Genomic DNA, 67,097 nt, shown 5'->3' with positions numbered 1-67,097 from the left:
ACGAACAATTAGAATCATATAGTCCCTCAGTGGAGGTACCAGCAGTTTTAACAGGTTTTAAAATTGTATAAATCCCTAGATTGAGATGAGATATAGCCAAGACTGTTGTAGGAGGCCAATGGAAGAGATTGCATGGGGTCAAAACATTAATTTTCAAATCGTCTCTGGTCACAGGAGAGTGTGCTAGGGGCATGGAGAACAGCTAACTGTGGCACCATGATTCAAGAAAGGTGGTAGGTTCACAAAAGGAAACTACAGAGCAGTGAGTTAAGGGAAGTTGATAGCCTAGTGGCACTTTTGCTGGACTGTTAACACAGAGATCCAGATAATGCTCTGGGAACCCAGATTCAAATCCTACCTTGGCAGATGATGGAATTTGAATTCAATAAACATTTGTAATTAAGAATCTAATGATGACCATGAAACCATTGTCAATTGTCAGGAAAAACCCATTTGGGTCACTAATCCTCTTTAGGGAAGGAAACTGCATCCTTATCTGTCTGGCCTCCTTGTGACTCCTAAATGACCCCTGGGTAATAAGTTCTGGCTCTCCCAGTGATGGCTTATCCTATAAATGAATAATAAAAGAATTGAAATGGTAGGGAAACTTAGGAAAAATGTCTATAGAACAGAATGAATCTTAACTTAGAGGGGCAAGGATTAGTCAAAGACAGTCTACAGGGTTTTGCTGTGAGAAATCATATCAGGTAATAGGTTTGATTGAGTTTTTCAAGTGGGTGACTGGAAGTGTGGATGAGGGATGTGCAGCGGATGTAATCCACATGGACATCAGTAAGACTTTTGACAAGGTCTCACACGGCAGACTGGACAAGCGGGTAAGAGCCCATGGAGTCCAGGGCAATTTGGCAAAGTGACTCTGAAGTAGGCTTAGTGGCAGGAAGCAGAAGGCGATCGACAGAGGATGTTTTTGTCACTGCAAGCTGTGACCGGTTGTTAGCTCCCTTGTTGCTTGTTGTGTAAATTATGATTTAGACATGAATATAAGAAGTGTAATCAGTATGGGTGTGGATGATACGAATGTTTGTGGAGTGTTAAAAAGAGAGGAAGAAAGCAGGATGATATCAGCAGGCTGTGCAAATAGAAACAGCAATGGCAATTGGAATTTAATTCTGAAAAATGTACAGTGATTTTGGGAGCAAGCTTAAATGGTAGGACTCTTGGAAGTAGAAAGGATCAGAGGGACCCTGTTGTTCATGGCCATTGATCACTGAAGGCACAAAGACAGGAGACATAATATTGATGAGGCACACAGGATATTTGCGTTTATTAGCTAAGGCATTCAAAAACAAGAGCAAAGAGATTATGATGGAACTGTCTCAGATGTTAGTTAGGCTGCAGCTGGGGTATTGTGTGATGTTCATGTTGTCACATTGTTAGGAAAGAACTGATTGCACTTGAGAGGGTGTAGAGGAGATTCACCAGGATAATGCTTGGGCTGGACTGATTCATCTGTGAAAAGAAACTAAATAGGCTGGGCTTGGTTCTCCCTAGAGCAGAGAAGGTTGGGTGGGGATCTAATTGAGGTGTACACCTGAGGGACATAGATACAGTGGATAGGGAGGAAGTTTTCCATTATTAGAGGGATGTGTAACCGAGGAATGGATTTAAGGGAAAGGGCAGGAGGTTTAGGTGCATTTGAGGAAGCATTTCTTACCCAGAGAATGGTAGGTATCTGGAATTGGCACGATGGGTCGAAGAGCCTCATTCCATGCTGTAAGACTCTCTGACTCTGACATTTTCTCATTTCATAACAAGATTGTGTGTGCACATCTTTGTGTGTGTGTGTGTGTGTGTGTGTGTGTGTGTGTGTGTGTATGCACACACATGTGTGTATATATGTGTATGTGTGTGCACACACATGTGTGAGCATGTCCGTGTGTGTGTGCATGTGCATTGTGTACATGTGTGTGTGCATGCATGTGTAGGTGTGTTTGTGCATGAACGCATGTGTGTGTATATGTGTGTGTGTGTGTGTGCACTCATGTCTGCGCATGTATGTATGTGTGTGTGTGTGTGTGTGTGTGTGTGTCTGTGTGTGCGTCCATGGGTGCACGTGCGCATGTTTGTGTATGTGTGTATGTGTGCTGCGCAAGTGCGCGCGTGTGTGTGCATGCACATGTGCGTGCTCACACGTGTGTATATGTGTGCATGTGTGTGTATGTGTGCGTGCACGTGTGTGTGTGCATGCACATGCATGTGTGTATATATGTGTGTGTATGTGTGTGTGTCCGCGCGCACATGTGTGAGCATGTCCATGTGTGCATGTGCATGTGTGTACGTGTATGCGTGTGTGTGCATGCAAGCACATGTGTATGTCTTTTGAGTGTGCATGTGTGTGTGAACTCATGCGTGTGCACACGTATGTGTGTGTGCATGTGGGTGCATGTGCAAGTGTTTGTGTAGGTGTATATGTGTGCTTGTGCAAGTGCGCATGTGTTCGTGTGTGTGTGTGTGTGTGTGTGTGTGTGTGCGCGCGCGTGCGCGCGCACGCACGCCCATGTGTGCACGCCCATGCTCGCACGTGTCTGTGTATATATGTGTCTGTGTGTGTGTGTGTGTGTGTGTGTGTGTGTGTGTGCACGAGTGTGTGTGTGTGTGTGTATATGTGTGTGTGCGTGTGTGTGTGTGTGTTTTTGTGTGTGTGTGTTTTTTAGTATGTGTGTCTGTGTGTGTGTGTGTATGTGTGTGTGTGTGTGTTTTAGTGTGTGCATCTGTGTGTGTGTGTGTGTGTGTGTGTGTGTGTGTTTGTGGGTGTTGGGGGTCGGTGGGTATGATTGGGGTTAGCATGAGGTGGGGGGAAGGGGTAGGAAGTGGGAGACACCTTAGACCAGGAGTAATATCAATCATCACCTCCAATCAGGACCAGGCAGAAGAACTAACAGGTCTAGAGCTGGATGAATACAGCAGACCTAGCTTTAGGAGATTTGCTATCCTGAGGAAGAAGCAATGCTCCAAAAGCTAGTGTGTTCGAATAAACCTGTTGGACTACAATCTGGTGTTGTCTGATTTTTGACTCAGTAAAAAAAATCCATTGGCTGGTCTTTACAGAGGGGTTGCCACTTCTCACACACTCTTCTACAGAAAGGTTTATCTCCCTCTCCAGCTAATTCTCTCTCTGGGCTCTTCTGTTGCTCTGTGCAGCCAATAGTGGAGCAGGAGGGAGCAGGAGTGACAGCCAGACAGGACAGGATCTTCATCTCCTGACACTCTGGAGGTGCCTCACCACTCTATTGGAGCTCAGGCCGAGGAGGGTGCGGTGCAGGACCCAGAGGATACCCGCCAAAGGATATTTCACACTCAGCAGGCTTACACTCCCCTGTTGGGCATGTCCGGCTTGCACCTTGATGTAGTGGGAGGCAAGGGGCAAGAACAAACATTAGTGGCACATTAACCAATGGATATACTCTGTAGTTAAAGTGAAGATATATTCATTTTATTGCTCTAATGTTTGACGCAGTTTCATTTGTCTGCTGATGTGGTTGGCTAAAGTGCAATGAATGCAGCATCTTCGCAAGGAGAGGCTAATTTCCCACTGGGATACCTTTGGTTGTCTCACACTATCAGCGATGTGCCAAAAGCTGTTCTACCGAGCCAGAAAAGCACAGGCCTCACATTTGGAGATTACAGTCAAGGATTCTTAGAGCATGCTCAAGGATCAGACCCTGACCCAATGAGGTTAATGGGAAGACTCTGAGTCTGGGAGTGTCAGGGATCCAGCCCAGGTAATCTATGGAAGTCATGTAGAAATGTAGCCAGAATCTATAGGCTGAGGGAGGGAAATTGCTTTCCTTTGCCTGCCACCTCTGTAGCCAGGCCACATAGTCTCAGGTAGTGCCCAACTGAGATGTAGTATCCTACATCCTTTAGCAGGGCATAGAAGGGAAGAGCTTGTGCAGCTCAAAGCAGTGGAGCTCCAGTGATGGGGAATACGTTTGTACCTCCTTTGATGACTCATTACAGGCGTTATGTGCCATGTCCTGGGCGGGGGTGGGAGTAGCACCCCTGTTTGAACAGCTAGATCTGTATATGCACTGAGGAACTGAGGAAGATGCAGGGGCCTTGGGAGAGCTCCAGAACATAGGACCATTGCTGACTCCCTGGGACTTTCCAGAGAACAGATTTATTAGTGCTTCTGGACAGCACTTTTCACAACCCAGGAGCACCACTCAGACCAGACAGCCCCTCAAGATGTCAAAGTCCAGACAGAAAGTGCTCCCACCGTTCAGCAATGCCCCACTCGAGGGACCCTGTAGGCTTTCTGGGAGAGAAGGAAAGTAACTGTTTCTGAAGGATGCGAACCAGGCTGCTGAGGAGGTCAGTGCCTGTGGGGAGTGGGCTGGTGGCAAGAGAATCAAGCTCCAATACTACAAGGGGGTGAATGATCAGCTGTGCTCTGCTGGAGAATCTACCTCAGTGCACTCAATCACCCTCATAGGAACTGGAAGTAACGTGTTGTCACTGCAGAGGTTGAAGAAACACACTGGCTCCAGGCCAAGTAACATTTTGGTTTTAAATTTCTTATCCTTGTTTTCAATGTTACTGCTGATCTGAACATACAACACAGCAGTATAAGACCATAAGACATAGGAGTGGAAGTAAGGCCATTCGGCCCATCGAGTCCACGCCGCCATTTAAATCATGGCAGATGGGCATTTCAACTCCACTTCCCTACACTCTCCCCGTAGCCCTTGATTCCTTTATGTTCAGTTCAAGCTCTTCGTTGAAGTGAAACTGAGATATTTATGTGCTCCACGGTAGAGGTCATATGACTAAGAACATTCGTGCATGATTGCAGTTCAATCCAAACATCCCCCTTTTATACAAAAATATTTGCATGTACTATTTGTAAATGTGAGTTACCCAAGCTATGACTTAAACAAACAATGGGTCTAGTTCATTAATGATGGTTTGCTATTCCTTGCTCACTTCACTTTTGTCCATGTATTTGCACACATAGTTTACATGATCTTTAAAATGCTTGTGATGGTGTATGACAGTTGTTTTCTTTCCCCAGTATCTGCTAGAACGATGTGCTCTCTGGGACAGTTCTAACATCTCGGCTGATTGCTAACTTATGCCATTGCCTTAGGCAGCTCTTACCTTTAAATTCTTGCAGTCAGAGCCTCTCTATTTGTCTGTCACTTCATCAGACAATGTGGCCTGAGAAACACTATCAGTTTCTTCTGGAGCATGAAGGGTGATGAGCTGGAGGTTTCAACTTGCTTCTGCTGAGATGAGTGGCTTAGCTTTGTGTCTCCTCTCTGGGATTCCAGGTCTTCAGCCTTGCCATAGCATTGGGTTCTCAGACTTGTTTGTGCCCTCAGAGTGAGCATTTCTCCTCCACAGACCCTCAATATTAACTTCGTGGGTTTCACCTTTGGATCACTATCTGCTGTAACTTTACTCAGCTCTGCTCATCATGTTCCAAGAAGCACCAGTGTCTATCTGGGGCTTTTCATCCTCATTTGATGCCCCAATTCTGTGGTCTTTATTACAAAACAAACAATTTATTCTCTGACCTGACTGGCTGACCTACTCTAAATGTAGATTGAATCATTCGAATCTTTATTTGACATCTTTCCAGTAATCATCTCGATCATCTTCGTGGGCCTTTTTTTGTCCAATTCTTGGCTAAATAATTTCATGCAACATGGTTTAGCTATTTGCAGGGAAAATAGTGCTCCCTATGTTTGCCTTGCTTTCTTTTGTTTTATGTGATGATCTCAGCAATTTTTGCAACTCATCTTTTAACCTTGGCCTTTCCATGGACACTTGTTACATTTTTGCACTTTGTTGTACTTGGAAAGTCCAGGCTGCTTTTCAACATTGAGTCGAGGCCTGAGTTTCTTCTTTATGTTGTGAACAAATTCACTTGTTCTGTGTCCTGCCGCTGTCGACTTACAAGTACAGGGCTTCTCTGAGCATTAGATTCCCTTCTCTCAGCAGTTGTGCTGTAATAATAGGACCCCTTATACCCAAGATAATGATATCTTTAATTAGTTCATATTTTAGTTGCAAAATTTCACAGGTTTCTATGAATTCAGTTACAACATTTTGATCAATGGACTGTTTTTCACCTCGGCTCCTAATGTTTACTATGTATTGTTCCAATGTAATGTTCACTTTAGGTTCAATGTGTGCCTTCAAAGATTTCAAAATTTGTGCTGTGTTTATTGCAGGTTCTTCAGAGATATCTGGGTGGAATACATTTTGAAACTGCCTCTTCCCAGTAGCGATAAAAATGTAAAGACTTGTAACTTCTCTAGTTTGCTCATCATGTCTGTTGCTACTTCATAATTTTGCAGTTGTGAATGGGAGATATTACAGTTTTGCTTCATATCCCCCAATATTTCAATAGGAGCTGGATGGGGAGAAACTGCAGCCACTTTTTCTTAACTCATGTTTTAACACTGGCTGGTGTCCTTCTGTCATCACAGCTCATAGCTCTGCACACGCCTGTGTCTCTCAGTTTGTGGCTTTGCAACACTCACCTAAGTTTCACTTCTGTTACCATTTTTAAAGTGTAATGACATAGTAGTGAGTTCAACATGAGACGTTTATTAAACCCAATGAATATAATATCCTGTGAACTTCATGGTATTGGAGAAGAGCCCCTTGGGTCTGGGGGTGCATGGAAGGGCAAGAGAGAGAGACAGAGTGAAGGTGAAAGTGTATGTGTGTGTGTGTTGCACCTGTGAGTGAGACTTTGCATTAATTTGTGTCTGTGTGTTTGTGTTTGTGCATGTGTGTGCGTGTGTCTATGTCTGTGTGTGGTGTACGTGCATGCGAACGAGTGATTGAATTGAACTGAACTAGCTTTATTGTCACATGTACTCAAATAAATACACTGAAAAGTTTAGAAGTCACCACTTACACCGCCATTTTAGATACAAATGTAGCGAGGTACAGTCCTTAGGTACAGAATAGAGAAATGAAGGAAACTAATTACATTACAGCTATACACACATGACAATAGTTCAGAATTTAAAAATGAAACAAAGTTAAAAAGGCAAACGTTATGGCCCCTCTCTGAAGGCTCTCCACAACAGGTAAGTGCAAACTGGTGACTGCTGGCTGCTGCTGGACTCCGCACTGGGTCGCTAACCTCACTCCCACACCAGGCTGCTTACTCCTGTTCTGCACTGGGGCACTGGCATCCCTGCTCTGGCTGCTGGCGTCCTGACTCTGGTCACTGGTCGTTGACATCCCTGCTGAAAGTGTGCACGAGTGAGTCAGTCTGTGCAAATATCTGTGTGTGTATGTCTGTGAGCCAAACGCTCTTACACAAAGACAGCTTACCTCCCTTGTCCTGCTCCTTCCCAAACTCCACACTGTGGACCAGAAGAGGAGGAAACCTCAGGCTGAAAAGTACCTATCTCTGAACCCTGCTGTTGTATGGATTGTGATAAAGCCATCTTGGACTGTGCATTATCAGAAGTGAATACCAGGTCAGTGTTAACTCAATCCAACTCCCCAGTTCACCCTTACCCTTGTGACCTAGAGTGGGGCTGTGTTTCTGCGTCCATCTCTAGCTCTGCTTCTTGTGAGAAGGTGCACTGATTGGCTCATAAAAAAATGATGTCTTCACACCCGACCATTAAGATTAATCATTAAGGATTAATTGAGCATGGCAATCAGCAATTATAGACGAGTGGAAAGTTACTGATCTGGTGTAAAAACAGCTTATTTTGGCTGTTGGGTAACTGCATAACCTTTACTGACATTGGGAGGCATTATTTTATATAATTGACACAGCGCCATTGGAATGATGTTTTCAACTTATTGTCTGCACAATGAAATATCTGGAAAAGTACTGAAAGTATGGGTACAGTAATCAGAATAGTATAAACATCAGGGACTCTGTCACACGCGTTGGACTTGATCTTGGGGCAGGATTGTGGACAGTGCCAGGAACCCTGAATTCCCCAGACCGCAGCACCCATCGCAAATAGGGGTCCCTGACAGGCAGAAGGCAGTGAGACTCATTGTCATTAAACACTTCTTCCTCATAAATGTGCTAACCAAGGCCACCAAACTTGTATAGCCTGTATATATGTATATTATGTAGTTTGAGTTAATAGATACACTCATTAGTTTGTGTAAGTATATATTAAGTAGATTAAGCTAATAAATTTGCTTCCTATCAAAGCACACATTGCCTTCTCATAATCATTTTGACCAAACCTTAAAGAATCCATTAGGCATTTTCAGCCTAACAGATCAGGACACAAAAATGATTTTAATGGTCAGGTCTAATACTTGGCATTTCGTAACAGTCATATTTATTAATTACTCATTTTCTTAAATCATCGATGTATTGCATTCCTGTTGTCTGATTTATAGCCTGGAATGATTGCACAGGTAAAATCGAGACTGTTCTGTGTAACACTGTTAAAGGTTTAACATCATTCTTGAACCAGAGACACCTGTGGAGAGATTAGACAAGGCTGCTCAGATGCCCAAGATTGTACATAGCACTGGCAGGGACAGGAGCACTGGCAGGGACAGCAGCACTGGCAGGGACAGGAGCACTGGCTGGGACAGCAGCACTGGCTGGGACAGGAGAACTGGCAGGGACAGGAGCACCGGCTGGGACAGGAGCACCGGCTGGGACAGGAGCACTGGCTGGGACAACAGCACTGGCTGGGACAGGAGCACTTGCAGGGACAGCAGCACTAGCTGGGACAGCAGCACTGGCTGGGACAGGAACACTGGCAGGCACGGTTTATGATGCAAACTATTGTCCAGGCTTGGGGATCTAGGGCATAGTTTTGAAACTGCAAATGATACAACGTCCAAGTGTAATAAATGGCAGGGAGATAGTGATGGACATCAAAAGGACATAGACTGGTGAAATAGATAGGCACATGGTAGATGGAAGTCAATGTTGTAAGGCATGCACTTTAGACAGGAGAATGAGCAGAGACAATTGTAGACAATTTTAAAGGGGATGAAAGACATGACAGACCTGAAAATGTTTGCAGACAATTTTTTGAAAGTAGAGACCCAAGGTAACCAATTCATCGATAAAGCATTTGGGATAAGTGAGTCCTTCAATATAGTTCAAACACCAGGCAGTTATGCTAAACATGTACAATACACTAGTCCAGCTTTGGTCCAACAGAAAGTCCGTCAAAATGCCATTTGTATTGGATTTCACTTGTCACATCCTGCCAAACAGAGCCCCATTTATTACTATTTTCTACTTCCTGTTGGCAAGCAAGTCTTCTATCCACATCAATGTGTTACCTCCTACATCAATGAGCTTTTTTTATTCCACAATCATTTTTGAAATGGCTCCTTATCAAAAGCCCACTGGCAATCCTAGTACAGTACATTGCTAGGCTCCCCTTTATCTACAATGCATGTTACTTCTTCAAAGAGCCACAATAAATTGGTTAAACACAACCCTTCTTCTGGCAAAGTCATGCTGACTCTCCCCAGGGAACTGCTCAGTCTTTTCCCACCAAACGTCCATTCTGTGAAAGAAGTTAGATGGGCATTTTTGAACAGCTTATTCTCTTTGTTGCAATCTCTTGTCTGGACCTGCGTGGGTTTGTATTGTACTGATGGTAAATCATGCATTAACTGGATGATATCAGAAAGAATAAGTCAGAGCTTCTGTTTCCGATAAGGATGTGGTATTGGGCAGTTTCCCAGAGTTAGACTGTTTTATACGTAAGCAGTATGACAGATCCTGAACAGTCAGGGAAAAATAACTCATAGCGAAAATTTGTAGCTTGGGTTGTGGATGCAGTTGTTTGTTTGCTTGCCAAGCTGGTTATTCTGTGGCGTGCAGATGTTTTATTACCCTTTGGGGCAACACCATCAATGCAACCTCTAATTGAATTGTTGGTGTTCTGCTTCATTCCAGATGTGACACAGACAATGAGGATCATCAGTTTGACTGGGACAAAGTGACCATACTGGGATAAGTGAACAACAGACATGCAAGGGAATTTCTGGGGGCCTGGTTCCCAACACGGGACTCCATTAACAAACCCATAGAAATAGACCTTGTATACAGGCCGCTGCTAAAACAACAGAACTGAAAGCGACAAGACCATCACACCAGAAGACCATATAAATCTGGAAGGAAGCAGAACACCAATGCTTTGATTAGAGGTCACACTGATGATGTTGCCTAGAAGGGTAATGAAACATCTGCACACTACAGGACAACCGGTTCAACAAGCGAACGAACAACTGCAAAACTAATTGAGTGGTGCGCACTATTACAGAATCCTGGAGGATTTCTCTGCTGTAATAACAAATCAGGGTCATTAGGCAAACAGAAAGATCTCACTGTGAGGTAGATCAACATTAATCTCAAGGTGCAATATCTGACAGAATAAATCTGACGGAATAAATAAACAGATAATTATTATGCACTTCAACTGATCTTCCATTCGATCTCAGGATATGGGATTTGTTGGCATTCATTGTCCTTCAGCTGCTTTGAATCATTTTATGAACTGAAAGATTTGTGAGACTTCATAAAAAAATACACAGTTTGTGGGGTACTTGATTGGGCAAGCATGGCAGTCTATCATTCCCAAAAATATTCTTTTTCAAGACCCCAGCTCCTTTGGGAGACACAGCAAGCTCCCATGTCAACGTTCCAATCATTTTCAGTTTGAGACCAAGAAATGAGAATTCCTCATGGTCAGGCCTCGATGTTCTTTCCTTGACGTTTAACCTCTTGGTCTCTTTCTGTCAACTGGATTTTCACATACTGGCTGTGATTCCTCATTCTGAAAGAGACGATGTACAGCTGCCATCACTGTAGTGCAGTTCCTCTGTGATCAGTCTCTGTCCTGAGTCTGTGCCAGCAATTGAGCCATGAGTTCCCCTTTTCTCTCTCCAGCTATAAATCCTGGAACAAGGTACAGAAAATGGCCATTTAATCCATCGTGCCTGTACTATAGCACTGCAAACTAGTCCCACTGACCCGCCTCTTCTGTGGTCTGGTGTCAACCCCAATGGCATTGTGAAACTGACGTAAAGCATCAGAAGAATGATGCATGAAAGTGGGAAGAGATTGAACAAAGCAGGAGAGAATGAAGTCAAGATTTGAAGAAATAAGGTGAGTGGGGAGTCAGGCAGAAGACACAGAAGTTTGAACACACACAAAACAGGTTCAGGAACAGCTTCTTCCCTGCTGTTATTAGACTCATAAATGGCCCTCTCTAACTTCAAATAATGTTGAACTTGCTAATGTTGATCTTGCTTTGTGCACCTCCTGTACAGCTGTAACCCTGTATGCCTCGCTCTGTCTATGCACCCTAAGATCTTTATGACCTTGTTTACTATGATCTGCCTGTACTACTTTTCAATGTACTTCCATGCAAATGACTACAATAAATCAAATTAAAAACAGGCTAAGAGGATGGATCTGCCCAGGCTGTTCTGTTTGTGGGTTTTGGGAAGGAGGTAGAGGCAGGTTATATCAGGGTGGGGTGACTATGAGGTAGGAAGCTGTGGAGGGGAGGTCCAGAGGAGATGAGGTCAGTGACAGTCGTAGAAACTACACCCAGATATTTTGTGGGATGTTTCATATTACGTTTCATTAACATTTTTAAAATGCCCGCTAAACATTTCTGAGACTCAGACAGGGCATAGCACCCTCTCAGGCAGCCACTGATTGGGTTACCGGATTTTCTAGAGTATCAGTGAATGATATAGGCAGAGCTTTTTTTATATATTCTGCCTGTATCCCCGGGAGAGGAGAGAGCAGCTAGAGGCCAAAAAGCTATTGTGATTCACCATGTAAGGAGAGGGTATTCTATTTGTGGCCTAGTGTGTAAGTTCTTTATGAAGATAGTGTTTAGTGAGTAGTGTTATGTAGTGTGAAGCTGGATGAACACAGCAGGCCAAGCAGCATCTCAGGAGCACAAAAGCTGATGTTTCGAGCCTAGACCCTCCATCAGACCCTCTGATGAAGGGTCTAGGCCCGAAACGTCAGCTTTTGTGCTCCTAAGATGCTGCTTGGCCTGCTGTGTTCATCCAGCTTCACCCTTTGTTATCTTGGATTCTCCAGCATCTGCAGTTCCCATTATCAATGTTATGTAGTAATTTGTTACAGTAAGCATCTTAAATCATTAAATTTTGATATATAATTCTTTCAGCTGTTAATTGGAAGTTGGAATCTCTTTTGAACAGTTCTATGGGGATTGTTAGATGCCTTAAACTCTTGTCTGACATCCTTACTCCTCACTGCAATTCAATTTCATTCTGTCAACATGAACCTCTGCTTGCTGTCCTTTACTGTTGGGCACTAATGGCCCCTTCTCGATGGTGTCTCTTAACCACTGCTAGTCAGTTGGGTTCTCTATCCTGATTAAAGAGATGCTGTGAATACCCCAGTGGTGCCATGTTTCTACATTCCCTGCCCTGCCCTCCACCCCCATCGTCAACAGCTAATAACCTCCCACCTCAGTCAGGAGGGCACAGACATCCATGGGCAATGTGATTGGACAACGTGAGTTGGACAGAAGGAGAGGGAGTCACTGGTTAATGATATGGATGGAATTTAACGGAGAGGGTGAGGGTGAGGGTCAGTGAGTGTGTGTAAGGTGGTGTTTCAGAGCAGGGTCAATGAGCGTGTGTGTGACGGCAGGGGCAGTGAGGGTATCTGTGTGAGGGTGGGGATCAGTAATGGTCAGCATGAGAATGGAAGTCAATGGAGGTTTGTGTGAGGGTGTGTGTGAGGGTCAATGTGATAGTGAGTGTGAGAATGAGTGTAAGGATGAGTGAGAGTGTGAGGGTCAGTGAGAGAATGAGGGTATGGATGATTTGAGGTTCTGTGTGAGGGTCTGTCTCTAATGCATTGTCAGCTCGGATTTTGCTAACAGTGAAGATAAATGCTGAATGACTGATTGGTTTAGGAGAAGGAATTTTGGGAAAGATAAGAATGTTTGGGCAAAGGGCCGAGATGACGTTCAAAAAGAGAGAGATAGAGATAATCGTTAAATCAAGGAGGTGGTGGAGAAGTGAGGGATGTTTAATTGAGCAGAGGAGATGATGGTAGACAGACCAGCTCTCTCACACAGAGGGGTACTTACACAACTGGCACAGTGCTGGACCAACATATCGCTGCAGCTAGGAGTAGAAGGAAGTTACTGGCCGACTGGACCGAGTTAGCATACAGACTGTTGAACATAGCGGTGGAAATCACGTCTGTTAAAGCAATTGCTGACTGCAGCCAGGCGAAGATGGAACCTGAGAAGAAATGAGGGATTTCAGTCAGGACCTGGAGAGCTGCAATGAGTAACAGCATGATAGGCAGGAATTCATTGGCCCAAACAGTCTCTGCACATAAGGGACACACATCTCTATAATCACACGCACCCTCCATAACACCCACTCACACTCTAGAACCCCGCTAATGCTCTATAATCCCGCTCATCCTCTATAACCCCACTAACTCTCTATAGCCCCACTCACTCTGTATAACCCCACTCACCCTCCATAACCCCCACTCACCCTCTATAACCCCGCTCACTCTCTATAACCCCATTCACTCTCTATGACCCCACACACCCTCCATAACCCTCACTCACTCTCTGTAACCCCACTAACCCTCTATAATCCCACTCATCCTCTACAACACTGCACACTATCTACTAACCTTCTATAATCCCACTCACCCTCTACAACACTGCACACTATCTATAACCCCTGTCTATAATCCCTCTCACCCTCTATAGCCCTGCTCACCCTCTATAATCCTGCTCACCCTGTTTAGCCCCGCTCACCCTCTATAATCCCGCTCACCCTCTATAACCCCACTAACTCTCTATAGCCCCACTCAACCCCTATAACTCCACTCACTATCTATAACCCCATTCACCCTCCATAACCCCGACTCACTCTCTGTAACCCTGCTCACCCTCTATAATCCGGCTCACCCTCAATAACCCCACTAACTCTCTATAGCCCCATTCACTCTGTATAACCCCCACTTACTCTCAATAACCCCGCTCACCCTCTATAACCTCACTCACCCTCTATAATCCCACTCACTCTCTATAACTCCACTCACTCACTATAACCCCAGTCAGCCTCTCTAGTCCCACTCACCCTCTATAATCCCACTCACCCTCTACAATCTCACTCACCCTCTATAACCCCCTTCACTCTCTATAACCCCCTTCACTCTCTATAACCCCGCTCACCCTCTATAATCCCACTCACCCTCTATAATCCCACTCACCTTCTATAATCCCGCTCACCCACTATAACCCCACTCACTCTCTATAACTCCACTCACTCACTATAACCCCAGTCAGCCTCTATAGTCCCACTCACCCTCTATAATCCCACTCACCCTCTACAATCTCACTCACCCTCTATAACCCCATTCACTCTCTATAATCCTTTACTCCATCCTTACCGTAAGAAGCCCCCTCCATTTGCTTGGACAGCTGAGCTCGAATTGTGGGCATTGGAATACACGAGAATAACATCATGCTGCGAGCTGGAGAAAATAAAGGTCACATCATCACATTGTGTACGTAGACTGTCCCATCACTGTGTGTACGCAGACTGCCCTGTCACTAGGTGTGTACGCAGACTGCCCTGTCACTGTGTGTGTATGCAGACTGCCCTGTCACTAGGTGTGTACGCAGACTACCCCGTCATTGTGTGTGTCGCTGACTGCCCCGTCACTGTGTGTGTGTACACAGGCTGCCCTGTCACTATGTGTGTACGCAGACTGCCCCATCACTGTGTATGTACGCAGACTGCCCTGTCACTAGGTGTGTATGCAGACTGCCCTGTCACTGTGTGTGTACACAGATTGCCCTACTCCTGTGTGTACTCAGTCTGTCCTGTCACTGTGTTTACACAGTCTTTCACTCATTGACTCTCACATGCAGTCTCATCCTCTCCAACTCACACACATACTCTCACATTCTCTGACTCACAGATGCAGTCTCACACTCATTGATTCTCACACACAGTCTCACTCTCGCTCTCTGACTCTCACGCAATCTCACACTGACTCTCTGACTATTACACACAGTCTCACACTTGCTGACTCTCACACTTATTCCCTAACTCTCTGACACAGATTCATACTCAATTGCTGACTCTCATGTGCAGTCTCACACTCACAAGTATCACACAATGTGCTTGACCTCAGCGGTTGAGCTGCTCCCATGTCAGGTTCCCACAAGGTGTGGCCATGAGGACACTGAGTTTTATTAAACTGTAGGGACACAGAATCCACCCACACACACAGCTTCAAAGCTCAAAGCCTCTGCCAAATCCACAAAAGAAAACTCCTCATCCCAGTTCCAGTCAAGTGTGTGTGCCATCGTAACAGTTTCTGTTTTTTATGCTTGCTGTCACGGTAACAGTGCAATGTTGTGACGTTATTCTATTAATAACCATGGCCACAGCCCATTCCATAGCTGCAGCTGGGAATGTGTGAAACTTGATTTGGTCATTCACGACTGACCCAAAGAAAACAGCAAGCTTTTGACAGTGATTTTTTAAAAATATATGGGATTATAGCTCCTTGGATTGTGTTGTGCTCATATTACTATTAGAGAGGGGACAACCTGAGATGAAGAATAAAATTCACACTCAGTAGCTCACACGCACTCGTGCTGACACTCTCACTCACACGCACTCATGCTTATTCAAAGCACTCAAACACACTCTTGCTCACTCACACTCACTCAGATAAACTAACAAACACATATGCTCACATTTAATCACACGCCCGTGCTCACTTGTACTCAAACACTCATATACACACATTTACACTCACTCTTGCACACTAATTCACATAAACTTATGATCACACTTACCCGCACAAACTCATTTACTTAAATCCATTCACACACATTCACACTCACGTACACACTCAAGCTCATAAAGACACAAAATCTTACTTGCACCTTCACAGGACTTTGCACACACCCTCACTTTCATCCTCGCTCTCACCCGTATACACCCTCACACTTTCACTCTTGCTCACACCCTCACATTTACATCCTCGCTCTCACCCTTACAAACCCTCCCACTTTCACACTGTTATACATATAATCATTCCCACACTAAAATGAATCACTTCACACTAGTTCTATTGCTATTTGGAGTTTGCATCTTCACATGATAGACATGGGATTGAGAGGAGTTTCAGGTTGTGAAGCATCATGTTGCTGACACTGCCAATTCTACAAGTGATTCCCCCTGATGCCACTTTATGAAAGAGATCTGCAAAGCAGAGCTGGATATTAACCTGATCCATGGAAAGCTGTGCTGAAGCTGTGAGGAATGTGCAAGTTCATCCTGACCGGCAGAGTGTGTATCTCAGGGAGAAAGCATGAGCAGGATTTTGTGGGAATTGCTGTAGTTGAGGACAGGTTTGGTGATAATTAAAAACAAGGAGAAAAATTATAAAATAAAAGGTATCATTTTAAAGGGGGTACAGGGGCTCAGGATCCTTTGTGTATGTGTGTGAAGATCATTGAAGGTGGCTGGATAGGTGGACAGAGCGGTTAATAAAGCACACATGCCCACAACTTTATCGATAGGAGAACAGAGTACAAGAGCAGAGCGGCGATGTCAAACATGTACAAGACACGTGTTGGACCTCAGCTGGAGTATTGTACACTGTTATGGGCGCCTTGCTTTAGGATGAATGAAAACACTTTGGAGAGGTTCTGGGTAGACTGGAGAGGTTGGGAGCATTCTCTTTGGAGAAAGGAATACTGGGAGGAGGTTTCTGAAATCAGGAGAGCCTGAATGGAGTAGAGAGGGGGAACGTGCCCCTGCTTATAAAGGGAGAAACAACGAGAGGGCCGACATTTAAAGTGTAAAGTGAAAGAAGCAATGACAATGCTAAGAAGTACTTCACACGAGTGTTTCAGACTGGTATGCACTGTTTGAGAGTATGAGAAGCCACATTTGGAGTAGTGTGTGCAGTTCTGATCATCCTATTATAGAAAGGATATTACTAAATTAGAAAGAGTGCAGAAAAGATTTACTAGGATGTTACCTGGACTGCAAGGTTTGAGTTTTAAGGAGAAGCTGGATAGGCTGGGACTTTGTTTCTGAGAGCAGAGGAAACTGAGGGGTGACGTTATGAAAGTCTATAAAATTATGAGAGGCATAGATAAAGTAGATATTGCCCAGCTCTTCCCCACGATAGGGGAGCCAAAATTTGAGGGCATAGTTTAAGGTGAGAAGGGAAAGATACAAAAGGGTTCAGAGGGGAAGCTTTTTCATACAGAGAGTCGTGAGTGTCTGGAATGGGCTGTCAGAGGTAATGGTGGAGGCAAATACAATTTAAGAAACATTTGGACAGGTACATGGATGGGATAGGTACGGACGGATATGGCCCAAACTCAGGCAAATGGGACTGGCTTAATTGTGAAAACTGGGCAGCATGTTGTAAACCTCTGTGGCTCTATGGTGGAGGCAAGGTTTCAAGAGGGAACTAGAGCAGGATCTGAAAAAGAAAAATGTGCGTATAAAATTCAAACCAAGAAACAATGAACTCGGAGTACAAATAGAAATGAATGAGTAGGTTCTGATCAAATTACATTAATTGGATTGGAATATTAAAGGTTACATGGCATTAAGAAGTGCAGAAAGCTAGGAAAAGGTGGATGGGTGGCATCTTAGTTAATGATAATTTTAACACACCAGAGAGGCCTAGGTTCTGGAAGCCAGGATGTGAAAACAGTCTGGATGGAGATGAGCAATGATAAAGGCAATAAGTCACTTGTGGAAGTGGTATACATGCCCCTAAGAGTAACCTTACTGTAGGTGGAGTATATAGGAGGTATTAATTGGAACTTGCCAGAAAGGTATTTTGATAATCAAGAGGGATTTTAATCTACATATAGACTTGAAAAGTCAGGCATATAAAGAGAGTATAGATGAATTGTTCAGAGAATGTTTTTAGGACAGTTTCTCTGAACACGAGACCAGTTTTTTAAATCCGTTCAATGGATGTGGGTATTACTGAATGGGCCAGCATTTATTGCCCAAATGGGAATTAAGAGTCAATCAACATCACTGTGGTTCTGGTATGTCACATGGATGTCGGTTTTAAGTCACATTTAGTCAGTTAACAATAATATACAGTAAACATTAGAAATAATTTGGATAAGGAAATGAAAAAAGTGAATAGGGACTATACTTGGACCATTGACAAAATTCCACCACTAAAATCATAGAATCCCTATTGTGCAGAAAGAGGTCATTCAGCACATCAGGTCTACACCAAACCTCTGAAAAACATCTCACTAGACCTCTATCCTAGATATCCTTCTAACCCCTTTAACAATTCATCTAACCTACACATCTTTGGACTGTGGCAGGAAACCAGAGCACCCGCAGAAAACTCAGACAGATGCACACAGAACATGCAAACTCCACACAGACAGTCACCCGAAGCTGGAATTGAACTCAGGTCCCTGATGCTGTGAGGTAGCTGTGCGAACCGCTGAACCACATTGCTAATCATGAACTGACATATAAGCGTGCAACAATGTACATAATCAGCCATACGATGGCTCAGTGGTTAGCACTGCTGCCTCACAGTACCAGGGACCTGGGTTCGATTCCACCCTTAGGCGACTGTCTGTGTGGACTTTGCATATTCTCCCCATGCCTATGTGGGTTTTCTCCAGGTGCTCCGGTTTCCTCCCACAGTCCAAAGATGTGTAGACTAGGTGGATTAGCCCTGCTAAATTGCCCATAGTGTTTAGGGGTGTGTAGATTAGGTGGATTATAGGGGGATTGTCTGGGTGGAATGCTCCAAGGGTCAGTATGGACTTGTTGGGCTGACAGGCCTGTTTCCACACTGTAGGGATTGAATGAAAATGAATATATTAGCAGAAAGTGTGTGAAAGAAAACACACAGTAATAAGCAAAATGGTTCATAGGACTTTGACAGATCAGCCAGAGTGGAGGGGCCTGGGATAGATTACTGGTAAAACAGAGAGACAACTGTTATGAATCGTGGTAAATCAGGTGGTTTGGGTATATTCCTCAAGGTTACTAGGCATAGATTATAAATTTGTAGTTTGTAAAATGGTTGTACAAAGTCATGAAGAATCAGGAACTACTCACAACTACATTTTGCATAACTATTGACAATTTATTGGAAGGAGGCCGGATAAATAAATTCAAAATAAGGTTATCAGTTTTAAAAGACAACTACCAAATGTGGACACTGATATCAAATATTTACCATGGTGGGGGCTGGGAGCCAATCATTGGAAAGGCGAACCTAATGTATGTAAAGTAGGGAAAGCCTCTGAAAAATGAACAACTGTTTGAATGTACAGGATGAGGGGCAGGAGGTGAGGTCCATAAATTGTAAAATAAAGTATGAAGATGAAAGGCAAGAAAATGCAGCGTACACTCCACAATAGCTTTTGGAAGGAACATGATAAAGACAGAGATCCCAAACCACGGAAAAGAATCCTTTTAATAGGAGGAGATAAAAATAATTGACAGTATAACTTAACAAGGTTAAGGAATATCTCCAGGAACAAAAGCCCACATGATTGGGAAGTCTCAGCAGCTATGAACAAATTAGAAGACAAACTAATAAAAGCGACCATATAGGAAAAATTACAAAGCAGATGAGATTTTGGGTTGCACACAGAGATTTCAGATTGGGTACAGACTGCCCTATTGCACTGGTAGATATGCACATAAAAGCTGTCAACTGATGGAACTTGCAAGGCTAAAATTTTGGAGAAAATCTGCGGCCAAGATACAAAGCGATTCATTGACAGTTAAAAAAAGTATTTTTGAAAATGTTCCTGGTTTGGTCAGCAAAAATGCTTGGAAATGTAAATTAACTGATATTAAATAGTTTTTTTGCTAAAAATTAAATAAGTGCATATCTGGTCTGGAGCTTTTTAGGGGGATGTAAGTAATAGAGCAAACAAGGGAGAACCAGTTATTGTGGTGTATTTGAATATTCAGAAGGCTTTTTTTCAATGCGATTTCTCAGAAGAGATTAGTGGGCAAAGTTAAATTGTATGGGAAAGGGGGTAATATATTGGCATGGAATGAGGATTGGTTGACAGACATAAAGCAGAGAGTGGGAAGAAATAGATGTTTTACTGAATAGCAGGCAGTGACTGATGGATTACCATAAGAATCAGTGCTTGGGCTACAATTATTCATGATATATACAAATGACCCAGATGAGGCAACCAAATGCTTCATTTTCAAATTTGCTGATGACACAAAACTGGGTGGGATTGAAAGTTGTGAGGAGGGTGCAAGAAGGCTTCAAAGTGATTCAAAAAAGTTTATTGAGTTGGCAAACACATGGCAGATACAGTCCAATGTGGCTAAATTTGAAGTGAGATACTTTGCTCTAAGAAACAGAAAGGAAGAGTGTTATTTCAATGATGATTTATTGGGAAGTGTGGATGTACAAAGGGATCTTGGTGTTCTTGTACACCAGTCAATGAAAGCAGTCAGGAAGGCGCAGCAACGATGAGGAAGATATACTGGCCTTCATTGCAAAAGGAATTGAGTTCATGTAGGAATGTCTTACAGTTGTTATACAGGGCCTTGGGGTCCATACCTAGAGTATTGCATGCAGTTTTGGTCTCCCTACCTAAGAAAGGACATACTTGCCATAGAGGGAATGCAGTGGAGGTTCATTGGATACCAGGACTGTCCTATGAGGAGAGATTGGTTTGACTGGGCCTGTATTCACCAGAATTTAGAAATACGAGAGCACACGTGATTGAAACACATAAAACTTTAACAGGGCTGAACAGGCTAGATGAAAGGTGATGTTTTCTCTGGTTGGGGAATCTAGAACCAAGGATCATTGTCTCAGTCTTTGGGATAGACAAGAAAGAACTGAAATGAGGAAGTATTTCTTCATAGCATAGTGAACCTCTGGAATTCTCTGCCACAGAAGGCTTCGGAGGCCAGATCACTGAATATTTTCAAGGTAAGAGACCATGATATTAGAGATAGTAAATCAGGATGAATAGAGAATTAACTAAATATTAGAAGACAAAGAGTTAGAATAAAGTAGCAGGGTTGCATTTTTTCAGGTTGGCAGCTTACAACAAGTGGTGTCCCACAGGGATCTGTGCTGGGGCTACAGATATTTACTGATAGCGTAGTGAAGAAGGCGTTTGATACACTTGCCTTTATTGGTCATGCATTGAGAATAGGAGTTGAGGAGTCATGTTGTAGCTGTCCAGGACTTTGGTGAGACTACTTTTGGAATATTGCACTCAATTCTGATCTTCTGCTTTAGGAAACATACTGTGAAACTTGAAAGGGTTCAGAAGAGATTTGCAAAGATGTTGCCAGGCTTGGAGGGTTTGAGCTACAGGGAAAGGCTGAATAGGGTTGGGCTATTTTCCCCGGAGCGTTGGAGGCTGAGGGACAATCTTATAGAGTTTTATAGAATCATGAGGGGTATGAGTTGAGTGAATAGTCAAGTCTTTTCCCTGGGGTGGGGCAGTCCAAAACTAGAGGACACAGGACGAAGGTGAAAGTGGGAAGATTTAAAATGGACTTTAAGGGGCAATTTTTTTCACTCAAAGGGAGGTACATATATAGAATGAGCTGCCAGAGGATGTGGTGGAGGCTTTTCTTTTATTCTTTATTCATTCATGGGATGAGGGCATCACTGGCCAGACAGCATTTACTGTCCACCTCTAATTGCCCAGAGGGCAGTTGAGAGTCAACCACATTGTCGTGGGTCTGGAGTCACATGTAAGCCAGTTTTCTTCCCTAAGGAACATCAATGAACCCGATGGATTTTTCCCAACACGCAACAATGGATTCATGATCATCATTAGATTCTTAATTCCAGATATTTTATTGAATTCAAACCAGGGTCCCCAGAACACTATCCAGCTCGCTGGATTAATAGTCCAGCAATAATACCATTAGGCTATTGCCTCACTGTTACAATTACAACATTTAAAAGGAATCTGGACAGATACACAAATAGGAAGGGTTTAGAGGGATAATAAAATGTGAGGCTGGATGAACACAGCAGGCCAAGCAGCATCTCAGGAGCACAAAAGCTGACGTTTCGGGCCTAGACCGAAACGTCAGCTTTTGTGCTCCTGAGATGCTGCTTGGCCTGCTGTGTTCATCCAGCCTCACATTTTATTATCTTGGAATCTCCAGCATCTGCAGTTCCCATTATCTCTGATAGGGTTTAGAGGGATATGGGCCAAATGCTGGCAAATAGGACTAGGTTAATTTAGGATATTTGGTCAGCGTGGGCGAGTTGGACTGAAGGGTCTGTTTCTGTCCTGGACAGCTCTATGACTCGATATATTAATAGTTTGGATGAGGAAAGGATTGAACTGTCTCCACATTTGCAGATGACACATAAACAGATTGGAAGGCAAATGGTGAGCAATATTTCCTTTAAGCTGCACAGCCACTCCGATGTTCCATGCAATTTCACGCCAATCATGGCATTGACATTCCAATTCCAGAAATCACTGGCACGCACAAGCCTTGCAGTCCTTGCAGCGGATAAGAGAGTTAGAGGGATCACTGGTGGTGAGGATAACATAAAGACTCTGCAGGGGAATATAGATAGGATAAGCGAGTGGACAAAATCTTGGTAAATGGAATATAACATGGGGAAATGTGAGGTCATGTACTTTGACAGCAAGAATACAGGAGCTGAATATTATTTAAATGGAGAATGACTGCATAAAGCTGCAGCACAATTTTATAGACATCAAAGAGTCTCGGGAGAAAGCAGGAATGAACTCAGGGATCAGCCATGATCATACTGAATGGCAGAACAAGGTCAAAGAGCTCAATGACCTACTCTGGCTCCTAGTTTCTATGAAGTGGAATCAAGTAAGATCCCAAAAATAGCTGTAAATCATGAAACAGAAGGAAGGGAGTAAATCAATAAATTACAATTACTAGAGAAGTAGTCCTGACTAAACTGTTGGAGCTGAGGGTTAATAAGTGCCAGGTCCTGATAGACTTCATCCCAAGGTCTTATAAGAAGTGGTTAGTGAGATAGTTGGGATGGTTCCACTTGAATGGAAAATGCAGTTCCTTTTCTTCAAAATGTAAGGGAGGCAAACGTGAAACCTACAGGCCAGTTAGCTCGACAGGGAAAATGTTAGAGGCTATTTTTACAGCATTTATAACAGTGCACTCAGATAATGTCAAGGGAGTTAGGCAGAATCAACATGGTTTTGTCAAAGGGAAATTATGATTGATCAATGTATTGGATCAATGTATTGAGGGAGCAACACGAACAGTGGATAAAGGGGAGCCAATGTATATACCATATTTAGATTTTCAGAAGGCATTTGATGAACTGTCATATCAAAGAGTAATGTGGAAAATAAAAGCTGATGGCGTAGGAAGTAACAATGGAAAGAAGATTGGTGAGCTAACAGTGGGCATAAATGGGTCAGCTTCTGGTTGGCAAGATGTAACAAATGGTATGCCATGAGGGACAGTGTCGGCCTTGGGAAATGTGGGAAAGCATGAAATTGTCCATTTTGACATGAGGAATGAAAAAAGTGAACCATTTTATCTCACTTCTTAAAATCTCACATGGGATGTGGGTGTCAGCGGCTACCCAACATTTATTGCCTGTCCATAGTTGCCTTTGAGAAGGTGATGGTGAGCTGCCTTCTTGTGCTGCTACAGTGTATGTGCTGTAGGTAGACCCAACATTTTGCTTGTCCCTCTCAGTTTCTCCTGCTCTAAACGCTTTGGGGATAATGCGCTACATTTAGTCAATGCAACACATTGTAACGTATATGTGGTGGGGAGGTGGATGTGGGCAATGTTGCTGCTGCTGTGAGAGGGAAGACTTGGCAAGGAATTCCTAGGGAGTTGGGAGCTGCACCACCCCATGGTGGGGTAAGATAATTGCGAAGGGGCTGATAGTATTTCCAAGGTGGGATATGGTAAAGTGTGAATGGGAGGGGTCATGTGGGATGGGAGGTTTGTTCATGGTCAGGGGCTTCCTGGCAGTGAATGAACACAGTCTCAGCCTGGAACTCAGGGCGAGTACCTGGTGAACTCAGCTCAATGCCGGCTGTGAGGAGCCTCCTTGTTGATTTGATTTATTATTGTCTCATGTATCTAAATACAGTGAAAGGCTTTTTCTCGTGTACCGTACAGGGACAGCATATCATACAAAGTGGGACAATAGAACAGTGAAGAACATAATGTTACAACTGCAGAGAAGGTGCACACATAGCAAGATCAACATTAAACTTAAAATTTGAGAGGTCCATTCAGAAGTCCAAAAAAGCAGGGGAGAAGCTGTTCTTCTATCTGTTGGTACGTGTGTTAAGTTTTTGTATCTTCTAACCGATGGAAGAGATTATAACCGGGGTGGGAGGGGTTTTTGATGATGTTGGCTGCCTTCCTGAGGCAATGGGAAGTGTAGATGGAGTCAATGGATGGAAGGTTGGCTTGTGTGACGGATTGGGCTGTGTTCACAACTCTCTGTAGTTTCTTATGGTCCTGGGCAGAGCAGTTGCCATACCAAGTTGTGATGCTTAGCACCAAACTGTAGCTCAGGGCACCAGCTGCACACAGCCCTTACCCATAGACATTGGCATCTTCTCATGACCATCAAGACTTCTCTCTGATACACCTGCTCTGGAAGCACAGGCCTGCAACTAAGAGCGCACTGACAAATAACATTGAAAGGTTGTTGCAGGAATATTTTCTCATAGGAGCAGGCACCCAGGTCACAGATTGGACCAGGCTGGTCTCTTAGCATTCACTCACTCAGTGCCTACCTATCCTGCCCTGCCCTACCTTGCCCTGCCCTGTTGTGCCAATTAGTACAGTTACATTGACCACACAGTCTGCCTTGCTGCTTGGCAGTCCTCAGGAAATGGGTAGACATCTTGCACCTTAAATAATGCTTGAGATTTCTGACTGCATTTGGAATACTAAACTAATCCCTGTGAGAGATAAACCATCATAAAACCTTTTTTAAAATCCTGTAATACTGACAGCATCAGGCAGATTAATGACGCAATAGGGAATATTAGTCAGATACTTGAATTTGTGATCTCAAGTTTGCCTTTTGATTCATTCTCAACATGTGGGAATGTTATGGGGCCAGGAGCCTCAATCTGAATCATGCCAAGCGAAATATACGTCAACAGTGTAGAAGAACTCACGTTTCACAATGTCAAAACATCACAAAAGATATCTGTTGGGGTTTACAATAATCCGAGTGCTTCACTGAAGCCAATTCATGAATTACAAAATTCGCTGACTTCAAGTTCACGATTGAGATCACAAGCATGAGGATTACTAATAAAACAGGAAACTGATCTCTGGTTAGGGTTAATAAAATGTGAGGCTGGATGAACACAGCAGGCCAAGCAGCATCTCAGGAGCACAAAAGCTGACGTTTCGGGCCTAGACCCTTCATCAGAGAGGGGGATGGGGGGAGGGAACTGGAATAAATAGGGAGAGAGGGGGAGGCGGACCGAAGATGGAGAGTAAAGAAGATAGGTGGAGATTACAAGAGAGTTGCAATGGGAGAGAGATTCCCTGAGGTTGGTCTGGAGGGAGGAGGGTAACTTCTTCAGGTTAGGCATCCCTGGAAGAGGCTTCGCAGTGAGGTTAAAATAGTATCAGAGATAATGGGAACTGCAGATGCTGGAGATTCCAAGATAATAAAGTGTGAGGCTGGATGAACACAGCAGGCCAAGCAGCATCTCAGGAGCACAAAAGCTGACGTTTCGGGCCTAGACCCTTCATCAGAGAGGGGGATGGGGGGAGGGAACTGGAATAAATAGGGAGAGAGGGGGAGGCGGACCGAAGATGGAGAGTAAAGAAGATAGGTGGAGATTACAAGAGAGTTGCAATGGGAGAGAGATTCCCTGAGGTTGGTCCGGAGGGAGGAGGGTAACTTCTTCAGGTTAGGCATCCCTGGAAGAGGCTTCGCAGTGAGGTTAAAATAGTATCAGAGATAATGGGAACTGCAAATGCTGGAGATTCCAAGATAATAAAATGTGAGGCTGGATGAACACAGCAGGCCAAGCAGCATCTCAGGAGCACAAAAGCTGACGTTTCGGGCCTAGACCCTTCATCAGAGAGGGGGATGGGGGGAGGGAACTGGAATAAATAGGGAGAGAGGGGGAGGCGGACCGAAGATGGAGAGTAAAGAAGATAGGTGGAGATTACAAGAGAGTTGCAATGGGAGAGAGATTCCCTGAGGTTGGTCCGGAGGGAGGAGGGTAACTTCTTCAGGTTAGGCATCCCTGGAAGAGGCTTCGCAGTGAGGTTAAAATAGTATCAGAGATAATGGGAACTGCAGATGCTGGAGATTCCAAGATAATAAAATGTGAGGCTGGATGAACACAGCAGGCCAAGCAGCATCTCAGGAGCACAAAAGCTGACGTTTCGGGCCTAGACCCTTCATCAGAGAGGGGGATGGGGGGAGGGAACTGGAATAAATAGGGAGAGAGGGGGAGGCGGACCGAAGATGGAGAGTAAAGAAGATAGGTGGAGATTACAAGAGAGTTGCAATGGGAGAGACCGGACCAACCTCAGGGAATCTCTCTCCCATTGCAACTCTCTTGTAATCTCCACCTATCTTCTTTACTCTCCATCTTCGGTCCGCCTCCCCCTCTCTCCCTATTTATTCCAGTTCCCTCCCCCCATCCCCCTCTCTGATGAAGGGTCTAGGCCCGAAACGTCAGCTTTTGTGCTCCTGAGATGCTGCTTGGCCTGCTGTGTTCATCCAGCCTCACATTTTATTATCTTGGAATCTCCAGCATCTGCAGTTCCCATTATCTCTGATACTATTTTAACCTCACTGCGAAGCCTCTTCCAGGGATGCCTAACCTGAAGAAGTTACCCTCCTCCCTCCGGACCAACCTCAGGGAATCTCTCTCCCATTGCAACTCTCTTGTAATCTCCACCTATCTTCTTTACTCTCCATCTTCGGTCCGCCTCCCCCTCTCTCCCTATTTATTCCAGTTCCCTCCCCCCATCCCCCTCTCTGATGAAGGGTCTAGGCCCGAAACGTCAGCTTTTGTGCTCCTGAGATGCTGCTTGGCCTGCTGTGTTCATCCAGCCTCACACTTTATTATCTTGGAATCTCCAGCATCTGCAGTTCCCATTATCTCTGATACTATTTTAACCTCACTGCGAAGCCTCTTCCAGGGATGCCTAACCTGAAGAAGTTACCCTCCTCCCTCCAGACCAACCTCAGGGAATCTCTCTCCCATTGCAACTCTCTTGTAATCTCCACCTATCTTCTTTACTCTCCATCTTCGGTCCGCCTCCCCCTCTCTCCCTATTTATTCCAGTTCCCTCCCCCCATCCCCCTCTCTGATGAAGGGTCTAGGCCCGAAACGTCAGCTTTTGTGCTCCTGAGATGCTGCTTGGCCTGCTGTGTTCATCCAGCCTCACATTTTATTATCTTGGAATCTCCAGCATCTGCAGTTCCCATTATCTCTGGTTAGGGTTTTCCAGTGTTTAGATTCCAGGTAATTACATAAATGGCCCCCTACTCCCAATCCAGTATCCTTTCTGTACCTCATTGCTATTTCTTCCAAATGGTTGAATAAATAATGACTTTAATTACTATTGCTCAGAGGAGGAATTGGTATTGTCATTAGACCAGTAATCTGGAGCCCCAGTGTGGGAACAGGGGTTCAAAGTCAGCCACAGCAGATGGTGAGAGTTGAATTCAATTAAAAATAAGGAATCAAAAGTTAGTTTAATTGAAACCAGCGTCAATTATTGCAACAAAAACCTGTCAGAGTCATGAATCCCTTTCAGGGAAGGAAATCTGCCAACCACACATAGTCTGGTCTAGTTGTGTCTCCAAGCTTACAGTAATGTGGTTGAATCGCAATTACCCACTGCGTAATAAATGCTGGCCTAGCCAGTGATACCCATATCTCGAGAATGATTCAAATGGAGGCTCCCGAGGCCAGAGGAGTTTGTCTAATTTTTATTGGTGCGGTTAGAGGGGAGGGCGGTACTTACCAACAAAATAGACCGAACTCCTGCTCACAAAGGCCATGGTGATGAACCCAGACGTGTTGGAGATGATCCCCATAAAGACCAGGGAGGTGTCACTCAGCCATTTAGAAAGAATCAGAACTCCGAGGAAGCTGGTCAGAAACATGACGTAGCAGGCAGCTTTACCATAGCCCACCCAGACTGCATCCCAGCTCAAGGGGGGCTTCAGGACAAAGATTGAGATGATGTTCTCACCACCAGTCACTCCAAAATCATACAGGATGTAGCAGACAAACAGAAGAGCCATCTGTATGCTGTACCTCTTCGGGCTGGGGTCATTCACCTCTGTGGGAACCTGGCATTGTGGCTGGACAGAAGGATAACGGAGGATAAATGCCGCATACAGCAGACTTAGTAAGTACAGAGTTAGGCACAGGCAGATCAGTAACAGCCCGTGTTGGTTGTTAACTTTCATCAGGAAGAAGTGGCCAGATGCCACACTGCCAATGAATCCAGCTATCCCCGATGCCACCTCCAGCATATTTAACCTCAGACTGCGTCTGGCTGGTCCTGACCTCAGGGCAGTGATGGCATTAATCCCACTCCAGTAAGCTGGGAATCCCCCAGTCAATCCATTGATCACAGCACAACCGAACATCACGTTGACAGGGAGCTGGAAAATGTGGGTGAACAGTAGTAAGAGTCTTCCCAGCAGGTAGCCCAGTAATGGCACCACCAGTAGCACCTTCTGGCCTTGGCAATCAGCCCACCTTCCCAGCAGCACCGTGGTCAGTAAGGGGGCTAATGAGTAGATCATGTTGTAAATCATATAGAACTGGGCCACTTCCTTCTGGACCAGGTCACTGCTTCCAGCCGCTGTCCCATTCAGGTGGTCATATACCTCCATCAGTAGCGCTGTATCAAACAGGGAATTGGCCACATTGGTAAGAACCACTACTGGCTCCACATAGCTCAACAGTGAATTCATATCAACAACCAGAACCATCACCACTACTCAATGCCTGCTGCCTGTTGGACCCTGTACAAGGCAGAGATAATGGGAGCTGCAGATGCTGGAGAATGCAGCACACTGTTCCTGGACCAGACGCTGTCCTTAGACCAGACTCCGTCCTTGGTAAGTGTCTGCGTTCCTGTAATCTCTCCACTCAGGATTCAGTTTATGAGCCTCATGCACAGTAGCGTATATCTGTTCTGACGGATTCTGCATGAAAATGAGGAAACTGCTTCTTGGTAGTTGGTGTTCTGTAGTGTTAGTCACTGATGAGAAACTGGTTTGGTATGAGGAATTGTGAGCATGAAAAAGGAAATGTAATGAAACTTTCACAGTGGTTTAGTGATTAAATCTAAATCTCCACAACTGAAAACAAGGTACTTTCTACTTCCTCTATCTTTAAACACTACTCTATTAATGATGAATATTTACAATCCCGTGGAAATTGATGATATTTTAAGAGCTGAATTTCCCAAATAATCAACAGAAAGGATAATTTCATGTTTTATGTCTTTTACTGTAAGAAACAAAGTAAAATGAATAGAGATCAGACATTACATAATAGGGCACTAATACGTCGAATGAAAGAAGTCACATTCACATTAATTAATTAATAAGTTGAGTTGCATCTTACAAAACTTTCTCTGCATAACACTCTTCTGGCAGATGTGTAACATTACAAGAACAAGTCTAATATTGCTCCTGGCATTCTGGCAGGCTAATTATTCCCTCCCACATTAAACTGCAACTTTCAGTGCCTGCCTCTCCCAGACTTAACTTTCTCCAGAAAGGCTCACCTTGGCAACTCCTTGCTCCTCAGATCACCAAACAACCCATCTGTTCTTTCCCTTTACTTTGAAACAGTAAGTAAACCTACAAGAATCCTGCTTCATTACACCATATCTCTCCCCCACTGTTTCACAATGTAACTGTCACTTGATTTCCATAGCTTTTAATTGCCCTCTAGGCAACCAAATCATGTGAGGACATCTCAAAGCTGGTGTGTTTCTGGCATTTCCAATTTTACTTTAAGTTAAAGGAGGTATTTTGAAACATGTCCAACTTGTCAAGTTCAATATTCACAAAGTAATTGTGTGCCTGTACTGTCATTTGAACATTCTTCCCAAAGGGTTGGTAGCAGTTTGATATAACTCAGAGATGTGCTAGACCAATACAGAGGGCAGTTAACGGTCTGGAATCTAGTGTCATGTGACAGTAGGAACTGCAGTTGCTGGAGAATCTGAGAAAACAAGGTGTAGAGCTGGATGAACACAGCAGGCCAAGCAGCATCAGAGGTGCTGACATTTCGAGCCTAAACCCAAGGGGTCTAGTGTTGTTGTCTAGTGTCATGTATCAGTTAGACTGGGTTTCCTTCCCTAAATCAGTTAGGTTTTTACAACAACCTCGTAGTTTCATGGTCACTTTTACTGATGCCTCCTTTTTAATTTCCTCATTTTTAAACTGAGTTCCCAATCAGAAACTGCCAAGTTGGTACTTAACTTACTACTCGTTCTTAAGATTGATCGAGTAACAAAAGAACTCCATTATCTGTATAGCTGTAATATTCATTTCGGGTAATCATTTACAACATTCTTATAGAACAGACATGAAGCACAGGAACAAGAGAACATTCAGTCCCTTGAGCTATTTCACTGCTCAATCAGATCGTAGCAAACTAGAATTCCATTCACCTGCATGAGTTCCATAACCACTAACATGCCTCACCTATGAGAAATCGACCAATTGTAGTTTTTAAAATGTTTATGGTTTTAAAGGGCAATGAATGCTCTTTGTGAAGGAGTGATTTTACATCAGTCCTGACTAGTTATGTACCTTAAGGCCTTAACATTTAAGACTCAAGGTTTTTGTCCCTTGTTCCACAGCGCATCCGTACAAGAGGGAGTAGTTCCTCTCTCAACCCCATATAATCTTATAATTCCCCTAAACAGCTCAATTAGATAACCCCAAAGTCTTGGATATTCAAAAATATATGACCCAGTCTGCATCTGTGTTAACAGCAGGAGGCCATTCAGCCCCTCGAGCCTGTACCATCATTTAGTATCATGATTGACTTATTTTGGCCTCAGCTTCACATTCCTTTGTTAATGGAGAATCTATCTACCCCAGCTTTAAAACTAGTGAATGAGCCTGTCTTCATCACTCTCTAGAGGTGAGTACTTCAAAGACTCACCATTGTCTGAGAGAAAAACAATTCTCCTCAAATCCATTTTAAATGGGTGACCCCCTCATTTTTAAACTCTCTGTGCTAGTTCGAATCTTGCTGATGATTCCTGTCAGAATCCCTCTGTCAAGTCCTCTCGTGGTCTTATATGTTTCCATAAGGTGACCTCTCATTCTTCTGAACTTCAAGAGTTACAGCTCATGTCCAACTTCTCCTCATCAAATAACCCCCTCATCTCAGGAAACAGTCAATGAGCCATGTTGGAATAGCTATTAATGCAGTTAAATCCTTTAAGTAAGGACGGCACAAATGTACACAGTGCTTGTGCTGTTGTCTCACCAACTGGTGCAATACTTCCTCATTCTATTGTGCAATAAACCAGAACATTACATTGCCTTTCTAATTACTTGTATCTGCAGACAAACTTCTTCTGAGTTGCAGTCTAGGTGAGCTAGCTGCATAATTTAACCTTTTCAGCAACGTTGTCATCCTGACGATGCTGTCCTTGCTGATGCGTGGTGGCCAGGCACTGATTGCAGTTGGACTCTACCCAACTGCTGGTGGGGACGACCTACCGGGGAAAGCCATAGTTGTCAGGTCTCTGGCACTGAGCCTGGCACTGTGGCTCAGAAGGGAAGGGGGTAGAATATAAAAAAGCTAGTGGTAGGGGACTCAATAGTTAGATGGATTGACAGGAGATTTTGTGGTCAGAAATGGGACTCCCGGAAGGTATGTTGCCTCCTAGGTGTCAGGCTCCGGGATGTCGCCGATCGGGTCTACAAGATTCTGAAGGGGGAGGGTGAGCAGCCAGAAATCGTGGTACATATTGGCACCAATGACATAGCCAAGAAAGGGATTGACAATCTGAAAAGGGACTACAGAGAGCGAGGTTGGAAGCTGAAGAGCAGGACGAGTAGAGTAGTGTTCTCAGGTTTGCTACTGGTGCCACGAGATAGCGAGGTGAGGAACAGTCAGCGAGTGCAGCTTAACACGTGGCTGTGCAACTGGCGCAGGAGGGAGGGCTTCAGATACTTAGACCATAGGGATGCCTTCTGGGGAAGGTGGGACCTGTACATGAAGGACGGGTTGCACCTGAACTGGAGGGGCACAAATGTCCTGGGTGGGAGATTTGCTCGAGTGGTTCGGAGAGTTTAAACTAGTTTGGCAGGGGGGTGGGAACATGAGCTACACTTCAGAGGGGGGAGGGGGCGTAGTAGTAGATGAGGCAGTAGCAGGATGCAGTGTATCTACCGGGAAGGTTTTTCATGTGATGGGACGAAGGGATCGGTTAAAATGTGTCTGTTTTAACGCAAGGAGTGTCAGAAATAAAAGTGACGAACTTAGAGCATGGATCAGTACGTGGGACTATGATGTTGTGGCCATAACGGAGACGTGGGTTTCACGGGGGCAGGAATGGTTGCTAGATGTTCCAGGGTTTAGAACATTTAAAAAGAACAGGGAGGAGGGAAAAAAAAGAGCGGATGTAGCGTTGCTAATCTGACAGTGCATCACAGCAAGGGAAATGAAGGTTGCCGAGGAAGGTTTGTCGACTGAGTCAGTATGGGTGGAAGTTAGGAACAGCAAGGGAGCAGTCACCTCACGGGGGGTTTTCTACAGACCCCCAAATAGCAGTAGGGAGATCAAAGAACTCATAGGCCGGCAGGTTGTTGAAAAGTGCAAACGTAGCAGGGTTGATGTTATGGGTGACTTCAACTTTCCCAATATAGATTGAAACCTCCTTAGTGCAGATGGCTTGGATGGAGCCGTTTTTGTCAGGTGTGTTCAGGAGGGTTTCCTTACTCAGGATGTGGACAGGCTGACGAGGGGGGAGGCCATTTTGGATTTGGTGCTCGGCAATGAGCCAGGACAGGTGTCAGATCTCGTGGTGGGAGAACACTTTGGCGACAGTGACCACAACAGCCTCACATTTACCATAGCCATGGAAAGGGAAAGGAGCAGTTAGCAGGGGAAGATATTTACCTGCGGTAAAGGAAACTATGATGCTATCAGACAGGAGTTGGGAAGTACAGATTGGGAGCAATTGTTCCACAGAAAAATCACAGCAGACATGTGGAGGCAGTTTAAGGAGCAGTTGTTGCAAGTCATGCATAAATTTGTTCCTCTGAGACAAGTAAGAAGGGGTAAGATTAGGGAGCCTTGGATGACGGGAACAGAGGTGCTTCTCGTCAAAAAGAAAAAGGCAGCTTACGTAAGGTGGAGGAAGCAAGGGTCTAGCACAGCTTTACAGGATTATAGGCTTGCTCGGAAGGAGCTCAAAAGTGGACTGAGGTGGGCCAGGAGGGCGCATGAAAAAGGCTTGGTAGGAAGGATTAGGGAGAGCCCGAAGGCATTTTACTCATACGTGAGGAATAAGAGAATGATCAGGGAGAAGGTAGGACCGATCAGGGATAGCGTAGGGAACTTGTGCGTGGAGTCTGAGCAGATAGGGGAAGCCCTAAATGAGTTTTTTGCTTCAGTTTTCACTAAGGAAAGGGACCTTGTTTTGAATGAGAACTTTGAGGAGCAAGGAAACAGGCTTGAACAGATTGAGATTGAGGAAGTTGATGTGCTGGAAATTTTGGCAAACATTAAGATTGATAAGTCAGACCAGATTTATCCTGGGTTGCTCCGGGAAGCAAGAAAGGAGGTTGCTAAGCCGCTGGTGAAGATCTTTGCTTCCTCACTCTCCACAGGAGTCGTACTGGAAGATTGGAGGGAGGCAAATGTTGTTCCTCTTTTCAAGAAAGGGAATAAGGAAATCCCTGGAAATTACAGACCAGTCAGTCTTATGTCTGTGGTCAGCAAGGTTTTGGAAAGAATTCTGAGGGATAGGATTTATGACTATTTGGAAAAGCATAGCGTGATTAAAGGGAGTCAGCATGGCTTTGTGAGGGGCAGGTCATGCCTCAAAAATCTTATTGAATTCTTTGAGGAGGTCACGAGACAGGTTGATGAGGGTTGAGCAGTGGAGGTGGTGTACATGGACTTCAGGAAGGTATTTGATAAGGTTCCCCATGGCAGGCTCATTCATAAAGTCAGGAGGTATGGGATACAGAGAGATTTGGCTGTCTGAATTCAGAATTGGTTGGCTGACAGGAGGTAGAGAGTGGTTGTAGATGGTAAGATTCTGCCTGGAGGTCAGTGCTGAGTGGTGTCCTGCAGGGCTCTGTTCTTGGGCCTCTGCTCTTTGTAGTTTTTAATAAATGACTTGGATGTGGAGGTTGAGGGGTGGGTCAGTACGTTTGCTGATGACACAAAGGTTGGAGGTGCCGTTGATAGCACCGAGGGCTATTGCAGGCTTCAGCGAGACATTGACGGTATGCAGAGCTGGGCTGAGAAATGGCAGATGGAGTTCAACCTGGATAAATGCAAAGTGATGCATTTTGGAAGGTCAAACTTAAATGCTGAATATAGGATTAAAGGCAGGATTCTCGGCAGTGTGGAGGAACAGTGGGATCTTGGTGTTCAAATCTCCCTCAAAGTTGCCATCCAAGTGGATAATGTTCAGAAAGCATATGGTGTTTTGGTTTTCATTAACAGGGGGATCAAGTTTAAGAGCCGTGAGGTTTTGCTGCAGCTCTACAAAACCCTGGTGAGACCACACTTGGAATATTGTGTCCAGTTCTGGTCGCCCTATTATAGGAAAGATGTGGAGGCTTTGGAGAGGGTGCAAAGGAGGTTTACCAGGATGCTGCCTGGACTGAAGGACTTGTCTTACGAGGAGAGGTTGACTGAGCTTGGACTTTTCACTCTGGAGAGAAGGAGGAAAAGAGGTGACCTGATCGAGGTGTACAAGGTAATGAGAGGCATGGATAGAGTCGATAGCCAGAGACTTTTCCCCAGGGCAGGACTGACTGCCACAAGGGGTTATAGTTTTAAGGTGTTAGGAGGAATGTATAGAGGAGATTCAGAGGGAGGTTCTTCACCCAGACAGTTGTGAGCGCATGGAATACTTTGCCAGTGGTAGTCGTGGAAACGGAGTCATTAGTGACATTTAAGCGACTGCTGGACATGCACGTGGACAGCAGTGAATTGAGGGGAATGTAGGTTAGGTTATTTTATTTTTGGATTAGGATTAATCCACGGCACAACATTGTGGGCCGAAGGGCCTGTACTGTGCTGTGCTTTTCTATGTTCTATGTTCTGACCAGAGCTTTAAAAAAAACTTCATGACTGCCAATTCAAAGTTGTTCACCAATTCCTATCAAAGCTCTAGACGCAGATAGTAAGAACTGCCAATGCTGGAGTCTGAGATAATAGTGTGGAGCTGCAGGAAAACAGCAGACCAGGAAGCATCAGAGGAGCAGGAAAGCTGGCATTTCGGGTCAGTCTAAAGAAGGTTCCCAACCCAAAACATCAACTTTCCTGCTCCTCTGATGCTGCCTGGCCTGCTGTGTTCCTCCAGCTCCACACCCTGTTATGTACAGCTCAAGTCAGGTTGGCTCAGTAGCCAGCAATCTTACTTTTGATTCACAAGGTTTCAGGTTTAAATTTTACTCCAGGGCTTGAGTGTAAAACCCAAGTCTGGCATTCCAGTGCCGTACAGTGCCTTCAATACACTACTGGAGGTTCTGATGCCCTGCTCTACTTGTTTGTGCCATTTTGAGCAGCAGGGGAGCTCTCCCTAGTTTCTTGAATAATATTATCTCTCTGGCAGATGACCTCACCATTTTTGTTACTTGCTGGTTAGTTGGGCTGTGAAATGATTGCTGAGCCATTGGTATATCCACACAATAACTAACTTATTATATACTGATGGATTTACCACACATCTATACAACTTACCTTCCAGTACCGAAAGCATGATTCCACTCTCTCCAAATCTCTCAGTCATGTTTATGTTGGGCTCAGTCATCAATATGGGAGGTGCAATTGCATTATAGCAGAAATTAACTGTTCCAAACCAGATTGCTACAATATTGGTGTAATCTGGCTGTGAGCAAAATTGCTGTTGTGTTCCATCAACTGTGAAGCTCTTTGAGGAGTTCTATGAATGTGTAAAGTGCTATATAGATGCAAGTCTTTCAAAGAAGGAAGACATTGCCAGAACAATATGAACAGTCACAAAGACAATGTTCACAAGAACGTGAAGCAATGCAATTGGCAGAACGATGGGATGTCCAGAGAGCCCTATCTGTTAAAGGGCTGCTGACTCCACTGTCAGCCATTTGAAAACTCTGGCTTGATGTAGACATCATGTATTCAAGGCATCAGTGGAGTATAGAGGCTCCTTTAGATTCCCTACAGTGTAGAAACAGGCCTTTCGGCCCAAGAAGTCCACACTGCCCAATGAAGCATCCCACCGAGATCGATCCACCTATAACGCACACACCCCTCAACACTATGGGCAATTTAGCATGGCCAATCCACCGAACCTGCACATCTTCGGGCTGTGGGAGGAAACCGGAGGAAACCCACGCAGACATGGGGAGAATGTGCAAACTCTGCACAGACAGTTACCCAAGGCTGGAATCGAACCTGAGTCCCTGGCACTGTGAGGCTGCAGTGCTAACCACTGAGCCACTGTGCCACCCTTTGCAGTTAACCCTCTGGCAGAGTGGCACACCCTCAGCGCTGACCCTCTGACAAGTACTGCGTTCCGTCCGCACTGACCCTCCCACAGTGCAGCAGTCCCTCAGCACTGACCCTCCCACAGTGCAGCAGTCCCTCAGCACTGACCGTCTGACACTGTGGCACATCCTCAGTAATGGGTCCCTCCATACTGGCCCTCCCACAGTATGGCATTCCCTCCATACTGGCCCTCCCACAGTGCGGCGCTCCCATCATACTGGCCCTCCCACAGAACAGCGCTACCTCCACATTGACCCTCCCACAGTGCGGCACTCCCTCCAAACTGGCCCTCCCACAGTGTGGGGCTCGCTCCATACTGGCCCTCGCACAGTGCGGCACTCCCTCCATACTGGCCCTCCCACAGTGCGGCACTTCCTCCATACTGGCCCTCCCACAGTGCGGGGCTAGCTCCATACTGGCCCTCCCACAGTGTGGGGCTCGCTCCATACTGGCCCTCCCACAGTGTGGCACTCCCTCCATACTGGCCCTCCCACACTGCGGGGCTCCCTCCATACTGGCCCTCCCAGAGTGCGTGCTCCCTCCATAGAGACAACCCTCGTAATGATAGACCAGTGAGCCTTACCTCAGTTGTTGGTAAAGTGTTGGAAAAGGTTATAAGGGATAGGATTTATAATCATCTAGAAAAGAATAAATTGATTAGGGATAGTCAGCACGGTTTTGTGAAGGGAAGGTCGTGCCTCACAAACCTTATTGAGTCCTTTGAGAAGGTGACCAAACAGGTAGATGAGAGTAAACTGGTTGATGTGGTGTATATGGATTTCAGCAAGGTGTTCGATAAGGTTCCCCACAATAGGCTATTGTACAAAATTCAGAGGAATGGAATTGTGGGAGATATAGCAGTTTGGATCGGAAATTGGCTTGCTGAAAGAAGACAGAGGGTGGTAGTTGATGGGAAACGTTCATCCTGGAGACCAGTTACTAGTCTTGTACTGCAAGGGTCGGTGTTGGGTCCACTGCTGTTTGTCATTCTTATAAATGACCTGGATGAGGGCGTAGAAGGATGGGTTAGTAAATTTGCAGATGACACTAAGGTCGGTGGAGTTGTGGATAGTGACAAAGGATGCTGTAGGTTGCAGAGAGACACAGATAAGCTGCAGAGCTGGGCTGAGAGGTGGCAAATGGAGTTTAATGCAGACAAGTGTGAGGTGATGCACTTTGGTAGGAGTAACCGGAAGGCAAAGTACAGGGCTAATGGTAAGATTTTTAGCAGTGTAGATTGGCAGAGAGATCTCGGTGTCCATAGAACATAGAACATAGAACAGTACAGCACAGAACAGGCCCTTCAGCCCACGATGTTGTGCCGACCATTGATCCTCATGTATGCACCCTCAAATTTCTGTGACCATATGCATGTCCAGCAGTCTCTTAAATGTCCCCAATGATCTTGCTTCCACAACTGCTGCTGGCAACGCATTCCATGCTCTCACAACTCTCTGTGTAAAGAACCCGCCTCTGACATCCCCTCTATACTTTCCTCCAACCAGCTTAAAACTATGACCCCTCGTGTTAGCCATTTCTGCCCTGGGAAATACTCTCTGGCTATCAACTCTATCTACGCCTCTCATTATCTTGTATACCTCAATTAGGTCCCCTCTCCCCCTCCTTTTCTCCAATAGAAAAAGTCCGAGCTCAGTCAACCTCTCTTCATAAGATAAGCCCTCCAGTCCAGGCAGCATCCTGGTAAACCTCCTCTGAACCCTCTCCAAAGCATCCACATCTTTCCTATAATAGACCGACCAGAACGGGACGCAGTATTCCAAATGCGGTCTAACCAAAGTTTTATAGAGCTGCAACAAGATCTCACGACTCTTAAACTCAATCCCCCTGCTAATGAAAGCCAAAACACCATATGCTTTCTTAACAACCCTGTCCACTTGGGTGGCCATTTTAAGGGGTCTATGTATCTGCACACCAAGATCCCTCTGTTCCTCCACACTGCCAAGAATCCTATCCTTAATCCTGTACTCAGTTTTCAAATTCGACCTTCCAAAATGAATCACTTCGCATTTATCCAGGTTGAACTCCATCTGCCACCTCTCAGCCCATCTCTGCATCCTGTCAATGTCCCGTTGCAGCCTACAACAGCCCTCTATACTGTCAATGACACCTCCAACCTTTGTGTCATCTGCAAACTTGCTGACCCATCCTTCAATCCCCTCATCCAAGTCATTAATAAAAATTACAAACAGTAGAGGCCTAAGGACAGAGCCCTGTGGAACACCACTCACCACTGACTTCCAGGCAGAATATTTTCCTTCTACTACCACTCGCTGTCTTCTGTTGGCCAGCCAATTCTGTATCCAGACAGCTAAGTTCCCCTGTATCCCATTCCTCCTGACCTTCTGAATGAGCCTACCATGGGGAACCTTATCAAATGCCTTGCTGAAGTCCATATACACCACATCCACAGCTCGACTCTCATCAACTTTTCCAGTCACATCCTCAAAGAACTCAATAAGGCATGTGAGGCATGACCTGCCCCTCACAAAGCTGTGTTGACTGCATTTAATCAAGCCATGCTCTTCCAGATGGTCATAAATCCTATCCCTCAGAATCCTTTATAACACCTTGCAGACGACAGACGTGAGACTTACTGGTCTGTAATTGCCGGGGATTTCCCTATTTCCTTTCTTGAAGAGAGGAATTACATTTGCCTCTCTCCAGTCCTCAGGTACGACTCCAGTGGAGAGTGAGGATGCAAAGATCTTCGCAAGTGGCGAAGCAATTGCATTTCTCGTTTCCCAAAGCAGCCGAGGACAAATCTGGTCCGGCCCTGGCGGCTTGTCAATCTTAATGTTTGACAAAATTTTCAGCACATCTGCTTCCTCTATCCCTATCCATTCCAGCATGCACAACTGCTCTTCAAAGGTTTCATTCACTATAAAGTTCGTTTCTTTCGTAAAGACAGAAGCAAAAAACTCATTTAGGGCTTCCCCTACCTCCTCAGACTCCACACACAAGTTCCCTATGCTATCCCTGATTGGCCCTACTCTTTCTTTGACCATTCTCTTATTCCTCACATAAGTGTAAAATGCCTTTGTGTTCTCCCTAATCCGTTCTGCCAAGCCTTTCTCATGCCCCCTCCTGGCTCTCCTCAGACCATTTTTGAGCTCCTTCCTTGCCTGCGTGTAATCCTCTCTAGCTGAACTTGACCCTAGCTTCCTCCACCTTATGTAAGCTACCTCTTCCTTTTCACAAGAAGCTCCACCGCTCTTGTCATCCAAGGTTCCTTTATCTTACCCCTTCTTGCCTGTCTCAGAGGGACATATTTATTCATCACTCGCAACAACTGTTCCTTAAACAGTCTCCACATGTCTATAGTGCCTTTTCCATGGAACAATTGCTCCCAGTCCATGCTTCCTAACTCATGTCTAATCGCATCATAGTTTCCTCTTCCCCAATTAAATATCCTCCCATTTTGCCTAATCCTCTCCTTCTCCATAGCTATGTAGAATGTGAGGCAGTTATGGTCACTATCACCAAAATGCTTACCCACCACAAGATCTGATACCATGTACACAGATCCTTGAAAGTTGCCACCCAGGTTGACAGGGCTGTTAAGAAGGCATATAGTGTTTTAGCTTTTATTATTAGAGGGATTGAGTTCCGGAACCAAGAGTTATGGTGAAGCTGTACAAAACTCTGGTGCGGCCGCACTTGGAGTATTGTGTAGAGTTTTGGTCACCGCATCATAAGAAGGATGTGGAAGCTTTGGAAAGGGTGCAGAGGAGATTCACTAGGATGTTGCCTGATATGGAGCGAAGGTCTTACGAGGAAAGGCTGAGGGACCTGAGGCTGTTTTCATTAGAGATAAGAAGGTTGAGAGGTGACTTAATTGAAACATATAAAATAATCAGAGGGTTAGATAGGGTGGATAGGGAGAGCCTTTTTCCTAGGATGGTGACGGCGAGCATGAGGGGGCATACTTTAAATTGAGGGGTGAAAGACATAGGACAGATGTCAGAGGTAGTTTCTTTACTCAGAGAGTAGTAAGGGAATGGAACGCTTTGTCTGCAACGGTAGTAGATTCGCCAACTTTAGGTACATTTAAGTCATCATTGGACAAGCATATGGACATACATGGAATAGTGTAGGTTAGATGGGCTTGAGATCGGTATGGCAGGTCGGCACAACATCGAGGGCCAAAGGGCCTGTACTGTGCGGTAATGTTCTATGATCTATACAGGCCCTCCCACAGTGTGGCACTCCCTCCATAAGGGCCCTTCCCACAGTGCGGGGCTCCCTCCATACTGTACCTCCCACAGTGTGGCATTCCCTCCATACTGGCCCTCCCACAGTGCGGCACTTCCTCCATACTGGCCGTCCCACGATGTGGCACTCCCTCCATACTGGCCCTCCCACAGTGCAGGGCTCCCTCCATACTGGCCCTTCCCACAGTGCGGAGCACCCTCCATACTGGCCCTCCCACAGTATGGGGCTCCCTCCATACTGGCCCTCCCACAGTGCGGCGCTCCCTCCATACTGGCCCTCCCACAGTGCGGCGCTCCCTCCATACTGGCCCTCCCACAGTGCGGTGCTGCCTCCATTCTGGCCCTCCCACAGTGCGGGCCTCCCCCCATTCTGGCCCTCCCACAGTGCGGGCCTCCCTCCATACTGTACCTCCCACAGTGTGGCATTCCCTCCATACTGGCCCTCCCACAGTGCGGCACTTCCTCCATACTGGCCGTCCCACGATGTGGCACTCCCTCCATACTGGCCCTCCCACAGTGCAGGGCTCCCTCCATACTGGCCCTTCCCACAGTGCGGAGCACCCTCCATACTGGCCCTCCCACAGTATGGGGCTCCCTCCATACTGGCCCTCCCACAGTGCGGCGCTCCCTCCATACTGGCCCTCCCACAGTGCGGCGCTCCCTCCATACTGGCCCTCCCACAGTGCGGTGCTGCCTCCATTCTGGCCCTCCCACAGTGCGGGCCTCCCCCCATTCTGGCCCTCCCACAGTGCGGGCCTCCCTCCATACTGGCCCTCCCACAGTGTGGTGCTTCCTCCATTCTGGCCCTCCCACATTGCGGCACTCTCTCCATACTGGCCCTCCCACAGTGCGGCGCTCCCTCCATGCTGGCCCTCCCAGTGTACGGAGCTCCCTCCATACTGGCCCTCCCACAGTGCGGGGCTCCCTCCATACTGGCCCTTCCCACAGGGCGGCGCTCCCTCCATACTGGCCCTCCCAGAGTGCGGCGCTCCCTCCATACTGGCCCTCCCACAGTGCAGGGCTCCCTCCATACTCGCCCTCCCACAGTGCAACACTCCCTCTTTCCTGACCCGTCCAAAGTGTGGCACTCCCTCAGCACTGATGCTTTGACAATGCAGACTCCCTCAGTATTGACCATCTGAAGTGAGGCGCACCCTCAATATTGACCCTCCGACAGTGCGGCACTCCCTCAGTACTGACGTTTCTGACAATGTGGCGCAGCCTCTGCACTGACCCTCTGACAGTGCGGCACTCCCTCAGCACTGACCCTCCGACAGTGCAGCACTCCCTCAGTACTGACGGTCTGACAATGTGGCGCACACTCAGCAGTGACACTCCAACAGAACGGCTTTCCCTCAGCATTGACCATCTGAAGTGAGGCGCACCTTCAATATTGACCCTCTGACAGGCCGGCGCTCCCTCAGTACTGACCCTCTGACAGTGCGGCACTCCCTCAGCATTGACGCTCTGACAGTGCGGCACTTCCTCAGCGCTGACCGTCCGACAGTGCCTGCTCCCTCAGCATTGACCCTCTGATAGTGCGGCGCTCCCTCAGCACTGACCCTCTGACAGTGCCCATTCGCTCAACACTGACCCTCCGACAGTGCCCACTCGCTGAACACTGACCCTCCGACAGTGCCCACTCGCTCAAGACTGACCCTCCGACAGTGTGGCACTCCCTCAGTACTGACCCTCCGATACGGTGGCACTCCCTCAGTACTGATCCTCAGATAGCACGGCACTCCTTCAGCACTGACCCTCCGATAGCGCGGCACTCCCTCAGCACTGACCCTCCGATAGCGCGGCACTCCCTCAGCACTGACCCTCTGATAGTGCGGCACTCCCTTAGCACTGACCCTCCGATAACGCGGCACTCCCTCAACACTGACCCTCTGACAGTGCGGGTCTCCCTCGGCACTGACCCTCTGACAGTGCGGCACACCCTCAGCACTGACCCTCTAACAGTGAAGCACAGAACTTGGGGCGGCTTGGTGGCTCAGTGATTAGCACTGCAGTCTCACAGCACCAGTGACCCGAGTTCGATTCCAGACTTGGGTAACTGTCTGTGTGGAGTTTGCACATTCTCCCCGTAACTGCGTGGGTTTCCTCCCACAGTCCAAAGTTGTGTAGTCTAGGTGGATCGGCCATGCTAAATTGCCCGTAGTGTTCAGGGGTGTGTGGGTTATAGGGGGATGGGTCTGGGTGGAATGCTTTAAGAAGCAGTGTGGACTTGTTGGGCCGAAGGGCCTGTTTCCACACTGTAGGGAATCTAATCTGCTCACGCTTGTGCTTTCTTAAAAAAACATTTGATGTTTAGGTATAACAACCAAGTGATGGAAATTTCATTTCAAAACTCCATATTTATCAGTGTTGTAGCAGGACAGCATGGTGGCTCAGGGGTTAGCACTGCTGCCTCACAGTGCCAGGGGCCTGGGTTTGATTCGACCCGTGGGTGACTGTGCATAGTTTGTACAAGCTCCCTGTATCTGTGTGGGTTTCCTCTGGGCGCACCAGTTACCTCCCACAGTCCAAACTTGTGTAGTTTATGTGGAATTAAGTCATGCTAAATTGCCCATAGTGTCCAGGCATGTGTAGATTAAATGGGTTAGATTAGATTAGATTCCCTACAGTGTGGAAACAGGCCCTTCGGCCCAAGACATCCACACCACACCTTGGAGCATCCCACCCAGACCTATTCCCCTATAACTCACACACCCCTGAACACTACGGGCAATTTAGCATGGCCAATCCACCTAACCTCCACATCTTTGGACTGTGGGAGGAAACCAGAGCACCCGGAAGAAATCCATGCAGACATGGGGAGAATGTGCAAACTCCACACAGACAGTTGCCTGAGGCTGGAATCGAAGCTGGGTCCCCGGCGCTATGAGGCTGCCATGCTAACCACTGAGCCACCGTGCCACCTCAAATGAGGCATGGGCATGGGTGGGATGCTCTGAGTGGCGGTGTGGACTTGTTGGGCCGAAGGGCCTGTTTCCTACGCTGTAGGGGTTTGATGATCGAATGTTGAGTTGTTAAATCATATAGTTAAACACAAACAGAGGTTTTAAATCAACACTGAGTGAAATAAAGCTGGCTAAGGAAGAATGGAAACTAGATTAAAATAACTTATGGTGGACTCAACAACAATAATGTTGTCATGTGTTATTTCATTAAACCGCAACAAACATACACACCTGTATGAAATACAAATCCAGTGAAAAATATGGTTCAATTGTGGTTTACAAACTGAGTTAAAGGTAATGTTAGAATCAAGGAAGAGGCTCATTTGCATTGTCAAAAGAATTAATAAAGCTCTGGATTGGGAGAATGTTACAATAAACAACACGACCAAGAAAATTCTAAGAAAAAAAAGAGAATGTGAAGGTGACCTAACAAGAGGCATTAGAACAGATTGAGTAAGGTTACAAGGGTAGGTTGTAAGGAAGAAATTACTGAAGGCAAAACTCAATGAAGGGGAAGCATGCAAAAACAATTAATCAGGATAGATATGTTGTCCACAGAATAAAACTGTGTTGATTAGGAAGAGTCAGCATAGATTTTTCCAGGGGAAATCATGTTTAACTAACTTGAGGGAGTGTTTTGAAGAGGTAACAGAAAGTCTCAATTTGGGTCCAGGATGTTGCACACTCTGTGTCACTCAGTACCACAACAGGCTTCCTGGACTTTCTTTGCTGTGTCTGAAAAGCAAATACAATTAGATCTGTTGAAAATTCTCTGGAATGATACCAAGAACAGAATTTCAACAATCAATCATCTCTCATATGGTCTTTCCTTTGATCTTAACACTTCATCAATGACTAAAGTTGATTAAAGAGATAAATTAGCAGCTACCAGTAGGTTAACGAGGGCTTCTGAACAAATAAACTATCAGCTGGTTTTACACTTTACTGGCTGGAATAATAAATAATTAAATGGCCAAGATAAATAAATTATATCTCTAACTCATTCCAGCAATTCAATAAACTTCTGACATAGATGAAATAATTGAATAATTTACAGCTTGGCTGATTAAATGGGTCATCTGATGAGAGTTTTAATTGGGCAAATTAACAAACTTTGTTCCAGTTATTTCATCAGTGGAATGTAAGGTGGCAAGTAACTTGCAGCCTTTGGGATAAAATTCCCAGAGTTTGTGTCATACAGTTCTGATCACCACACTACCAGCAAGATGCAAGTGCTTTGGAGAGGGTACAGAAAAGGTTTACTAGGATGTGGTGTGGTTTGGGGGATTTTGGTGATGGAAAAAGGTTGGATAGACGGGTGTATTTTCACTGGAATGCAGGAGATTGAGGGGTGATGTAACAGAAGTTTATAAGATTCTGAATGGCATAGATAGATTGGAGAGCATAAGCCTGTTTCCTAGGGTGGAAGGGTCAATTAGTAGGGGACACAAGGTCGAGATGTGGGGGAGGGTTTAAGAGATGAGGCAGATTTTTCACACAAAACCTGGAATGTGCTGACAGAGGTCATGGTGGAAGCAGGCACAATAGCAGCATTCAAGAAACCCCTTAATGAACACATGAATAGGAAGGGACCAGTGGGTCATGGAATCTGTAAGTGATGACAGTTTTAGTATAGAAGGGCAAAAGGCTTGTTGGCGGAGGGGGATGTTGCTGAAGGGACTGCTCCTGTGCTGCATTGTTCTTTATTTGCCTTTTACCTTGCAGTGGCTCTGGGAGAGCATGCTGACCTCTGAGTTGAGAGATTTGTGTGTTTCAAGACTTACGCCAATGATAGAACATGTAATTCAAGTAGATACAAAACGTGCAGTGCTGAGGAAGTGCTGCACTGTTGGCGGTCACAGCTGCAGATGTGCAGGATAGGTGGATTGGCAATGTTGAATTGCCTGTAGTGCCCACGGGTGTGTAAGTTAGGTAGATTTTCCATGGGAAATGCAGGGTTAGAGGGAAAAGGTAGGGGGATTGGTCTGTATGGGATAGCCTTTGGGGTTATGTGGACTTGTTGGGCTTATTGTCCTATTTACACACTGTAGGGATTCTACGATGTCATCTGCTCACGATCATATTGCTGTTAGTGGGATTTTGCTGTATATAAATTGGTCACTGTTTCTTACATGATGGCAATAACTATGTTTTGAGGTGCACTATAGAAATGTTGGTGCTTATCAAACTAAATCAAGAAAAGGAAAAGCTGCCAATATGAACCCCCAGCATTGACTATCAAACAACATGGGACACTGAACCACAAAAATGATATTCAGCAAACAATGTTTTGGCAAATGAGAAGTTCCAAGGAGTGTGATAGAGGATAAAAGTAGTGTAAAGGAATGGAGAGATTTTGGAAGGAATTCCAGAACTTAAGGCCAGGTGGCTGAAGTACAGCTGTCCATTGTAGGGTAATTAAAATCTGGAAACTTAAGATGAGAGTTTTTTTGTGTTGTGGGACATTTGAAGTCTCTGCCTCAGGTGAGGGGAAGATAGGTTCATTGACTGACTATTTTAAGGTTGAGGTTGGTAGATTTTTGCTGGGCAAGAATTTGAAGGTTATTGGGGATAGGTAGGGATGTAGAATTCAAAACACAACTCAAGCGGCCAAATGGTCTGGTTCTGCTCCTAATTCGTAAGGGTATTCTGAGACAGAATGCTTTAAGCAGCAGTCTCTCATCTGGTTATGGCTGAAGCTCTTCAGTGTAACTGATCAAAAGTTTCAAGCCTGTCAGCTTCACTGAAGAAGCTCTTCCTATTGTACACACTTTGGTGATTATCGAACAGATCAGGAACAAATGTACTGGCAGGAGAATTCGGGATCTAGGGTGAAAACAGTTACCCATTTAACAAATTCTGTTATTTCCTAAGTCCTTACTTAATAGATTCAAGTAAGTTTAATTCTTCCTCTTTAATCCTTATGTGGAAAAGGCCAAAGAGTGTGTGAATGAGGTCAAATCTTGACCGGGATATCCACTTCCCCCTACATAGGCACCAGATGCCACCCCCATTTGCCAACAGTCCTGTCCGAAGCTGAGAGTTCCGTCACACTGAATACAAATCACCAACTGAAAGGTGAAAAATAAGAGAAGCAAAATTGGATTAAGAAAGACTGAGAGCTGTGGATCCTTGGTGAATTTATGCAGTGCATATTGTAGACAGTGCACACTGCTGCTACTGAACATCATTGGTGGAGGGAGTAGGGTGTTGGTGAATGTGGTGCCAATCAAGCGGGCAGCTTTGTCCTGGCTGGTATCAAGCTTCTTGAGTGTTGTTGGAGCTGCGTCCATCCAGGCAAGTGGGGAGTATTCCATCACACTCCTGACTTGAGCCTTATAGCTGGTGGACAGGCTTTGGGAAGTCAGGAGGTGAGTTACTCACTGCAGTATTCCTAATTTTGGACCTGCTCTTGTAGCCATTGTTTATATATGGAGAGTCCAGTTTTATTTCCAGTAACATCTTTGAATGTGCAGTAGTTAGCATCTCTCACTGGAGATGATCATTGCCCGTATCTGTCTTTACAATCACTACAGGCAACATTTGTTTTCTTGGTAATGAGGTCACCTGGAGGACTTCATAGAGTGAGTTCCCTGTTTGGGGTTGTTAATCTTGTCCAATAAGGGAGTCCTGGCTGATAGATATAAACAGGAGTATGAGATGTCCTACGTCCGTGACACCACCCACGCCCTCCACCTCCTCCAGGACTTCCAATTCCCTGGCCCCCAACACCTCAGATTCACCATGGACGTCCAGTCCCTATACACCTGCATTCCGCATGCAGATGGCCTCAAGGCCCTCCGCTTCTTCCTGTCCCGCAGGCCCGACCAGTCCCCCTCCACCGACACTCTCATCCGCCTAGCTGAACTCGTCCTCACCCTCAACAACTTCTCTTTTGACTCCTCCCACTTCCTACAGACTAAGGGGGTGGCCATGGGCACCCGCATGGGCCCCAGCTATGCCTGCCTCTTTGTAGGTTACGTGGAACAGTCCCTCTTCCGCACCTACACAGGCCCCAAACCCCACCTCTTCCTCCGGTACATTGATGACTGTATCGGCGCCGCCTCTTGCTCCCCAGAGGAGCTCGAACAGTTCATCCACTTCACCAACACCTTCCACCCCAACCTTCAGTTCACCTGGGCCATCTCCAGCACATCCCTCACCTTCCTGGACCTCTCAGTCTCCATCTCAGGCAACCAGCTTGTAACTGATATCCATTTCAAGCCCACCGACTCCCACAGCTACCTAGAATACACCTCCTCCCACCCACCCTCCTGCAAAAATTCCATCCCCTATTCCCAATTCCTCTGCCTCCGCCGCATCTGCTCCCACGATAAGACATTCCACTCCCGCACATCCCAGATGTCCAAGTTCTTTAAGGACCGCAACTTTCCCCCCACAGTGATCAAGAATGCCCTTGACCGCGTCTCCCGTATTTCCCGCAACACATCCCTCACACCCCGCCCCCGCCACAACCGCCCAAAGAGGATCGCCCTCGTTCTCACACACCACCCTACCAACCTCCGGATACAACGCATCATCCTCCGACACTTTTGCCATTTACAATCCGACCCCACCACCCAAGACATTTTTCCATCCCCACCCCTGTCTGCTTTCCGGAGAGACCACTCTCTCCGTGACTCCCTTGTTCGCTCCACACTGCCCTCCAACCCCACCACACCCGGCACCTTCCCCTGCAACCACAGGAAATGCTACACTTGCCCCCACACCTCCTCCCTCACCCCTATCGCAGGCCCCAAGATGACTTTCCACATTAAGCAGAGGTTCATCTGCACATCTGCCAATGTGGTATACTGCATCCATTGTACCCGGTGCGGCTTCCTCTACATTGGGGAAACCAAGCGGAGGCTTGGAGACCGCTTTGCAGAACACCTCCGCTCAGTTCGCAACAAACAACTGCACCTCCCAGTCGCAAACCATTTCCACTCCCCCTCCCATTCTCTAGATGACATGTCCATCATGGGCCTCCTGCACTGCCACAATGATGCCACCCGAAGGTTGCAGGAACAGCAACTCATATTCCGCCTGGGAACCCTGCAGCCTAATGGTATCAATGTGGACTTCACCAGTTTCAAAATCTCCCCTTCCTCTACTGCATCCCTAAACCAGCCCAGTCCCCTCCCCCTACTGCACCACACAACCAGCCCAGCTCTTCCCCCCCACCCACTGCATCCCAAAACCAGTCCAACCTGTCTCTGCCTCCCTAACCGGCTCTTCCTCTCACCCATCCCTTCCTCCCACCCCAAGCCGCACCCCCATCTACCTACTAACCTCATCCCACCTCCTTGACCTGTTCGTCTTCCCCGGACTGACCTATCCCTTCCCTACCTCCCCACCTATACCCTCTCCACCTATCTTATTTACTCTCCATCTTCGGTCCGCCTCCCCCTCTCTCCCTATTTATTCCAGCTCCCTCTCCCCATCCCCCTCTCTGATGAAGGGTCTAGGCCCGAAACGTCAGCTTTTGTGCTCCTGAGATGCTGCTTGGCCTGCTGTGTTCATCCAGCCTCACATTTTATTATCTATGAGACATCCTGTTCACTTTGAGAGCTGGCTCTGAGGAAACTATTGGTATAAAGGATTCTCAAAGTGGCAATAAAGGATGATTTGATGACAGAATACTAGTCTATGCGGAGTTATTTCACTATCTGGTTCAGGGTGACAGGAGAAATTGGACTGACTGTAAATAAAGTTGATAAGGCACCAGACCAATTGAAATGTATGTAAGGATATTGAAAGAGATAGTGATGGAAACTGCAGAGGAACTGGCCACAATTTTCAATCTTCCTTAGACTCCAGATTGGTGGTAGAAGTCTGGAAAACGGCAAACATTTGAATCTCTTGTATAATTGAAAGGTGCAAGGAAAAGCCTCAGTTACAGACCAGTCAGTGTTAATTTGCTGGGGAAGAAACTCCTCAAATCAACAATACAGGGTATAGACATGTAGACAAACATGGGTGAGTCCAGGTCAGCCAGCATTGAGTTATCAAGAAATTATGGTGAACTAACTTGCAACAGTTTTTGAGAGAAGCGACTCAATGAGGGTAACACTGTTGACCTGGTATAGGCATGGGCTTTCAGGTGTTTGATCTGGTGCCAAAAAAGAATTCTGAAAAGTCACAAGTCATGGTATAAAAGGAACAGTAGCATTGTATAGACAATTAGCTGAGACAGGAAACAGTAATAATTAATGGATATTTCTTGGGCCGGAGGAAGCTCTTGAGTGAAGTTCTCTAGGGGTCAGTATTGGAACCCCTGCCTTTACTGATTAATATTAATGATCTAGATCTTTGGAGTGTTGGGGACAATACAAAGTTTGCTGACAAAAAAAATCTTTCAGAAATTCAGCATACAACTTCAAAAGGACATTGACAAGTTGGTGCGGTAGGCAGATCAAGGCTGATGAGGTTTAAATAGATAATTTAAGTCAAGAAGAACTGGAGCTTGTAGAATAAAGGTTACTACTCTAAAGGGGGTTTGGGAGCACAGAGACCTGGGTGTGCATGTGCAGTCATTAAATATGGCACAACAGGGCAGTTAACGAAGCATACAGTATTCTACACATTATTAATAGTGACATGCAAATGTAAGAATGTTATGCCGAATATGTAAGTTCTAGACCTACAGCAAGGGAATAATGTACAAGTTTGGATCCTATATTTTTAGGAAAGAAGTAAATATATTGGCGAGAATGCAAAACAGATTTGTCAGAATGGGTGAGGAGAGATGGGAGAAATTGAGGCTGGACCCTTGGAGAGAATAAGACCTGAGAAAAGGTTTGATAGAGCTTTTCAAATCATAAGTCAATGGGAAAATGTTCGCACTCAAAAGGTCAACAACCAGAGGGTACAGCTCTAAAGTGATTTGCAGAAGGAGCAAATGTGAGGTCTGAAGAAAGTTTAGGAGCGGACTGGGACTGAAATGTACTCGCTGGAGGTGAAATGAAGGCAGAGCCAATCAAAGAATTCGAGGATGATGGATGATTGGATGATGTAAATAGAAACAAAAGGCAAGGGTGTCAGGAGAATGGCTCTAAGTCACAATGCTCATTTGGATAGCTGGGGTAGCCACAATGGGGTGAATGGCCTCCTGCACCATTGCATTTGTGATTCTGTGAAAGCGTTGAACTAAAACCTAAATACCTGGATGTTGTTTAAGGACAAAATGTCATGTTAAGCTCAAGCTGTGGATTTCAATGTTTTGCTTATTTCTTTGAAACTGACAAGGAAGTCTTGAATTAAAACTGGCACAACAGCTTGAGGCCAGACCATCCAGCTGCTTTTAAATGGCCACCAGGTTGTCAAGATCCATTTGTCATGAAGCTGATCTGTTCATTGCCTTCAGGAGCAGAAATTCAAATTAAGCTGTTTTAAAAAGATAGCTAAGGCCAAATCATAAAATGATACCTCCAAGCAATATAGTTCTTTAAAGATTAGCAGCGGTACTATTTAAATCCCTAATGGGTGTAAGATTTTAACAAGTCAGGGAACTGGAGCTCCAGGACTGATGCCACTTAATAGTCAGAGTTTATTTTCTTTGCAGAAACCAGGGTAAGGCAGTATATTAGAAAATGAGCCTCAAATAAGTGAAACTCCGTAAGCCATAACTGCACCAATAGCACTTGTTCCTCAACCCCAGAGAGGGATCCAGAAATGTAACAACGGCATTAGTAGCGGCCAGAAGGTTAGCACACAGCCAGACGTTATTGCTTGCTCTCAGCACCAGCCTTTCACCATTCTGCCATCCCGCACCTAAGCCAGAACACACCTCTCCCGACTCCCAGTGGCTCCAGGGTAGCCAGACTCCATCACCAGTTGTATCCTGAGGGGGCAATGGTTAAGATGTTCATATGTGATTACAGCAATGGTTCCAGCACAGAAGGAGGCCATTCAGCCCACAGTGTTTGTGCTGGCCATCTGCAAGACCAGCTCACCTTGTCTCAATTCCATGTTTCCCCAGTAACTCCGCAAATGTTTTCTCCACATAATGAGCTAATTTAATCTTGAATGATTTGATTAAATAAGCATCCACCAGGCTCCTCAGACAGTGTATTGGATCCTATTTCGGCGCATGAAAAAGATAGAGTGTCGCTTCATTTGAAGATTGTCTTAAATCTGTCTCTGGTTCTTGATTTTTTTCACAAGTTGCAACATTATCTCCCTTGACTCTGTCCAGACCCCTCACAATCTTGAACATTTCTTCAAATCTCCTCTGAGCTTTCACTTTGTGAAGAAAAACAGCTTGACCTCTCTGATCTATCCTCATATCTCAGGTTAATATTGTTAAATTTTCAGACTGTGAAGGTGGGATGGTACGTTGACAGGCATGTGACCAAGCTCAGCATTGTACTGGAACCAAGAATTATTAAAAACAATCACTCAATTTCCCTGGGGTGAAAATGAAAGACTGCCAAAACCTCAACGACCTAGAAATTGAATATTACAGATAATTCCCCTGGTGAACTTCCATCTCCCAGCCTCACTCTTCTTGCTCCGTCTATATGAAGCATGGCCAAATTGTTGGACACTGACCCCACCTGTCTAAACTTGGTACTGCGATTTCAGTTCCCCGACTGAGCAGAGGTAGCATTGGCCGTTGCAAATTGAACAGGAAAGATGTAAACGTGGCAGAGCCAGCTGGCAATTCCACACCTCCAGATACCGCAGTTAAATTATTATCCAGTCCAGCGTAATTACTGTAACGCTGAGGAATGGAGGGATTGTGTTATAAAGAATGATTATATAGATTAAGTCTAGATTGTGTCATTTCAGAGTTGTTATTCAGATTTTGAAGGTTCTGCACAATGCTTATCATGACAGATTGGTCCGGATCAGTAGAACCAGAGAGTGCAGCCTTTGATGACAGAAGGTGAGATTCAAAATTAATTTGCAAGAAATATTTCAGTGAGTGAATGATACATTTGTACAACAGATTCCAAAGAAAACAATGGGAGATGTTAATTTGGATTCAGTCAATTGCATATTTGATTTTTTTTGAAGAAAATCTGTTGTGGGACATAGTGTATGGGTAAATTAAAACAGTTATCACTAAGTAACAGGTAACTACTGACCTGTAGTTAATGGCTCTTCGATGGTGCAGGAGGATAGATGAAGTGAGGAAGAGAGAGATGGACAGAGAGAAATGAGAGGGGAGTGAGAAAGGCACAGATGATTTGCAACAGGGAGAGATGGAGTGAGAGAAGGAGAGATAGAATGAGGGTTAAATAACTGACCATTGTTGGTGATGGTAGGAGTGAATGTTGAAGCTGCTGAATGTAGTGTTGATCAGTTAGCTGCTTCGTGAGTGTTGTTGGAGTTGCACCCATCCAGGCATATGGCGACTATCCCATCCTGACTTGTGCCTTGTAGATAGTGCTGAGGCTTTGGCGAGTCAGGAGGAGAGAATTCCTAGCCTCTGACCTGCATTTCAGTCTTCATATATTTAGTCCTGTTCAGTCTGTGGTTAGTGTTCATCCTAAGAATGTTGACAGTGGGGAATTGACTAAGGGAAATGCCATTGAATGTTAAGGAGTGATGGTAAGATAAATGGAGATGGTCATTACCTGACATTTGTGCAATGTGAAATGTAATTTGCCACTTCTTAGCCCAAGCATTGATATTGCTCAGGTCTTGCTGCACTTGTACACAGGCTGCTTCAGTATCTGCGGAGTCATGAATGGTGCTGAACATTGTGCAATCATCAGCGAGTTTCACCACTTCTGACCTTGTGGAAAATGGTCTTGAGGGAGCAGCTGAAGTTGGTTGGGCTTAGGAGACTACCCTGAAGAATCCCTGGAGCAGGGATGACTGACTTCCAAAAAATATCATCTTGTGTGAGTATGTCTTTCATCAATGTATAGCTAATATATTCCTATTAGCTTCACTTTCCTGTCACCCCTTGCTCAACACTTCATGTCCTTGCTGTGTAAAAATTAACTCAGATTCAAGATATGCGATGGCCCAGCCTCTATTGCTGACTAAGAGATTTCTAAACAGTAAAGACTTTGAGAGAAATTATTCCTCCTGTTCTCTATTTTATATGGGAGCCTTGGCACCTCTATATTCCGCAAAAATGGTAACATCTCTAACATCTACCCTGTCAAGCTGCCTCAGGATCTTTGTTCCATTCAATAACATCTTTTCTCATTCTTCTAAATTCTGATAAATAGAGTCAATCTTTCTTCATAAGAAAACAACCACTTCATCCCCAGAATCAGCCCAATGAGCCTTCTCTGAGACTGCTGACAATGTCCTTCCTTAAGTAAGATGACCATAACTATACACAGTGCTCAGGATTTGGTCTGGTACAGTTGTAGCAAGTTGAAACCAAGCAACCCTCAGGCAGGGCATCACTTGCCCAGTGTGTCTGTGATCAATGGAAATCTCTGAACGGGAGCGAGAGCTATTGTTGAAGGAAACACACATTTTGAAAGCAGTGCAGCTGACTTCAGGCTTCTGTGAAGTTTGATTGTATTACTGGCAGAATGGGATACGCAATAAAATCAGTTTAAGATAAAAATTAAAGCTGTCATATTATTATTAGCAATAATATTTATTAGCAACATTAAGAATTGTTATATGAAAAATGTAAATTAGTCCGAGTGACTGGCATTACTCAGTTTGTGGTGAGTAGATTCATGGTCACTACTGAATTCATAAACCAGAGACTAGCTAAAGATCTGGAAACATAGCTGTACATCACAGCACAGCAACTCCAAAGAATCTAATAAAATGATTATAACACAAGATGAGGGCATTCAGTCCCTTATATCTCTGGCTTTCTGCAACAGCAACACAAGGAGTCTTAGTTCCATGGCCCCTCATTGATTTTCTTCAGATACTTACCCATTTCCCTTTTCCCATCCATGGTGGACGTGCCTCTATCACTTTCTCAGTGGATTCCAGGCCCAAATTACTTGCAGCTTAAGAGTTTTCCTCACATTGTTGTTACTGTTTTGGGCAATCACCTTTAATTGGTGGTCTGGGGAGACCTGTGGCGTCCCCTACCTCTGCACCAGGGGCCAACTTGGTTCAAGTCTCACCTGCTCCAGAGGTGTGTCATAACATCTCTGAACAGGATGATTTAAAATAGTGAAATTAGCATCCGGTTACTCTCGATCTTTCCACCAATGGGAACAGTTTCTCCCTCTCTATCAAATCCCTTCTGGGGAAGGGTCCAGACCTGAAACGTCAGTTTTACTGCTCCTCTGGTGCTGCTTGGCCTGCTGTGTTCAACCAGCTTCACGCCGTGTTATCTCGGATTCTCCAGCATCTGCAGTTCCTATTACCCCAGGACACACTATTTCTGGATCTAACAGTGAAATGGGTGTGAATTAACCACACTGTAGTGAAGGGGGGGGGTCTCTAGGGAAGAGAGGAAGATTATAAACAGCCGTTTCCCTACTGTTGTACAGAACCTGTATAAATATGACTCCCGCTGCACAGGAAAGGCAGATGAAAGTAATTTCCGTTATAGTGCGCGGGAAACATTACCATCTCCAGCTGGCAGCCTGGAATTCCCAGGCCCTGAACCTCAGCTCCGCCCCCCGAGACCGTGACCCCGCCCCCACAGCCCTCTGCTCCGCCCCCGAGGTTTCTTCCCCCAGCACCATGCCTCCGTCCTCGTGACCTCGTCCCCGCCCCCACAGCCCTATGCTCCGCCCCTGGGGCCATTTACCCCCCAAAGAACCAAGTCTCCGTCCTCGTGACTTCGTCCCCGCCCCCACAGCCTTCTGCTCCGCCCCTGGGACTTCTTCACCCCATGGACCATGTCTCCGTCCTCGTGACCTCGACCCCGCCCCCAGAGCCCACAGCATGCTGTTCTTGTCCCCACCCCCAAAGTGCTCTGGCCCCGCTCCCCCAGCCGGCCGCCTGCAGTCACCGCCGCCGGAGTCTGCGCAGCCTTTGGCCCCGACCTCACAGCCCTGTCCCCGCCGCAGCTGCCGATAGACCCCTCCAAAATCCTTAGCCCCGCCCCCACCTCCATGTCCTTCTCCCACACAGCCGAAATACTATCGTCGCGGTGTGACGTCACCATGCCCACTTGCGCATGCGCTCGGCGGAAGCGTGGAGTTTGTGTTGGTTTTAGGAAAATATTAATAAAAATAAATATGGGACAAAGGCAAGGCCAAGGTATTGTGATCAGTTACACAACAGATTCTAAAGAAATCAGGATAATTAATGAATATGATTAGAACTATTCATGGAGTTAAATCTGGAAAAGAAGAGAAAAAACTCGAGAAAAAGAGAAATAGAAGAAAAGGAACGGACTGAGCAGAGGATCTTCAGCTGAACCGACCTACTCCACTGCATCTTGGATTTATGTCTGTACATTAATATCCTACCCATACTTGTATTTTATATGCAAACCTGGTATTTATAATGATGTATTTAATGTTTTCCCAATATATTAATGTTTTATCAAAAAGATAATAAAGAGATTATTTGATGAGTTCAGTCACAGTTTTGCGATTCCATTTGACTTTTGCCGGTTTATGTTTGCCCCTTCCATCCATCACACGTTCTGTGAAACTCGATTTCAGCCGTGTAAACTTCATATATTTCTCTTCCATGTTTATATGCAAGAATTAGTGGCCCCCTACAGGCAGACCAAATGGGCCTGAGATAGACAATATTGAAATGACACACATTTTATTTAGAACCACTTAACTTGGGAAATATGCAGCGTGGATACACATCTTGAAAGCTGAGTACAGGATTAAGGATAGGATTCTTGGCAGCGTGGAGGAACAGAGGGATCTTGGTGTGCAGATACATAGATCCCTTAAAATGGCCACCCAAGTGGACAAGGTTGTTAAGAAAGCATATGGTGTTTTGGCTTTCATTAACAGGGGGATTGAGTTTAAGAGTCGTGAGATCTTGTTGCAGCTCTATAAAACTTTGGTTAGACCGCACTTGGAATACTGCATCCAGTTCTGGGCGCCCTATTATAGGAAAGATGTGGATGCTTTGGAGAGGGTTCAGAGGAGGTTTACCAGGATGCTGCCTAGACTGGAGGGCTTATCTTATGAAGAGAGGTTGACTGAGCTCGGTCTCTTTTCATTGGAGAAAAGGAGGAGGAGAGGGGACCTAATTGAGGTATACAAGATAATGAGAGGCATAGATAGAGTTGATAGCCAGAGACTATTTCCCAGGGCAGAAATGGCTAGCACGAGGGGTCATAGTTTTAAGCTGTTTGGAGGAAAGTATAGAGGGGATGTCAGAGGCAGGTTCTTTACGCAGAGAGTTGTGGGAGCATGGAATGCGTTGCCAGCAGCAGTTGTGGAAGCAAGGTCATTGGGGTCATTTAAGAGACTGCTGGACATGTATATGGTCACAGAAATTTGAGGGTGCATACATGAGGATCAATGGTCGGCACAACATTGTGGGCTGAAGGGCCTGTTCTGTGCTGTACTGTTCTATGTTCTATGTTCTATCTGAGCCCCAGTTTAATACAGGTGGCTATTGAATGGGAGTCTGAAAGGGATAATACTGAGGAGGGTCATTAGCACCATCCAATGTGTTAATGTCCTGTGGACTTGTGGGTAAAACAGCTTAGAATTTCTAAGGCTGTAAGACTCAATATCTGATCCTCCTCAAAGTCTACAAATTATGTCTGTCATAATAATGTAAGCTGTAACTAGTTGATAATTGGCATTAAACTTTTTTTTTAAACTGCATGACTCTGTTCTAGTTAGACCAGCAAGTAAAAGGGACAACTAGGGGCCAGTTAGACTAATGTTGGTCATCGGCAAATTCACTATTAAAGACGTGGTAACAGCACGTGTACAAAATCGTAAAATAATTAAGCAGAGACAACAAGGAAAGACAAAAAGAAAATTGTGTGTGATAAATCTGTGAGGAATTAAGGTGTAACTTGCTAGTTGGGTAAATAAGAGTGAATCAATGGACATAATGGATATTTTGCTACATCCTTTTCTTACCCATTCTATCCCTCTCAAACAAACAGGCACAGACACAATGTGGATCTGTCCAATGAAAGCACCTTTATTACTGATGCTGATTTATAGATGAGATTTTTTTTAAAATAAATGCACACAAGTAGGAATTTGCTTCTCTGCAAAAAGTTATTGAGAACAATCAGCAAAGATTTCATTTGTAATTCAGTTCTTGGAATCCAGGAGGTCTTCCATTTCAAGTACATTTACCAATATGTTTATTCCAAAAGAAAGAAAGAAAGCTGAGAACTCCCAGGGTGGAAGAGGATCTGCTGAGGAAAGTTGGTTACCATCGAACCTATTGTTTCACTCATGGCTACAAGAGTTCTCCCTAATATGGCATTGCCATGTACAAAGGAAGACGGAGACAACAAGCCCAAGCTTGGAACTTGAAGGTCACAGCCAAGTCATCTATACAGGTTTATATACAGTTACTTGAGTTAAATCACTCCAGAGTGCAAGACAGAACTTAATTTCTATTCAGCAGGCAGTGCTTTTTAAAATATTACTTAATCTACAATTATATCACTTCAGATCAGAAGACCAGCTTCATTCTTCCAGATGGTTGTGGAATATCCCAGCCTCCCAGCGCTGTGCCAATGTACTCTGGCGTCGAGTTACTCGGGTAGATTCCAGCACCTGGAGCCAAAAAACTGAGAGTCAGCAAGGTAAAATAGAGAATTCAAAACAACACCCATTCCCATTTTCTTGCTTCCCACTTCCCAGCACTTAATGGACTACTCTCAGGGAATATCAAACACCTGGCTTACACTCAACATACAAAGCCACCAAAATGAATAGATAAACTTCCTAGCACAGGGTGGGCAATTGGAAGGGCTACAGTGAGAGGGTGGGGAGTTGGATGGGTTACAGTGTTTGTGAAAGGGTGGGGAATTGGATGGGTTACAGTGTGTATAAAAGGGGACTGGGATTGGATGAGGGCTTGTGCTTGTATGTGTTTTTGGGGTAGTGTGGGAATAGTTGGGTGGTTTGCAGTGGGTGAGCTTTTCATGACTAAGGCAGTTAATGTTCAGTCTTGGCTGGCCCACCTTGGCTTAAAAGGCATGTTTAGCAAATGCATTGATCCAGGAAGCAGATTGCAGATGTCACAGGGGCAGCCTGTGCCAAGGTGGTCTGTTTAGAAGGCCTACCTCTCTGCATCTTCATCCCAGATGTATTTCAAGTGGTTAGGCCCAGCAGTCTCCCCCCTCACAAACTCTCACCTTCCCATTTAGTGCCCAGGCCACCTCCATGGCTTTTATTGCCACCTCCATGCTAACTACATTGCCCAGTGTGCCCTGGAGAGCCACTTAACAATGACAGCAAGTGTTGAAATACTGGGGGAAAACAACCATTCAGAAACCTGCTGTCAAAAAGATGATCATTCCTATAACCCTGAAGAAGTATTAGACACGGGGCAGTTGACCATCAGTGCCAGAAGATTATCAATTTCACTCCTCCTTATCGTGTCCAAATAAATATACAGACACTGAAGAAGAGATCACAGAAAAGAACAACTGATCACAATCGCAAAGATGTCGAATATTCAAAGTAAATACTCCAGTTTGTCGAAACTAACCCCTTAATGAACTGATGAAGCTCAACCAAACATTCACAATTAATCTTTGGGGAATGATAGTTAGAAAAAAAAACAGATGGCCAGACACCTGCTTCTCTACCTAGATTCATTATGACCTTCCAAACCCAAGACTTCCAATAGGAAAAAGGCAGTGGATTCATCTACCACATGCAAGTTCCCTTCTAAAGCTGCACATCATTCTGACTTGGAACTAAATCATCATTCCAATGCTATTACTGGGTTAAAGTCCTGGAACTCCCTCACCAACAACATTGTGGGTGTACACACCAAGAACAGCAGCAGCCTACCACAGCTTTCTCAAGAGATGTAAGGAATGGGCAAAAAATGCTGTCCTAGCAGCACCATAACCTACGAAGAAATAAAAACAAAACCAATGCAATTGTAATTGCAATCAGAGATAATGGGAACTGCAGATGCTGGAGAATCTGAGATAACAAAGTGTGAAGCTGGATGAACAGAGCAGGCCAAGCAGCATCTCAGGAGCACAAAGCTGACGTTTTGGGCCTAGACCCTTCATCAGAGAGGGGGATGGGGAGAGGGACGAATTGGGCTAGTTTTGGGATGCAGTGGGGGGAGGGGACGAGCTGGGCTGGTTGCAACAAACAACCGCACCTCCCAGTCGCGAACCATTTCAACTCCCCCTCCCACTCCTTAGATGACATGTCCATCCTGGGCCCCCTGCAGTGCCACAATGATGCCACCCGAAGGTTGCAGGAACAGCAACTCATATTCCGCCTGGGAACCCTGCAGCCTAATGGTATCAATGTGGATTTCACAAGCTTCAAAATCTCCCCTCCCCTCACTGCATCCTAAAACCAGCCCAGCTCGTCCCCGCCTCCCTAACCTGTTCTTCCTCTAACCTATCCCCTCCTCCCACCTCAAGCCACACCTCCATTCTCTACTTACTAACCTCATCCCGCCCCCTTGACCCGTCTGTCCTCCCTGGACTGACCTACCCCTGTCCTACTTCCCCACCTATACTCAGCTCTACTGGCACCATCCCCACCCCTTTAACTTGTCTGCCTCCTCTCAACCTATCTTCTCCTCTATTCATCTTCGATCCACCTCCCACTCTCTCCCTAGTTATTTCAGAACTCTCTCCCCTTCCCCCTTTTCTGATGAAGGGTCTAGGCCCGAAACGTCAGCTTTTGTGCTCCTAAGATGCTGCTTGGCCTGCTGTGTTCATCCAGCTCCACACTTTGTTTATCTCACAATTGTAATTGCAAGTGGTTTAGTAAACATAGCAATATTAGTAACAAAGCAACTCAGTATTTCAAGACCACCTCCTTCTCGAAGTTATCACAATGCAGCAGCCAAGCAGTTAGTAACACTGATTAGATACTCGGCTATGCTTATGGTATAATGCAGGCAGGTAGACAGCAGGCTTGGCAGTAACAAAGGGTAACTACCTCAATGTTGACGTCATCAGAAGCCTCGATACCAGCATACTGGAGTTGAAAACAAAGCTTGTATGAGAAATTTGAGGATGCCACTACAATGAATTATCACAAGATCAAACAAAGAGCAACTCCTGATGCCTGACTTCAGTTTTGTATTTTCATACCTGACTACAATTTATTTACTTCATAGCTGTCTCCAAGGTCTGATGAGATTCTGCTGTCTCAGTTGAATCACTGACCTCCGCTATCGTATAAGGTTGCAGCCCCATTCAGAATGCCCTGCTCATTTTCACAAGAGCTGTAGATGATGCTGGTAGATGCTGCGCAGAATATTGGACTTTACACTTGAAAACATCAGTACCAGGTTACATTTCAGGCCCAGATAACTAAGTGTGGAACTGGATGAACAGAGCAGGCCAAGCAGCGTCTCAGGAGCACAAAAGCTTACGTTTCGGGCCTAGACCCTTCACCTAGGCCGGAAACGTCAGCTTTTGTGCTCCTGAGATGCTGCTTGGCCTGCTGTGTTTATCCAGCTCCACACTCTATTATCCTACATTTCAGGCCCATTTTACTTCTGGTAGACAGACAGGGTGTTCAATTGAAAGGGTAAAGGGGATGGGAAAGAGGACAGTGAGGAAGGTTTTTCTAAACCCTCTTCCCCTTTTCTTCCCTTTCTAAAGATCTCATAGAGGGCTACAATCCTACAGACGCCAATAACCCTTTGATTCATAATCAAGGGCCTATCCTTCAAAATGAAGATAGCAGATTATTCATGTAAGACATTATAATCAAAGCTATTATTCTCATGTATGTGCCCAGTCAGGGTCAGAATTCTTATAGAGCCGTTTAGGAGGTTGGCTTGGCAGAAGGAGACAGGTACTAGAGATAATGGGTGGGCATTCGAATCAATAGGATGTGGGTGTCCGAGATTCTGAGGAAGACCCGCAACTGTTCACTGTTTTTATGAACAAGTAGGATAGATAAATTTACAAATTTGTTGATGAACCAATTGCAATTGTAAACAACATAGGTGAGAGAATAAAGTTACGGACAGTTATTGATGGTTTAAGTAATTGGGCACAAACTGGCAAATGGATTTCAATGTGAGGTCATTCACTTTGGATCCATGGGAGACTTTCAGAATAGAAGTCTAAAAGCCTTGGAGTTCCAGGTTCTCAGTTCATTAAATTGTCATGGATTAATTTAACAGATGACAATCAGAAAGACTATCCTGGGAACACTGGGCTTTAAATCAAGAGAACTAAAACAGTTGTGGGTATTGGTGCAGCAATAATAAACCATGGTTTGACCACAATTGAAGTTATCTTAAACAGTTCTGGACATCTAGGAAGCATCCAGTGGCCTTGGATGGAGGGAGATAAAGATTAACTGGAATGATATTTGGATTCCAAAAGTTGTGCTGAGAGGATAGATTACACAAGCTAAGTTAAATTGCTTGAAGTTTTGAAGCTTTCATGGTGATTTGACGCATGGTTTCAAAACATGAAAGGAAACACAAAATACAGAAAAAACTATTTGGGAATCAAGGGCAGTAAATCGTAGAAAATCTTCTCCAGGAGTAAAATTGGGTGGTAGAAATATGGAACGCTCTTCTGAAGCCAGCACTCAGTGCTGGATCATTTGTTAATTTTAAATCTGGGATCGATAGACTTTTGTTAACTAAAGATATTAAATAGATATGGGGCAGAGGGTGGGCATACGGAAAGATCAGTCACGGTTTAGCCATGACCTTACTGAATGCTGGAACAAGCTTTAAGGGCTGACAGCCTCCTCCTAATGCTTGTTTTAAGCCATTATTATGTTTTCATAGAATTGTTAAAGCACAGAAGATGGTTATTCAACCCATTGTGCCTGCAGCAGCATTTCAAATGAGTATCATTATCTATTTAAAAGGGTTGAAAATGTTGAGACTTTGGAGGAATAAAGAAGTTATAGTGTTACCATTAATTAACTGCTTCTTTACAATCATCAGCTACTTCTAGTTTGAAGGAAACAGTCCTCCAGACTTAACGTACACCCATAACGACAAAGTCTTCCAACATTGACTGATGCCAGAAATACACCCATCAAATTGTTAACAAGCTCATTAACACCTTATCAGGTTAGAATGCATCTGCAAAGTTTTACTTAAACTTTTAACTTTACCGAAGTGTCGTCCTTTCTTTCCCATGGTTTCCCTTTTTGCCTTTCTTGTTTTGGAATTGTTTCTGTGAGGCCTTTTGTTCGATCACCATTTGAAGTCCCAGCAATTGTAGGCTGTCCAGGAGACATTAGATTAACTGTAGAATTCAGGCTATCCGGTGTGGAAGCTGCAGACAGGTTAAAGTATCGCCTTAAGTGAACATACAGCAACATGAAATAATTACATACAAAACATACAGCCATCGCAGATACGCACATGCACATACATCCAGCCCATACATTTGTACATTCTCACCCATATACACAAAGGACAGGAGTTTCAATTGCCAGCAGGATCAAAATTGGGTGGGGAACCATTTAAAGGTTCCATTTCCAGAGGTTATCTGTGGATCCTGACAACTGTGAAAACACCAGGATTTTCAAACGGAGGATGGTATTGGCAGGCACCAGGCCCTGCCATCTGCCAATGCCACTGCCCGGGTAGGGAGATTTCAAACCTCCTGAAGACAAGTCTGCACCAAACCTGACTCCTGTCCAATTAGAGTATTAGCACTAAAAAGAAGAGTGACACGGTCGAGATGTAGAATATGTCCAAGTATTGGTTTCCAAAGCAAAACTTTAAAAATCATCTCATAACCTAGCACTGACACTTGCATCATACTCAAAATGAAAAAAAAATGGAAAACTAGGGAAAAAAGTCAAGCCTGTCCATGTGGCAGAGCTGTACCTCTGCAGCAAGTCTACCAGATTTTAGGGAATTATTAAGAAGGACACAAGTATCAACATTTTTCTGAAGAAGGGTCTATACCCGAAGCGTCAGCCTTCCTGCTCATCTGATGCTGCTTGACCTGCCGTGTTCATCCAGCTTCACACCGTGTTATTTCAGTATCAACAACCGCTATCTCAAAGGAAGGAGGAAACATATTAAACCAGTGCTGAATGAAAGAGGAGATCGGAGGGGGGGGGACAGGTGATGGTGGGCACTGGTGATTTGTGATGAGGTGAGAAGTGGTTTGGCATTGGGAGTGAGTATCAGGCACTCTGGAGAAAGGCTCTTTTGGGGGTAGGTGGGATCCATTTGTGTGGTTTACCAGCACGTGCAGGGGTCGATGCGATCTGTGCACACGTTCACCTCCTGAAACTACCAAATACTTAACAGCGAAGAAGATACCTCAGATAAAGTTAGAAACAGACAGCCCGCAGGCAGATGTACAAAACAGACTTCCCTTTTGGAACCTGAACCCACTCAGTTCTTTCAATTAACATTTCGTCCTTCAAGACTGAGTTGATGATCACAAACGAGGAGTAAATGGTTTCCTGTAAGGCGAGTGGTAAATTTAAAATTCTGAACACCAACAGCACTGGACACCCAGAGGCGTGTCTCATGTGTGCAAAGAGCCTTTAAAATATGAGATTGGAAATCAAACAGATATTGCAATGAATTTATTGTTCACTCAAGGGGAACATGACTGAACATTGTGTCCTCTTGAAGTTTAAAAAAGGTGGAAAAAGAAAATACCTTGATCCTGGAGAATTTCTTAGTGTGCAGCAGAGGTGAATATAGTTGCTGAGTGTAGTGAACATTGAAGGTCTCCCATTCCACAAGGAATGTCAACTTCTGACTCAAGACATGATATGGTGCACTGAGGTGGAAAGGGCTCCCTGAGATATGGGGAAGGCAGTGGGTGTAGTGATAGTGAGTCTACACTAGCAATGCAGAGTCCCAGACTAATGCTCTGGGACATGGGTTCAGAGTTAAGGGAGACTTGGAACTGGGGTGGGATCAAGAACCAAGCATTTCAAATCAGCATCTGAAACCCTATTTCCAACCCTGACGTGATTAAAAATTATCCACTCACCTTTGAGTGCCTGCCAAATTGGAGATTCCTGGACAGGGACATCCAGTTATGAACCTGTCCAGAAAACCCCAAATCCAGCAGCAGAGAGATTTGGTGTAGAAACCACATCCCCTTGTACAGCACCAAGTGCTGCATTTTGAAGTTTAAGGCATCCAGCATATGGTAATATCCAGTGTGAAAGGATATATACATACGTTTTTTTGGGGGGTGGTGTGGTGTAGGAAGTGGGAGGTGGGTGAGGGGGAACCAGTTTTTGGGGTGGGGCTGCAGCCAAATAAATGGATGAGTTGTTGGGGTCACTAAGGAGCATCATTCAGCTTGATGGTCAACCCAGGAGTTGGGGTGGGTTCTTAATCCTCTAACCTTCCCTCGGTAACTATAAAATTTAAACGAGTTGGAACTTTCCAAATTCTCTGACTTTAACAGGATTTCACAAAGGGTGCCAGACGCAAGGGATTTAGCCCTATGGAAAATGCACTTGCCCAGACAGTTCCCATGGAGTCAGCTGCACTGGGGATTCTGCACACACCAGATGTATAGCTCCAGTCAGCATTGTTTTGGCCATCAGAATATGTGGTCCATGTGGGTGAGAAAGAACAGACAAGGAGGAGAGACAGTCAGGTTCTAATGAAACTTTGGGCCTTCTATGCTCCAATCAAAATTACAACCTGGATCATTGTCAGTTAAGAAAACTATTTGCAATTCCTGGGACACCTCAGAATAAATCATGGACAATTTGAGCAAAGTCTCCGGGTACTACAGTGCTCCATATGGTGTCTGCAAACTACAGGCCAATTGTCCCAAGCAGCACTGATGCTTCACATAAGACTCCTCTCACTCTATCAGCACATCTTTCTTTGCACTTCTGCTCATGTGCTCATCCAGCTTCCCTTTAAATGCATTGATACTACTCAGAAAAACTTTCCTTACATTCTAACACACAAGAATGTTTACTGGGCGGCATGGTGTCTCAGTGGTTAGCACTACAGCCTCACAGCACTAGGGACCCCGGTTCGATTCCAGCCTCGGGTAACTGTCTGTGCGGAGTTTTCACATTCTCCCTGTGTCTGTGTGGGTTTCCTCTGGGTGCTCTGGCTTCCTCCCACAGTCCAAAGATGTGTAGTCTAGGTGGATCAGCCATGCTAAATTGCCCATAGTGTTCAGGGGTGTGTGGCTTATAGGGGGATGGGTCTGGGTGGGATGCTCCAAGGGGTGGTGTGGACTTGTTGGGCCAAAGGACTTGTTTCCACACTGTAGGGAATCTAATGTAATCTTATTACAGAGCACTGAAGCATATTGAATAGTGAGACAGTGTACTCTTAAAATTAAAAACACATTTTTCACATCAACAGATTCTGTCTTCATTAAAGGTTAGTATGAGCTGAAACAGTTGGAGGCAGCAGATAAGTACTCCCTGGGCTGGATTTCACAGTCAGTGGTGAAGCAAGAACATGCAATGCTGATCTCAATTGTAGCAAGCTCCTCAAAGGGAATTTCCTCTTTCCACTCTACAGTTTAAATCCGGTACTGAGTGGAGGGGATCTCTTGAGGATGCCTCAGTAGGTAGGTAAATAGCAATAGTACTGAAGGATTTGCATACCTGGAAGTTTGAAGTATTTAAAATTCTTCGCTTTTACTTCAAATTTTCAGACAGCAAATAACTATGATGATTGGAATTAGATATAAACTAAAATGAAAATTAGGAAGTTCTAGAATAAAGATTTTGTTACTACAAAGAAATTTGACATCTCACAAATGTATGCCTTTTGTGGCAAGGAGATGTTTCAGCAATAATTACTTTGTACTTTGTTCATGACATTGAAACCAATAGGATTGGAGAAGTGGGTATCGCTGAAGACAACCTGGAGAAGTGTTGAAGCACTGACAGCAATTTCTGGATTTCTGTGTTATCCTGGCCGTTTGTGGACTCCTGGAACTACTATCTGTTTCAGTTGGGCAGTGATAGTGAATACTGAAAATTTCAACATCTGGCACAATACACTTACTCGAGTCAAGATTCCCAACAGGCTGCCACCTCTGCCTCTGAGCCCGCAGCTCCTCTTCCCGACGCTGTTCTTCCTCAATTTCCTTCTCTATCAGGAAAGTGGTCTGGGACTTTAGTGGTCGCAAGATGTAGGGCTCTTCA

General features: G+C 45.2%; 2 protein-coding genes across 3 annotated transcripts in view; both read right to left on the bottom strand.

Moving 5' to 3' along the window:
- Positions 1-10,209: 10,209 nt before the first annotated feature.
- LOC125465677 (thymic stromal cotransporter homolog) lies at positions 10,210-29,129 on the bottom strand. The gene is made up of 4 exons (XM_048559405.2): positions 28,012-29,129; positions 14,417-14,500; positions 13,086-13,242; positions 10,210-10,897 (listed from the first exon to the last, which is right to left on the bottom strand). Exons 1-4 carry the CDS (start codon positions 28,991-28,993, stop codon positions 10,771-10,773), a joined length of 1,350 nt encoding a protein of 449 aa, XP_048415362.1. The 5' UTR covers positions 28,994-29,129; the 3' UTR covers positions 10,210-10,770.
- A 28,825-nt stretch (positions 29,130-57,954) lies between these two features.
- Positions 57,955-67,097, bottom strand: part of LOC125466052 (A-kinase anchor protein 2-like) — a 78,943-nt gene continuing 69,800 nt past the window's right edge. The window contains exons 2-5 of one of the 2 annotated variants that reach the window (XM_059638528.1): positions 66,958-67,097; positions 63,096-63,259; positions 60,939-60,977; positions 57,955-58,568 (exon numbers count right to left, since the gene is read on the bottom strand). The exon at positions 66,958-67,097 is cut by the window's right edge and continues 2,099 nt beyond it. In XM_059638528.1, coding sequence (XP_059494511.1) covers positions 58,479-58,568; positions 60,939-60,977; positions 63,096-63,259; positions 66,958-67,097 — 433 coding nt within the window. In that variant the 3' untranslated portion in view covers positions 57,955-58,478. The remainder of the gene's footprint in view (positions 58,569-60,938; positions 60,978-63,095; positions 63,260-66,957) is intronic. The other variant, XM_059638529.1, reaches the window with a different exon arrangement.

Source organism: Stegostoma tigrinum, chromosome 30 (assembly GCF_030684315.1).
Source record: "Stegostoma tigrinum isolate sSteTig4 chromosome 30, sSteTig4.hap1, whole genome shotgun sequence".
Classification (NCBI taxonomy): Eukaryota; Metazoa; Chordata; class Chondrichthyes; order Orectolobiformes; family Stegostomatidae; genus Stegostoma; species Stegostoma tigrinum.
The sequence above is the reverse complement of the archived record's forward strand: the minus strand, read 5'-3'. Positions and strand labels throughout refer to the sequence as shown.

What these genes read in the sequence shown, in the direction of transcription:
- LOC125465677 (XM_048559405.2), bottom strand. Translation starts at nt 28,993, where the DNA reads ATGGTTCTGGTTGTTGATATGAATTCACTGTTGAGCTATGTGGAGCCA. An exon ending in GAGTTCGGTCTATTTTGTTG is followed by an intron (nt 14,501 to 28,011) that starts GTAAGTACCGCC and finishes TATTTTCTCCAG; the next exon opens with CTCGCAGCATGATGTTATTC. An exon ending in TCCAGCACTGTGCCAGTTGT is followed by an intron (nt 10,898 to 13,085) that starts GTAAGTACCCCT and finishes ACCTTGTTCCAG; the next exon opens with GATTTATAGCTGGAGAGAGA.